We start from the raw sequence: 68383 nt of genomic DNA, 5'->3' as shown, positions 1-68383 counted from the left end.
GTCGGGCAAGAGATAAAACACCCGGACGTCGCGGCCGTCAAGGGCAGCCGGGCGATCATTAGGGCAGGTGGCGGCCAGACGGGAGGGCCAGGCAGAGAATGAGGGGCACTGGGGAGCCACGGAAGGTGCTTGAGCAGGGGAGTGGCCGCACGGAAAGGCAGCCTCATGGGACTTACTCCGGCCCCCGCCGCGTTGTTTATCTCTGTCCGGGTGAAAAGCTTGGCTCCCTGTGGGGCAGGAGGAAGCTGCCAACAAAAGCGCCCTGTTAAGCCGGGGACAATGGCTTCTCGCTGCCTTTGTCCAGCCAGATTCTTGCCGGGAACCACCCGGCTTCCTGCCCCCAACCTGCCGGGGGCTGCAGGAGGCGCCTTTACCCCCCGCTAACTCGTCCCTTGGTCCCCGGGCCGCCCGGCTGTGGCAAACTCGGCCCCCCAGGGCCTTTCTCGTCCGTCCGCGCAGAGGGTTAAATCTGACATCAGCGTTTTCCGTTTGCGCTTCAAGTTCAAACCGAGTTCAGACGGTTAAGCCCCTGCCTGCGGTGAGGTTAAGTTCCCGTGTCCAAAGCGGGTTCTCCGTACCCGCCACGGGCAGGGGACAGCTACCCAAGGACACATCACACATCAGCTCCACTGAGCAGCTTAGAGAGTCCCAGTTTTACGTGACCTTTCGCTTCCTTGCTGAGCAAACCGCCACCTGGTCCAGATGACACCTCCCCCCCCCACTCTCACTTTTTAAGGCGTATCGGACCCTAAAATCGATTTGTCAAAAAACACTGGTCGGGGCCGGGCACGGGGGCTCACGCCTGTCACCCCAGCACTCGGGGAGGCCGAGGCGGGAGGCTCGCTCGAGGTCAGGAGTTCCAGACCAGACTGGACAATGTAGCAAGACCCCGTCTCTACTAAAAATGGAAAGAAATTAGCTGGACAGCTAAAAATATATATAGAAAAATGAGCCGGGCGTGGTGGCGCATGCCCGTAGTCCCAGCTACTCGGGAGGCCGAGGCAGGAGGATCGCTGGAGCCCAGGAGTCTGAGGTTGCTGTGAGCGAGGCTGACGCCACGGCACTCTAGCCCGGGCGACAGAGCCAGACTCTGTCTCAAAACGAAACATTGGTCGGACCAGAAAACAACGGGTGTGAAGTCAGCGAGGTTTGTCTCCAAATCCCGTCTTTGAGTCTGCAACACGGGGTGAGGGGTGTGGGGTGCAGACGTCAGACGCCAAGTTCATAATTCAGAAAAAAAAAAAAAACCAAGACGGAAAACATTGCTGTCACTGGGCTGCTGTGACATTTTCAGGCTCCAGCAGGTTATCTGTGGTCGCCGCGGTCCGGGGAGATGCTGAGAATTTGAACATGCGGAGACGGGGCAGGAGGGGGAAGGGCACATCGGACGGAGGGAACAGCAGCTGTTAAGGCCGGAGGCCTGCGGGGAAGGCACGAGCCCGAGGGAACAGCGTGTCAGGCGGCTCAGAGGAGGAGCCTCGACTGTAGCCGCCGGAGTCGCGGTCTCAGGCCCCGTGTGGTCAGACCCGAGGCCCCTGGCGGCAGAACTGCCCACCCCGTTTCTTATTCTATTATCTTTGGAAACGGACCCACCGACGGTATCAGTTTCTGAATCGAGTCCAAGCCGGTTTTCAGTCGCTTAATCTCCCTGGCAGGATATCAGTTATCCCTTGTTCTTCTTCCAAAAAAAAAAAAAATAATAATGTAAAGGAACGTTCCCACTGGCAGAGGTGGGGGGTGGGGGTACAGGAGGCATTTGTGGGCGAAATGCAGCCATCTGGGGGCCAAAAAGGAGGCATCTTGCTCTTTACCGGCTCACAGGATCTGCGGGACCTGCCCCCCCTGCAGTCCTCCCCTCCGCTCAGGGGTGGAGAGACGTGGGCCGAGGGACGGTGGGTGCAAAGGCCCCGGGGTCGGTGGGTGCAAAGGCCCCGGGGTCGGTGGGTGCAAAGGTCCTGGGGTTGGCGGGTGCAAAGGCCCCGGGGTCTCCGTGCCCGCGTGAATCCGCGAATCGACACCGCGTTTGATGTGAGCGGTTGCCCGCTGAGACGCGGCGCCCGCGTGCCACGCACGGCCGGAATGGCCTTCGGGACTTCCCGCACCCCTGCGCTCGGCCTCGCGCATAAACACGCCGCACCCCGGGGGTGACCAGGACAGTCCGGGCTTCCCCGGGGCTGCTCGGCTTCCGAGGACGTCGAGTCCTGGGTCCCCTCCCCAGCCTGCACCGTCACCCTGGCAAGAAACCTCCAGGACGAGCCCGGGTGCCACGGGTCTCCGACAAGCGCACAGCCCTGGCCCCCGCCGTGCGTGGCCGGCACCAGCTCCAGATGACGGGCGCTCGTTTGGAATTCTCCCGGGGCCTGAATTTAGAAGCGCGGATTAAAGCCAAATAAACGGATGGTTACGTAACTTCCCGTCGCCGAACCCCTCCCCTGGGAATAATCGCCTCTAATCAGCTAACGACGGGGGCCCTGGATGCAACCCCAATCCCCCGAGAAGCTCTTAGGCTTACATAAAGCAGTGACATTGGCCCGGCGTGTCACCAGGCTTCACAATACCTTCTCGCTCGCTCTCGCCTCTCTTCCTCGGTCTCTGCTCCTCACCTGCACGTTCTGCACGTGCACACGCGGTCACACACACATGTTCACACGCCTCCCCAAACACGTAGCTAGTCCGGGATCCGCTACAGGCAAGCCGAGACAAGGTTTGACCCCAACAGGAGGGTTCAAATTTAGTACCTAAAAATAAGTCACCGAAATCGGTAAATGACAGCTTGTCCTCGAAGGAAAGGGGGGGCTCTCTGCCGCAGGCTTGTGGGCTGCCGGACAGAAAAGGGAAAGTCAGGGAGCGACGTTGGAGAAGGGACTTCCTCATCCTCAGACCTGTCCGGCAAGGGAATGGCCGGGCTGCGAAGGGAGTGAGCTCCCCGTCACGGGAGGTAAGCAAGAGTCGGGGATCACAGAGAAGGATTCCTGCACTGAGCAGAGACCAGGTGGTAGCTGACATTCATATGGAATTGTGTCCTACGGCTATTATAGTGCAGATAGGAAGAAAAAAAACCCAAAAGATTCTTCTCATACGCCGAATCCTGCTTATTGGAAGTGGCTTCCTGCAGCTCTGGACACACGGCAGGATTCTGAAGCTCAGGGAGAGAGAGAACATCTTGATCGGTTAGCAACGTCTGCCTCGGGTGCAGGAGCAGAGAGCAGACAACGTGCCATTTGCCAGGGACGCGGCTCGTGTCTTTATCCCCTTCTGGATGGGGAAACTGAGGCAAGTGAGTACGGGCCACCTGCCTTCCTTGTCCCCGTGCCTGGCGGCTCATCAAAGCCCGACACCTCCGCCTGCCAGGTGACCCTCGAATCTGTCCCTGCACAGCGGTGGGTCACAGGGGAGGGTGTCCGGTCGCCAAGGGCGGACCCCGGCCCGCGGCCGCTGGAGCGGTAGCTGCGCGGAACAAAGCAATGACATCAGTCGTTTCCAAATTCTTGGCACCGGACGGCTTGTTGCAAAAAAAAAAAAAAAACAAAACAAGCCGTTGAGGTGGGCCTGGGCTTGTGACCCCCGGCAAAGTGACACGTGAAATCACACGTGTGCGTGAGTCTTCCCTGGGCGGGGCCTCCCGTCTCCCTGACTCCCCCCCCCGCCGGGAAGGGTTAAGAGGGGGCTGGAGGCGGCCGCTGACAGTCTCGGATACGTGATTGTCACCTCTATTTCTGTCCCCGTTTGCCTTTCTAAGCTCCCCGTTGCTCCAGCTGACATTTAAATGCGTTTGGATTTGCGGCGCTGGGGGAGTGAGTTGGGCCCAAACCCAACAGATGGGGGCCGGGGGGGGGCTCCTGGCGATTAGAACGGGGTCCCCAGATCGTCGGGAGCTGCCCGGGAGTCCCTGAAAGGCCTTAAAGAGACAAAGGAAGGTGCTAGAGAAAGAGCTGGGATGTGGGGTAGGATGACCCGGTTGCGGGCTCGTTTCTTCTGATGTGCTGTGTGGCCTTGGGCAGGGCTCTTTCCCTCTCTGTTTTCACCAGAGGCTTCCCAAAAGCCGGCGCATGTCACGACCTTAAATAACATCACCCTCCCTCCCTTCCTCCCCTCCCTCCCTCTCTCTTTCTCGGAGAAATCAGTCAACTGTCACTTCCGCATGCCCTGAACTCTGAGTGAGGGATCTTTCCCCGCCCGCCGTGAGCACCCAGTGAATTTCCACCCTGGCACCCCCTAAAACGGCCAATGTAAGAAATACTGACAGCGCCACGTGCCCACAGCCGCGGCCCTTGTCACCGCTCCCAGCCACTCTGCGACGCTCGCTCTGGGAAACGGCCTGGCGGTCGCGTATCAGGCCAAACACACAGTGACCGTGGGACCCGGCGATTGTACTTGGGGGCGTTCACCTCTGCAGAGTGAAGACGGGATGAGCATGCGTGGGGGCTCCGCGCGTCACGGGCAAAGCCCTGCAACGGCCCCGACGTCCCTCAACAGGCAAGTCCACAGCCGATGGGCACGTCTGATAAATGGGACCGTGCACAGCGACCAAAGGAACGGACTCTTGATGAACGTAGTAACTGGAGCTTGTCCCAAGGGCGTTAGGCCGAACAAAAGAAAATGCCAGTCTCAAAAGGCTATACACCACACGATTGCATTTCTAGAATGTCGTCAAAGCGACATCGCTATAGTGACGGGAAACGGACCGTGGGTGCCGCTGGGGCAGGGGGTGCTTCGAAAGCGCTGTTGCGAGCGAGTTTCTTTGGGGACAACTGGAACAGCTCTGTACCCCGACGGTTGCAAAATCTGTCCGTGGGAGAAGCTGTCCTGCAACTCTGCCCCACAGAGGCACCGCCAGGCCAAACGACGGCTGCACGCAACGCTGGAAAAACCCCAATAAAGCCCGACCTTGACCTAATCGTCCCGTGTCCGTGGGGGCTCGCTGGGTTGACCAGGCGGCGAGCGGCCGGGTGGAAGGTGCACGAGAACTCCGTGCTATTTTTGCAACTTCTTGTGGGTCCTAAACTTTACCAGACTGCAGATTTCCTAAAGGGCAGGGAGAGTTTGGGGCGGTTTTGCTCAATTCCATTTTTTTTTTTTTTTTTTTTTTGCTGTCAAAAAATAATAGCGAGGGGAAGAACGCACGTCAGGAGAGAGAGGTGCGTGCAGGGGTGAGCCCGTCTCGGGCAGAGCATTTCTGGAAAGGCACAGAAGGGGCTGGCAATCTCAGAGCCACACGGGAGGGGACCGGATATGCGCAGCGCCGAGGAAGGCGGCCTGAGTGGTCAGTTTGCCTCTGGAGACTTCCGCGTTTTCTGCTGTGGGCGTCTGTCACTACGCAGGGTGACCTGCAGCTGTCACTGGACCCCACGGGGTGCGTGGCTTATGAACGAGAGACGGTTGCTTCTCACGGCGCCGAGGGCTGAGAAGTCCCAGATCAAGACGCCTGCAGACTCGGCGTCTGAGGGCTCCGCTCCGGGTCACGGATGGCACCTTCTAGACCTTTGTCACTTGGCGGGAGGGACGGCCGGCCCCGGGGTCTCTCGCGGAAGGCGCAAGTCCCAGCCACATGGGACCCACCCTTGGGACCTGATCACCCCCCAGCCCCCTAATAGCAGCACCTCGGGGGTGCGGATTTCAGCGTGTGAGTCTGGGGGGCACAGACATTCAGGCCGTAGCAATCGCCTTTGCAAACTTTTCATTTAATTTTTGGGAAAACTAAGAGTGGAACCCAAGGCAGCGGGACAAGTGTGGAGCTGCCGGTTTGGCTCCCAGGTTCTCAAAGGGGCAGCCGGAGGGACGCTCGACATGCACACACACACATGCATGCACACACACACACACAAACACACATGCACACACATGTACACACACGCACACACATGCACACAGACACAGACACACATGCACACACATGCACACACATGCACACACATGCACACACATGCACACACATGCACACACGCATGCATGCAGACACGCATGCATGCACAGACACATATGCACACACATGCACACGCGCACACACATATGTAGGCGCACACATGCACATACATGCACACAGACACGCACACACACACATGCATGCACAAGACACACATACACACATGTACATACAGGCACACCCATGCTCACATGCACATACATGCACACACGCATGCATGCAGACACACATGCACACGCGCACACACATATGTAGGCACACACATGCACATACATGCACACAGACACATGCACACACACGCACATGCATGCACAAGACACATACACACATGTACATACAGGCACACACATGCACACAGACACGGATGCACATACATGCACACAGACACGCACGCGAGCACAGCTGATGGGGCAGGAGGGTACCCAGGTGCACTCGGCAGGGCCTGGGCATCATGCCTGTCATCCCCGTCACGCATGACAGCGACGAGCCGGGTGACCGTCCCGGCCACAGTGACAGTGGACACTCATGGCCCACCTGCCGGCCAGACACTCAGCTCAGCTCTCCTCGGGGAGTAACTCACGGCGCCTTCGTGACAACGTCATGGTGCAAAGGTGGAAACTGAGGCAGAGAGTCGGGAGGCCGTTTGCCCGAGGCCCCAGGTGGCGTGTGCGGCACTGTCATGCCTCAGACCGTCTGGGCAGAAGTGCCATGCGGCAGACCCGAGTCAGGGGTAGGGTCAGGCCCCAGGGTGGCAGGGAACGGGGAGGCATCTCACAGGACCACACGGGGTCACTGTGGGAAAGGGGGGGGCGCAGATAGGGCCAGGGCTCTGGCACGGGTGGGACCTCAGGGCCTCTGCTGGCTGTGCCCAGGTCTGGGTGGAGGTCAGCGTGGAGGTCAGGGTGGAGGTCGAGGTGGAGGTCAGTGTGGAGGTCCGGGTGGAGGTCAGTGTGGAGGTCAGTGTGGAGGTCCGGGTGGAGGTCAGCGTGGAGGTCAGGGTGGAGGTCCAGGTGGAGGTCAGAGTAGAGGTCAGGGTGGAGGTCCGGGTGGAGCTCAGTGTGGAGGTCCGGGTGGAGGTCAGTGTGGAGGCCCGGGTGGAGGTCGCCGTGGAGGTCCGGATAGGGGTCTGGGTGGAGCTCAGCATGGAGGCCCGGGTGGAAGTCCGGGTGGAGGCCCGGGTGGAGGTCAGAGTGGAGGTCAGCGTGGAGGCCCGGGTGGAGGCCCGGGTGGAGGTCAGGGTGGAGGCCCGGGTGGAGGCCCGGGTGGAGGTCAGGGTGGAGGTCCGGGTGGAGGTCCGGGTGGAGCTCACCGTGGAGGTCAGCGTGGAGGCCCGGGTGGAGGTCTGGGTGGAGGTCCGGGTGGAGCTCACCGTGGAGGTCAGCGTGGAGGCCCGGGTGGAGGTCCGAGTGGAGGTCAGCGTGGAGCTCAGCGTGGAGGCCCGGGTGGAGGTCCGGGTGGAGGTCGCCCTGGAGGTCACCAGACTGGGGCTGGAGGACGCGTGCAACAGCGCCATCTTGCAGCCGAGGGCGCGACACTTGGCCAGGGGAGCCCACAGTGCACACGTGCAGCCGGGGAGGCTGGAGATGGGACAGGGACGAATCGCCCGGCCCCGTCTAGTCCCGACGGCGGCGCAGAGATGGCCCGGGGCCGCGGGCTGGGCAGGGACGCCGGGAAGGCACCGCACGGACGCGGGAGGAGGCCCCGGGGTCGGGCAGTGTCCCCGCGCCAGACTCGTGCCACCCGCGCAAAACCTGAGCGCAAAGCCGCGCCGGGGCCCGGCCTCCCCGGGCAGCAAACGCGCCCCGTCCACGCAGCCGCTCCAGCCAGAAACCTGGAAGTGAGTCGCGTGACACCTGCGTCCCCGCTCTGTCACCCCAGAGCACGCGGAGGCCGACTGCGCTGCCCCCCAGCCTCACCCCTCTTTGTCCCCCGCTCCACGGCCCGGACACCCCAACACCCCCGCTCCCTCCTGCCAGTTCCTACTCGCACCCGGGCCCGCGGTTCCTCCCCGGAGCCGTCCCTGCGTGTCCACCCTGACACTTCCGGATTTGTGGCTGGGAACAAGTCTTATTTTCACAGGATCGGAACAATCAGATCGTTTTCAGTTTCAAACAAAATCGGACGTTTGGATCGTGGGCCCCATGGGGAGTTCAGGGACACGAGAGGGCCGAGCGGGCTGGAAGGCCACGGAGGGCTTCCCGGTGGAGGCGGGGCTTAAAGAAAAGGAAAGCAGAGAATATTCCAGAAAGGGAAACACGTGAGGTGCGGAGGTGGCGGGGGCAGGGGCAGCTGGTGACATCGCTTGCCTGACACCCTGATTCCGGTTGCAACACCCATTGTCCCCCTCAGAAGTGACCCTCCCCACGCGATTGGACCGCGTGTTCCCAGGGGGCTGACTCTCGACGTGGCCGTGTGACTTGAGCTGGGCCAATGAGGGCCTTCCCTGAGATTTTTTTGCTTCATCTACTGAAAAGAGGGGCTATCTTTCCACCGTAGCTACCAGGCCGGAAGGATGGATAAGCCTCGTCCCCTCTGCCACCAACAAAGGAAGAGAAAGCAGAGCCACAGACGGAGGGTCACACCCCTCGGGACAATGTCTGAGCACCTGGATCCAGCCCAGCCTGAAGCTGTTTCCTCCTGGACTTTCTTGATCTGCGAACCGATAAATCCCCTCTTTTGAGGGGTCGGGCTAGTTTGCCGAGAGGTGGTCTGTCACTTGTCACCCAGAGATCCCTAACTGCCACGCGAGGCTGGCTGGAGGCAGCAGGAAACAACACAGGTCACAGCCGGCCCGGGGGGCCGGGCCTCCACCCGCAGGGGACCGAGGCATCTCCGTGGGGGTTGCAGACCTTGAACCTCGGAGCCCAGCCAGAAATCCGAGACGGCGACAGGCCACCCCCCGCCCCCCCGACTGCCTGCGAGCCACATTCTATCTCCACCGACCCAGAAATCCTGGAAAGGAGACCCGGGGGACAGAAATGGCCCCGGGCAGCCCCTGTTCTTGGGAGGGAAAGTTTCTGAGTCGTTCCCAGACCGCACCGGGCCGGCCAAGAACGCCCGAGACGCCGGCCGGGGTGGGGTCGGCGAGGGTGGGGGCCAGGGCGGGGACCGTCGGGATGCAGTTTCCGTTGCCCTTCCCCCCCCCAGGGGGCCCGTGGGCCGGGCAAGGGCGAGGCTGCGGGGGCAGCAACGAGGGACGTGGGCCTGCTGGTTCCAGCCCAGAGCCTGGTCCCTCCTAAGAGCCGCATGGCGGTGTGACATGTGGGGACAGCATGGAGGGGCAGGACTCGTGTCCTGTGCCCTCCCCTGGTGCCGAACACGGTGCCTGGCGCAGGGTTAGATCCAAGATGGGTTTGCATACAGTAACGTGCATACGCGTGCGACTCGCACCCAGACCCACACGCTGTCTCGGCCTAGTCCCTTCCCACCTCCCCAGGGACAGCTGGGACCTGATCCCGCCCCCACAGCTCCGCTCAGCTCCGCTCATTGGCCTCCTGCAGCCTTCACTCAAATGCAATCACCAGGGAGGGGGAGGAGGAGGACGAGGAGGGAGGAGGGGGGAGGAGGAGGAGGGAGGGAGGAGGGAGGAGGAGGAGGGAGGAGGAGGAGGGAGGAGGAGGGAGGAGGGGGGAGGAGGAGGGAGGAGGGAGGAGGAGGAGGAGGAGGAGGAGGAGGAGGGAGGAGGGGGGAGGAGGAGGAGGAGGAGGAGGGGGGAGGAGGGGGAGGAGGGGGAGGAAGGAGGAGGGAGGAGGGAGGAGGGGGAGGAGGAGGAGGAGGAGGAGGGAGGAGGGGGAGGAGGAGGAGGAAGGAGGAGGGAGGAGGGAGGAGGAGGGAGGAGGAGGAGGAAGAGGAGGAGGAGGGGGAGGGACTTTCTGCAGTTTCCCCCTATGTGGACGCAAATCCCCTGGGCTCGGAGCCCCGTCTTGTGGTCTACTCTGACCCCAGTCGCTCCCCTGAAGCCCTGCTTCCCCGTGCAGCCCCGCTGGGGCTGGGTCGCCAGCACGGGGATTTGGGGGGCAGCGGAACCCTGTGGCCCCCAACAAGCCGTCGGTCTGTCTCCGCCCCGCGAGGCTGCTGAGCAGCGAACCCGCCGCACGGATCCGTCACAGGGCCCGTTTCCGTGGGTTTAGTCGTCACGTGAGGGTGGACAAGGAGGCAGTTCGGGCCGTCACGCGTGACCCTTTCTGGGACAGTCTTGTGGACCCGGCTGGCCGACCGGGGAACCTCCCGGTTCCCGTGACGACACCGGCGTGGCGGCCACGTCCCCAGGACTGGCTCCAGCCAGAGTCCCCCGACCCCCACGGGCCTCCAGCCCTGGCCCACGGCTCAGAACCGCCAAGCGGCCTTTCTGCTCTCGGGCCGAGGCCGACCTTCCGGAACCTTCCGCGGGGGGGGGGGGGGGGTCCTAGTTCTACCAACCTCCACAGAACCAGGCAAGTGGCCGCGGTTTCCTATCCTGATTCTGACACTCACTCCTCACGTCGCGAGTTGAAATTGCCACGGGACCACCTGAGTTCAGAGGGGCGTGGTGGAGACCAAGGCCATTACCAGGGCTTTACTTCTGTCCCCTGGCCCTACTGTCACTGTTCTATTTGTTGCTGTCACACTGTGGCCCCCCAGGCGGCGGGGACCTCGTTTCATTCCCCAGCACCCAGCGGCGCTGGGCGCAAAGTAGCTGCTCAATAAACGCTTGCTGCACTACAGCGATTCCCCTCCCCCAGCTCAGGGCACTGTGCTTGGGGACAGCTTCCGTCCTTGTCCCTGCCCTCACCCTTGTCATGTCTTTACGTAACAGGGACCGTTTCCTTCTCAAAAACCAAAAGCCCCAGCTCGGTGATCCTGTGCCTATTTACCAGCAGGGACCAGAGGAATGAAAACCGCCCCCGCGGCCGGGAAACCAGATGTTTGGGGTTGGTTTTTGCACGCGGCGCTCAGCTGTTTTGCTGATGGCATGTTTTTTTTTTTTTTCTCTTAAGAAACCAAACCGAAGCCATCTGCCCTGCGCCCTGGACACCAGAGCCGGTTCCCACGGCCTCTGCTGCCGTGGGCCGGGCGTGTGCGGGTCCCCTCGGCGTCCCGCCGGGCGGCTGGCGTGGGACACGCAGGTTATGGGAACCAGCTGCCCGGCCCCCGCCTGAGCCCTTAATTGGTGACGAGGTGCCGGGGACAGAAGGCAGGCGGTTATGGCTCGGGAGGTGGCACGTCCTGCCAAGCTCCCCGGGCGAAGCGGAGTCCGCCCTGCTGCTGGCCACGGTGTCCCCGGCAGCCTCTGTCCCCAGGGGGACGTGGCCACCGGGCTGACCTGCGGCCTCCCCTCTCTCCGACGGCCGACGGGGACCCACGCTCGGGACGGAGCTCACCTTCACCTCCTGTCCCCGAGCGGCCTCCCGGCTCCACCTCGTGACCTTGTGACCACGTGACACACCGGGCGAGGAGTCAGCAAAGTTCCCTGCAAGAGACCAGGATGGGAGAGAGGCGTTTAGGCTTCGCGGGGGCCGGGTGGCTTGTGTCACAAGCACCTGACGCTGGGTGCCGATAAAACTTCGTGGACACAAACGGGTGGCTGGCTGGCTGTGACCTCCTGGCCCCGGGGTTCTGCCACGGCCCCCCGGGATGGCCCCTCGTCCGCGCAGAGCGAACTCAGCTCCGAGCCGCCGCGGGCATCAGGCAGCGGCCTGGCTTGGCCCCTGGCGACCTGTGTCCCTGTCACTCGCCACTCCCCGGTCACCGGCCATGCTCACTCCTGCCTCAGGGCCTTTGCACTGGCTGCTTCCGCTGCCCAAGGCTCTCCCCGACCCCCACCTCCCGGCTTCTCGTGCCCATTAGTTAGGTCTCCGCACGGAATGTCATCGCCTCTGTGTCCCTTCCGCCCTGTGGAGTGACCAGTGTCTCCCTCCCTCGTCCCTCCTGATCGCAGCCGGCCAGGTGGTTTTCTACAGTTTGAAATGTCCCCGTTCTGTTTGTGTGTTTCCTTCTGCGTGGTCCTTCTCCCCAGCTCCGGCAGGGCAGGGGACTTTCTCCCCGGCCTGTGCCCCTACAGCTGGAGCCCGGGAGACTGGAACATTTGCAGAGGGAATGCGCACGTGAGTGGGGGGACCCCGTCTCATCCTCGCCCCCCCACCGACTCTGCCAGCCACGGCGCTGGCGTTAGACGCCTTCTAGAAACGACTGTCAGGTCACGGCCTGTCTGCATCCAGCCTCCGACAACTTCCCATCGCCCTTGGCAGAAAACCCAAACCCTGCCCCTTGCTCCGGAGACCCTGCAGAGACGAGGGCCTCCGCCCGGAGGGGCCACGGATGTGACCCCCAGAACACACCCCTAGGTGCCAAAGGTGTTTTTGCACGGGTATCAGAAAACAGGGTAGGTGCCAGGAATTCTCTTCGAACAAAAGAACCAGGAGGCCACGAAACACCTGACTCATGGGAGGCCGGGAAGGCGTCCAGCCTCCTCGGCTCACCCGCCCAGGTCATGCTCTCTCTCCCCCGTGACAGGGCCGGGTGGAAATAAGAGAACCCGCATGATCTTCCAGATGCGTGCCAAGGCCCGGCGGGCTCGAGCCTTTGTGAAGGCGGGGTGCAGGGTGGGGTTATAGAACCCCTTTTGCAGCTTTTTCGGGCCTGGCTGAACAGGGCATGCAAATCCAAGTGCAAAGGACAAGGGTGGGGCTATGGACAGAGGAAGCATTGAGCGTTGCAAACTCCCGATGCAACTGTGTCATTTGTTGCAAACTCCCGATGCAACTGTGTCATTTGTTGCAAACTCCCGATGCAACTGTGTCATTTATTAATGTCTTGCTTTCTCCACTGTTGCAAACTCCTGATGCAACTGTGTCATTTGTTGCAAACTCTCGATGCAACTGGGTCATTTGTTGCAAACTCCCGATGCAACTGGGTCATTTGTTGCAAACTCCCGATGCAGCTGTGTCATTTGTTGCAAACTCCCGATGCAGCTGTGTCATTTGTTGCAAACTCCCGATGCAGCTGTGTCATTTATTAACCTCTTGCTTTCTCCACTGTTGCAATTCCATTCGGTGAACTTCTACCGCCCAGATGAAATAACGGGGACAGCCCCCGAGGGTCTGAGATGGCTCATTGCTTGGGCTGTGCTCAGGGGAAAGAGTAGGACCTTGTGCCTCCTTGTGGCTTTTTTAACGTCACGCCAATGCACGTGGCGTCACGCCCTTCCACGCTTGATAAAAGCAACCACTCTGACGCCAGTTGATCTTGACTTGTTTTTCTTTCCTCTCATTTCCGCAATTCTGAATTCTCGCTGCCTGCCCCGAGTTTGTCCTCTTTCTGATTATTTCTGACTGTGGCTCCCTGGCTCTCCTTTTAAGGGTCTGGCCCCCCCTGGGACCTCGAGCAGGGAAGAGAGGATGGTGCTAGGTCGTCACGATGACACTGCGGAGAACAGGACAGATCTGATCTGCCCCTAAATGGGACTCCAGCCTCTCCTCTACATCATCCCGCCCACCATTTCTCTGTGCCTATCAGAGCACCTCCAAGGACAGGAAGCCCCAAACTTCCTGGGACTGTCCTTTTCGTTTTGTGACAACGTTATCAGACAGCTCTGAGCTGTCAGCAGGCTCGAGAGACCTGGGGTAATCTTGCTTCCTGCAGAGTGCTGAGGGCTGGCTTGTGACTGAGTTAATCGCCGTCCACTTCTCACCTCGCACCAGGGAGCCTGGGCTTTTTCTGCCTCTGGTCATTCATGCTCCGCAGATAACAGCCCCGGGCAGGAGTCCACGGCTACATGGAGGCCATTATCGCCACGGTTACAGTGCGTGGTCTCATTGAGAAGTTACTGGAACACTTTATCAATGAGTCTTAGAAACTCTCGGCGTTGGGTTTCACGTGGAGGACTGAAGGTGCAGATAAAGGATCCTGAGATAGCAGGACCTGCTTATCCCACCGGTTTTCTGGAAGACCCTGGAGACTTTGCGATTAGACAAAACGAGTCGAGTAGAGGACTAGACTTGACCAAGGTCACACACGGAGTCACCTCAGTGACCTGGGTCTCCAGCAAATAAAACAAGGGCCCTTTCGGCCGGGCGCGGAGGCTCACACCTGTCATCCCAGCACTCTGGGAGGCCGAGGCGGGAGGATCGCTCGAGGTCGGGAGTTCGAGACCAGCCTGAGCAAGAGCGAGACCCCGTCTCTACTAAAAATAGAAAGAAATTAGCTGGACAGCTAAAAATATATATAGAAAAAATGAGCCAGGCGTGGTGGCGCATGCCTGTAGTCCCAGCTACTCGGGAGGCTGAGGCAGGAGGATCGCTTGAGCCCAGGAGGTTGAGGCTGCTGTGAGCGAGGCTGATGCCACGGCACTCTAGCCCGGGCGACAGAGCCAGACTCTGTCTCAAAAAAAAAAGGGTCCCTCTGCCATTTGCAAAGCGGACTCAGGTTTTGAGAGGGAAGAGATAGGTCTTCAATGCTTGACGTGCTTGCGGTGAAAACATAGAGGTCGGTAAGGAGTCAGGAATGAGCTATCTTTTACAGAATTCCAGTTCACAGCTCCGATTCTTAGACGACTTCTAGAACATCCCCCTGAGATCCACGGGGCAAAATCTGATTTGCGTCGGAATCACCCGGAGGGCCTGTGAAAATACACATTCCCGGGCCCCACTCCCAAAGCTTCTGAGTCCGTAACTGTGGGGCAGGGACCGAGAATGCGCAGTTCTAGAACGTTCCCCGGCGTTGCTGCTCGTGCCGACCTGGGACCTCACTCCGAGACCCACCCATCCGGGACACGGGCTCTCCAAGGCGGCCGCGCACATTCGATTTCCCGGGGACGTTTTCGTTTTTCCCTTAACACGGATCCTGGAGACCCCCGAGATGACGATTTCGTTGACGTTGGGAGTCTTAGGAGCTCCGTGAGTCATTCTAGAATGGAGAAGATTGTTCTAGAAAGAGGGAGGAACAAAGTCAAAGGACTTGAAGGGGGGAAGGGCTTGACGTTTTCGAGGACCAGCGAGGAGGCCAGGGTGGCTGGGCGGAAGGAGGTGAGGTCAGAGGTCGGCACAGGTGGGCTCGGGGGGCCAGAGCGATGGGTCAGGAGTGTGGGTGTCGGTGAGAGGGGCCGTCGCCGGAGGGTCATGTGATCTGAAGGCCTTAACCCGGCCTCATCCAGGGGTAAGACCGGGCCAGCCGCTTTCTACCCACAGCAGTCTGGCCTGTGACGCATAAAAGATTCAATACACGAAACAGCTTCACAACCTTCTCTAAGCGCTTCCCCATTTTAAGTCGCGCCCACGGATCTTTGCCAGCTCCTTTCTGAAAGCCTTGCAACGCTTGCAGAGTTACTTTAGGCAGGCAGGGACGGTCCTTCCTCCGTCACCCTTCAAGGATGAGTCCCTGGGGCCAAGATGGAACTAAAGATTCAGAGAAAAAGATCATATTCATCACGTATGTAAAAGGCAAACCCGCCAAGCACTGAATTCTCCGAGGTGTTCATTTTTACTTTTTCTTCAGGAAAAGTCCCCATGGGAGTATTTCACTGCCCTGTGCAAAACTGAGTCTCACCGTTAGGAATAATAAAGAATTCAAGCCAAGCATGGGGAAAAGAAAAGAAAAGGAAGAAAGAAGGAAGGAAGGAAGGAAAGTAAGAAAGAGAAAAAGAAAGAAACAAAAAGAAAAAGAAATAAAGAAAGAAAGAAAGAAAAAAAAAAAGAAAGAGAAAAAGAAAGAAAGAAAGAAAAAGAAAACAACGTCCAAAAGTACGAACTTGGGAAATGCATACAGCTAGGGGGCAATCACTTTAACAAAATTACTCTTTCTGGGGGGCCTTGAACCCGGGTTCCTCTACGAAATTGTGTCTTTCTGGAGCACGAAAACCGTGCTGCGTTTGACATGCAGCGTCACAGAAACCCGACTAGCCCGGAGAAGGGCGAAGGGCCCAAGTCCGTTCCAACGGTGTGACGACAACTCGGAGATTTCGTTTATCTGCCCCACCCCCACGTCCGCCCGGAGGCCGCTGCACACTCTGGGTGTGCTTGGGTTGGACAGGATTCCTGCGGACACGGTTCATATTCTATTTTCATTCTGGCAGTCGGTAACCTTGCTTCTAGGAAAGGGGGGAAAAAAAAAAACTGTCCCCGTTGGTGAGATTCTGTTGTTCTGGCTCGTGAGGACAGCAAGGTTGCCTGGGCAGAGGCAAGTGTGGTCCTTGGGCCATTTTTAGCGTCACCCTCAGGCCCTGCGGTTGGGACAGGGGACTGCAACCCGCTCTGTCAACCTGCCACGCAGAGGACCTGCCCTCTCCCCGGGTTATCTGAGCTCCGGGTTTTGCCCTGGGGAGGAGCTGACAGTGACGTCATCGTCTCATGATATTGCTGGGTGACCTCGTTCCACTCACTGCTCTTCTACCCTCAAGTTGAACTGCGGAAACCACTGCTGAGAGGCCGGGCGCGGGGGCCCACGCCTGTCACCCCGGCACTCTGGGAGGCCGAGACGGGAGGATCGCTCGGGGTCAGGAGTTCGAGACCAGCCTGGGCAAGAGCAAGACCCCGTCTCTACTAAAAATAGAAAGAAATTAGCTGGACAACTAAAAACATATATAGAAAAAATTAGCCGGGCGAGGTGGCGCATGCCTGTCGTCCCAGCTACTCGGGAGGCTGAGGCAGGAGGATCGCTGGAGCCCAGGAGGCTGAGGCTGCTGTGAGCGAGGCTGACGCCACGGCACTCTAGCCCGGGCGACAGAGCCAGACTCTGTCTCAAAAAAAAAAAAAAGAAAAGAAAACCATTGCTGAGAACCAAGGAGGGGGGCGGGCAGAGGAGCCTGCAGAGGAGGAAGAAGCCGTCTTGGCCCCGTGGTCTGATTTCCAAACGCTGACCCTGACTGCCTTGTATCCGACCCAGTTTCTGGCAGTACTCAGCCCGCGTAAGTCATGAAGGAGAAACAACACGAGAAGAGACCAGGGAGAGATTTTTAAAAACGTAGCAGACTTGGCGAAGGCAGAAACGAATTCATCAGAAAGAACAGCTCTGATCCTTGCTAGACAGACAGATGAGCATTTACCACGGTTTTCGCATAGCATGAACGGACCGTATGACACACGCGATGTTACGCAGAGTTAATTAAGGGAAACACGGGCACCCTGAGCTCCCAGCCAGGACCCGAGCTCAGGCCTTCGGGGACATCTTTTAATCCTCAGCCCCTGCTGTCGAGGGGGGTCCCGCTACCACGCCCATTTTGTGGAAGAGGAAAATAAGGACAGAGATGCCGACTGGCGATTAGCGGCGCTGGGGTTCGAGTTAAAAGGTTCTTGACCCCAAACCTGCACTCTTGACCGAGCAGGCCCACATGTTGGCTTTCGGCTACCGTAGGCGAGAGTTTTCCAAGAACTCCAGCCCTGGGCTCCTTTAATCAACAGCGGACACCACGGCTGTGAGCAGGAGGAAGGATCCGCCGGGAGGGGTGGCGGAATCTGTCCCGGGACCTCGACAAAAGCTCCGTCCAGCCCCCCGCCACACGGTCACACGGGGCCCAGGGTGCCGACAAAGACCGCCTGGCCTGGTGCGTGGGTTTCCTGTGGACAATCTCACCGTCTCAGATCTTAGTCCAGCAGGACGAGGACGCCCCGAGAACGGCATCTGGCCTTGTGTCCCTAAGCACCGTGCTCTGCAGCCACTGTTCCGTGCGCTATTTGCACTGAAGGAAATAAATGACAGGGAGCTCGTGGCCACCTCCGTGCAGGGTGACAGCAATCGGGCGAGAGCTGACGTGGAAAAGCGAGGGGCACAGCGCCACCTGGTGCCGACGGCTGGGACGCCCAGGTCAGGTGCTTGCAAGGGCCTGCCTGCCACCTCCCACGTCCCTCTCGGCCTCCTCGCCGAGCCTCGACCTACGGGGAAAGCCGTCCTCGCCTCCTGCTGTTCAGGTGTCTGCCGGAAGGTTCCCTTCCCTGAGCCCCCTGGTCCCCTTTCTGTCCTTCCCAGCCCGCTCCCTTGGTCTTGTTGACAGCAAAGCCTTCCCCATCGTGCACCCTTGAAAACCATTTTTTTTTTTTTTGAGACAGAGTCTGGCTCTGTGGCCCGGGCTTAGAGTGCCGTGGCGTCAGCCTCGCTCACAGCAGCCTCAGACTCCTGGGCTCAAGCGATCCTCCCGCCTCAGCCTCCCGAGTAGCTGGGACGACAGGCATGCACCACCACGCCCGGCTAATTTTTTCTAGATATATTTTTTAGTTGTCCAGATAATTTCTTTCTATTTTTAGTAGAGACGGGGTCTCGCTCTTGCTCAGGCTGGTCTCGAACTCCTGACCTCGAGCGATCCTCCCACCTCAGCCTCCCAGAGTGCTGGGGTGACAGGCGTGAGCCACCGCGCCCGGCCGAAAACCATTTTTAATGGGATGAATTCAGTGACTTCAAGCTCCCGACTCTCCTGCAAACTACCTGGGGCAAGAAAAGCGGGGAAAAGTCGGAACAAGAGGAAGGAATGCACTTCGCCATCCGCCCCGGCCTCTGTGGTGTTGGGGACGAGACAGGGACCCCCCAGCACGGCCCGGGGCTGCTCACAGAGACACCTGCCAGCCTTACCCCTGACCTCGGGTATGCGTCATTTACCCAGCAGGTGCACGGCGCAGCTGGGATTAGAACCCAGGTCTCTGACCCCATTGTCCTGCTAGACCCTTCCCGCTAAGGGCAACTCCCACAGCTCTGCAGGTGGGTGAGATGAGCCCCAAGAAAACATTCCCCGGGGGTCACCAGCATCAGGAACTGCAGCGGGGCACGCCGCCTCCACACCCAGGAAGCTTCTAGAAGGCGCCAAGGAAATGGGAATCTACACGCTCCGGTGTATCCACACTGAGCAACGAATCTAAAAGGAATTCAAAGCATGTGGCCTCGCCTTCCCCGTTTCTTGGTGTTAGTTTTCCAGGTCGATGGAGAACGAGTTGGGTGTCCGGCGTTGGCACCTGCTGGCACTCTCAGGCGAAGGTAACGGGGGCGGACGGGTGGGGGGAAGGGTGAACGCGCTGGGGACAGGGTCCCCGTGGGGGAAGGACACCGCACGTGTCTACAAAGCAACGTGCAACATTCGCCTTCTTTGAAACCCCCGTCTGGAGTTTCCATCCACAGTGATGACCACAAAGTAACATTGTCACCGATCTTGTCATTCAACACCCGATACCTGCCCCCAGCCTGAACCTTCCCTGTGCCGGTAACCGCGTCGGCTTTTAAGGTGCATGGGTTTTCCAAACACGTGTTTAAATGAGTCCCCACAGCCAACGGTCCTAGTGCCCCCTATCAGCTCCGGGGGAAAGACGACACGACCCAGAGAACAAAGTGTCCAGGAACGAAGTGTGGACATCAGACACCACCCAAAACCAAGGCCACGCTGGAGAGAATCGCCGACCGTGGCAGCGCCAGAGGGCCAGATGGCCTGTCACATCACAGCCGTGCTGGACGTCGAGAGTCAGTTTACCGCCCGGAGCCGGGGCCGTGGCGGCCACAGGCAGGCAGGGGTCAGGCAGGCTCGACCCTTAGCTGTGTGACCGCAGGCGACTGACCTCAGTGGCAAGTCCCACTTTTCTCCAACAGGGAACCGGACGTAAACAGGTTACCTCCTACGACCATTGAACCCTAAGGACGAAACGCAGGGCTGGTGCAAGCGAGGGGAGGGTGTCTCTGGGTGTCTCTCTGCCTGCTTGCGCAAGGCAAAACCTCCATGGGCTCGCCCACGCTTGTTTTCCTCTTCTCCACGAACCTGCAGGGACATGCACCGTGAATAAAGACGATCAAGTCTCTTTAACGCGCAGTCTACCGAAAACACCCTGTACGTGGCTTCCAACAGTGTGCGTGTTGGCATAGCACGCTTGATAACGGATCGATACACGCACACACACACTCGGCGTATTTACAGACAAGCCGCCCACAGACTGGATTTCCTACGCTTCAAAAGGGAACGACCTACTCAGTCGGGTTCTAAGCCCTGTCTTGGTGCAGTTTTAGAGACTGGGTTAATAATACTCACAGACTTTCCCCTCTGCGTGTGGAGCCTTAAGTGCTGGCTAAGTTAGAAATAAGAAATAGCTTTGCTTTCAGCCACTTCCTGCTTTACTGTATCACCAAGAGCTGCTGGTTTAGACGGTGCATCATGAATGACCTGTGATCCAAGAGAGGAAAAATGCTTTGTCATGGTAGGCACGGCGCTGGCAGACGGGACCCAGCTGAGCCACGCAGGTGTGGGCCAGCGAAGCCTGACCTCGGCAACAAATCAGGCCAGAGAGAAGAGGACCCGCTGCGATGTCAATGTTTATGGTGACACACCGCCCGACCCCCATCCTGTAAAGCCAGTATCCTTCCGGCACTGACCTCACCGCCCGGCAACTGGCGCTTTTGCCCGGAAACCGTTGAGGGCAGGAAACACGCTGATAAGACTCCAGTTCTAACACTAACCCGGGCCTCCGACAACGTATTAGCAGATGCACTGTCAAGCGGTGCTAAGTGGACGGAAGACATCCATCCACTGCCTTTACAGAATTCACGAGACGGGAGACCACATTAAAAGCCTCAAATTGAAAGGGGGGGAAAAAAATCAGAAAACTGCACATGAGAATAACAGAGCAGACCGACTTCTGAAAAAGAGCTCGTGCGCCTTGCTGATCGCATTTATTGGAGTGTGGGAGAAAAAGACAAACGACCATTCGCTGAAGCGGCTGTGAGTTATCTACACGTGAGCTCGTTTCGGAAGTGGAGGAATCCTTGGGGCGTTTCCTGACGTCGAAGCGCAGGCAGGTTTCTCTTCTGAGCGCCTTACGCGTGCGATGAGGCAATCGCACAATCTCCCCCGTGGGAAATCCTTCACTTCAGCCGACTCTCAGCGGAGGGGCCACCAGGACGACCCCGTCTCCCCGCACAAACAGCATTGGGATGTTCCGCTTCGTCGACTGGAAGAGCAGAAAACGGAACACATTTAGACAAGAAAAACAAAAACCAAACAAACAAACAAAAAACCGTGCACTGCTATTTTCTTTGTGAGACACACTAAAGAAATGGACTCATCGTGAGACGCAAAAGGGGAATTAAAGAACCGAACCACTCACCTCTGTGGCACAAGGAACCAAGGTATTCACGGTCGGCTTTGCCTGGGTGGCTACCGGTGTGGCAGCGGCGGGGGCCAGCCACCACGACTCACTGCCGTCCTCTTCCCGGGCGTACAGACCCCACGTGTTCCGCACTCCCTCAGCCACCAGACACGCCAGCAGCTTGAGTCTTAGCCGGCGGGAAGCGCACACGCGGGGCAGGACCACATCCAGGCTGCCCCGGAACTCCCCTCCCACTGGGTGAACTCAGAGAACGGCGAGAACTCAGGGCACGGCGGAGCCAGAGGAGAGGCAGCGGGGGGTCCCTGACTCAGCACCTGGAAGACGGCCATCGTGCCGACCTGTGACCCGACCAGGGCTGTCACGTGAGCAAGAGATCAACTTCCACCGTGCTGAGCCACTGCGTGTTACCCCTACGCTCGCACACGTGGGACGGATGCCCGGGGACACCAGCTCAGTGGCCGGGCCGTAGGCAGTGAGGAAACACACGGAATGTTTGAAATCCTAACATCACGCCTTGGCAAAGTATCAGATAAACTTGGGGTGTCGTCCGTGAGCCCCCCAAGCCTGTAGGCTCTGCGGGAAGAGGCTGGCACAGGCCACATGTGAGCAGGTGCTGCTGGCCCCCAAAGGCATCCAGGGCAGCACGGGCAGGGACTAGCTGCTTTTCAAGCAGAGGTTAAAACAGGATTCACAGGGTGAGAGAAGCCCTTGTCTTGTGGGCCCTGAACCGTAGCAGGTGAGTACGAAAAAAAGCTCTGAGGACCAAGGTCCAGTGAAACTTCTCAGGTAAACGAGCTCAGGCCTGAGGCAAAGACCAGATTAAGGGCGTTGTCTCTGCACCCAAATTTACGGGTAGCAAGTGGCCTCATGACAGTCAACATGAATCTGAGGGAGCAGAACAAAGGTGAGGAGCAAAAGAAATAAAGGAGCCCTATAAACCATGCCTAGGAAACAACTCTGAGGTCACTGGCCCAGTGAATTATTTGAGTCTGGACAGATCAGAAACCTATAAACTTCTTAGTCCTTAAAGAAATTATAAGAAAGAAACTATAAACCTGGCCCCCCAAAAGCATTTGACTATTCTGAGTCTTCCAGTGTAAGAAAAAAGTCGGGGCCGGACGCGGTGGCTCACGCCTGTCGTCCCAGCACTCTGGGAGGCCGAGGCGGGAGGATCGCTCGGGGTCAGGAGTTCGAGACCAGCCTGAGCAAGAGTGAGACCCTGTCGCTACTAAAAATAGAAAGAAATTAGCTGGACAGCTAAAAATATATATAGAAAAATGAGCCAGGCATGGTGGTGCATGCCTGTAGTCCCAGCTACTCGGGAGGCTGAGGCAGGAGGATCGCTGGAGCCCAGGAGTCTGAGGCTGCTGTGAGCGAGGCTGACGCCACGGCACTCTAGCCCGGGCGACAGAGCAAGACTCTGTCTCAAAAAAAAAAAAAAAAAAGAAGTCTGCAAAGTTAATTCCTTCGCCCAAGGCAGCCCAGGTAGGAAGTAGTCAAGCCAGGACTGGAAACCAGGTCTGTCCGACCCCAAAGCCCGTGCATTTAATTCCTCTACGCTACCAAGTCCGTGAGAAGGCGTCAAAACATTCCATAAACATACGTTAAACTGTGGGATGTACAGAACGGCTGACACTCTAGAATGGCCTGACTTACTTTATATATCTCCTCGTACGTTTCTTCGTCAATTTCGATGGTAGTCACGGTTTCTTCCACGTCTCCCAGGATCATGTTTAAATGTTGATCATAAGCCTGGAGTGGGAAGGCGGGAGGCCCAGAAATTTAATAATCAAATTAAGAAACAATGAACAGGGGTTATGACACGCAAACAGCTCAATTACAAGTAACACGCTTGATACTTACACCGCAAACTCTGACGTGTAAATAAAAATAAGCCTGCCGTGCTAACATACTGTTTCTTCCCAAACCATTTAATAACTTAATTGCCCTGATAAAATATAAAATTGTTTATGTGTAAATTAAAGGAATTTACCCCAAATCACCTGAAGTTATTTCCTAAGTATCCACCCTACTTGTCATCATTTCTAATATTTAACTACAAAAAATATCAAATTCATCACTTATCAGTAGACTTCCTTCGATTCCACCTGTCGCGGTGTGACAATACAGTTTGAACTACTAAGATGACGGCACTGCAGTCTTCCGGGAGACTGAACACCACGAAGGTAAAGCGGAGCAACAACCCGGAGGTCTAGACCCTACCGGCACCTGTGGGCCCAGTCGAGAAATGATACAACGAAGATATTCAATGCAAGCTCCGAAGTTGACGGTTTACTAAAAGAAGAATTTCCTGGGGGCTTGTTCAGCGCTCGCTCATGTTTACTCTTCACAAAGCATTAAATGGTTCGCCTGCTCACATCAAAATAAGAGCGGCCTCCCAGCCATCTGGGGAACTGCCAGGCAGGGCGCACTCACGAGAACAACGATGACTAATTGAGGGGCAGGAAACAGAAAGTCGGGGACATTCGGTAGAGAGGCAGTTGGGTCTACACAGGGACCTGTCTGTCCTGGGGTGTCTGTCCATGTGCCACAGACTTAAGCAATGAGGCTCAATTCGATTTTTCTTCCCTAAATTGCTGCTCTTCCATCCCTGGAGTTCCTCTTCCCTGAAGGCTAGCCGTAGATGACGACTATTGTCCCCCTAGGTCCCCATTTCCTTCCCAGGCCCAGAGGTCCTTCATCTTTCGGTTTTATGGACGGTGGCACCACAGTACTTAACAGCAGGACTGAGATCAGATTGTCTGGATTCATTTCCTGGCCACCTCACCTTGAGCAAGGGACTGTCTCTTTCTGAGTTTGAGCTTAATTCGGCTGCAAAGCAGGGTAATTATTCACAGTGCCAACCCTCCGAGGGCTGTTACAAAGATCAAATGAGCCATCACATACAAAACACTTAGCGTAGCAGTACCTGGCATACAGTTGATGCTCAGTAGATGTTAGCTATCGTAAAGAACTTGAGTAGAGTGACAGTAATAGAAACAACACACCTAGGAAAACGCCAAGTCATCAATGAGGGGCAACACCTTCAGTGTACTCGTTATGGACAATGGCATCACATCACGTCAAGGGACCAAATATATGGAAATGTTTGCAGATATGCACAAAGACATACACATGAAATGCTTCCTGCAGCTTTATTTATAGCAGTAAGAAACGCAAAATAATCTATATATCGCTACCATATATGTACCCTGTGTAATGATTAAAAAGAATAAAGGCAATTTATGTGTTCTCACGATCAATGATTTCCAAGAAAGATTAAGTAGGAAGAAAAAAGTGCTGAAAAATATGAACAGCAAGATACATTTTTTTGTAGAAGTCGTAGATACAGTGCAAACATATACATATGCACACACACATGCATATATTTGTAAATATACAGAAAAGATAACCCACTTTTTGATACAGTTACCAATAGAGGAAATGAGATGTCACGATTTCCTCTATATATTTCTCTTCGTAACAAAAATATGTATACGTCAATAATTAAAAAAAAATTTAAGTCAGCATAGAGAACAAATAAATAAGTGTCACTTGCAAATAAATAGAAGGGAAAAAAATGAAGGGAATGGAAATATTCTGTGACAAACACGTTTCCATTAGGAGAAGAAAATGTTTACAATGTGAATAAAATGCCGTTTGTCTGGCTTATAGAAATACGGCTTCCTACGTCCCTCTCTTCTGCATTTCAAAACACGCGTCCACGCTGGACGGTTTTTCCACTTCAAGGGAGCGGGGGAAGGAAGGGGTGACACGCAAACCGTCTGATTTCTCAAGGTGATCTGATAAATTAACGTACGTGTAATCGGCCTCGAAGCTCTCGGTCATTTCTCATTTTCACGTAAATTCGCTCATCCAGGCTGAGCCTGATAAGATCGAGGGGCTCCTCTACGGTGTTGGTAGTTTGTTGCTGATAAAAGAAGTAAAAGAAAACGGACTTGGTAACGCAGTACTAAGACAGCCGAGTGTTCCAATCACTGCTCTGCTGTGTGACACTGGGTAAGTTACTTAACCTCTCTGTGCCTCAGCCTCCTGATGTGTAAGACGGAGGTAACGACAGTGTTTACCGACCACTTAAACATATATGAGGCTTAAATCACATATGTGACAGCCTGAGCAAGAAAGAGCGAGACCCTGTCTCTGCTAAAAACAGAAAGAAATTATATAGATAGCTAAAGATATATATTGAAAAAAAGAGCCCGGCGTGGTGGCTCACGCCTGTCACCCCAGCACTCTGGGAGGCCGAGGCGGGAGGATCGCTCGAGGTCAGGAGGTCGAGGCCAGCCTCGGCAAGGGCGAGACCCCGTCTCTACTAAAAAATAAAAAATAGAAAGAAATTAGCTGGACAACTAAAAAAATATATATAGAAAAATGAGCCGGGCGTGGTGGCGCATGCCTGTAGTCCCAGCTACTCGGGAGGCCGAGGCAGGAGGATCGCTGGAGCCCAGGAGTCTGAGGCTGCTGTGAGCGAGGCTGACGCCACGGTACTCTAGCCCGGGGGACAGAGCCAGACTCTGTCTCAAATAACAATAACAATAATAATAACAATAACAACAGACACGTGACAGCACTTACTGCCCCTGAAGCCTTGTCCCGGAGGCCCGTGTCCTGCTGTCCCCCCCGCAGCTGTCACTGTCGCCTTCCCAACCGGGTCCCCTCGCTGCCTGACTCACTCAATAAACCCCGGTCGGGTCTGTCTACACCCGGAAGGGCGAACCCCACAAAGCCTCGCTCGCTCAGAAAAAACTGACGTTCCCATGGGGAAAACACACGCCAGACCAAGAAACTTAGGCACATAAAGGGAAAACGCAAGAAAAAAAAAACGCAAAAAAAAAAAAAAAAATCACACAAAAAAAAAAACGCAAAAAAAAAAAAAAAACCCACACAAAAAAAATTTAAACGCAAAAAAAAAAAAAAACAAAACCGGAAGCGGCCGCAGCAGCGACGGGAGTGACGTCACCGCCAGGCGGACCCGGCACGACAAAGGTCCCCGGGCCCCGCGCGCGACCGGACTCGGCGGGGGCGCGGCCGCGCGACGGGCGGACACATTAGGCCGCGGGGACCCGGGACGCGAGCGGGCGGGACGGGCGGCGCCTCCGTGGGCCCCGAGGAAGCAGCGCTGCCCCGCGAGGCCGAGCGGGGCCCCGGCTGGGAGCGAGGAAGCCGCGCCGGGCGAGCTCACCGGGTCCACGTCGTCCGCCATGTTTCAAACCCTGCGCCCTTTCCCGCCTCTCGCGAGAACACGCGAACCTCTCGGGCTCCGGAAGCGGGAGGGCGCAACGCACCGGAAGTTGGGGGGGGGGCGCAACGCACCGGAAGTGGAAATGTTTTGCCCCTCCCCCCGCCCCAGCTCCTCGCTGTTTACAGCGGCCCTGGCGGCGGGGGCGGGGCTTCGTCCGGGGGCGTGGCCAGAGCTGGCCCGCCCGGGGGCGTGTCCGGGCAACTTCCGGTGGCCCGGAGCGTCCGCGGCGCGGCGGGTCTTGCCCGGGCAACATGGCTCGCAGGCGCGCGGCGGGCGGGCGGCCGCGGGAGCGCGAGCCGCGCAGGCGGAAGGCCGAGGGCGGCCGCGCGGCGCCGTGCGAGGGGGACGCGGGTGACAGCGCCGCCGGGCCGGGCTCCGCGGGCAGACGCCGCCGGAGGGCGGAGGAGGCCGGACGCGGAGGTGAGGACCGGAAGCTGCCGCTGCCCGGGTGCCCCCGGTTGTCCCCCCCGGCTGTGCCCCCGGGTGTCCCCGCGGCTTTGGTTCCCCCGGAGCCCGGCCCCGCCGCTAAGGGCCGGACGGGGGGCGGCGTCGCGGCCGTTTTGTGTCCCCGGAAGCCGGACGGGCCGGGACGGGGAGGGACGGCGTGGTCCGCGGAGTCCCCCGTCGGAGCCGGCGCGACCCCCGGCGACCCCGGAGCCTCCAGGCGGCCGGCCGGTCCCCAGCTGTGCCGAGTCGCCCCTGCCCGCGGGCCTCGGCCTTGGACGGTGGCTGCTGCCCGGATGTCGGCGGCGGCTGCTGCCCGGATGTCCTCTCGGGGCCGCGGCCAGGCTCGTTTCCGCTGCCCCTGCGGGTCCCGGGTCGCGCGCCCGGCCGGCTGCGGGACGGGGTCGTCCCCGGGCAGTTGTTGTCGCCGGGCTGTGACGGTGGCCCTGCTCGCTCTGTCGCCCTGGAAGGGTCTCACGGGCGTCCTTGCTGATTGGCAGGTGTCCAGGCTTCACGGAAGCGCGTCTTACTCGCTGCTACGTCGTGTCCTGTCCCCCCCGACCTGCCCCCCGGCGCGCACGGCCATCCCTGGGTATGGGTGGGAGGTGGGTCCCGGCCCGCCGTCTGTGGCTGCTCAAGTCCCTTGTGCGAAGGGTCATATTTGCACAGAACCTGTGCATATACTTTAAGTCGCCTCTAGGTTGTTTATAATACCTGATGCAATGCGAGTGCTATGTAAGTCGTTGTCATGCTGCATTTTTACTGTTTGCATTACGTTTTAGTGTTGTGTTTTTTTGCCCAAGTATTTTCCATTCCCAGTTGGTAGAATCTGCAGATTAGGAGGCTGTGACTGTACTAAATGCTCAATAATTTTTTTTTTTTTTTTTTTTTTGAGACAGTGTCACTCTGTCGCCCGGGCTAGAGTGAGTGCCGTGGCGTCAGCCTCGCTCACAGCAACCTCAGACTCCTGGGCTCAAGCGATCCTCCTGCCTCAGCCTCCCGAGTAGCTGGGACTAAAGACACGTGCCACACGCCTGGCTGATTTTTTCCATTTTTTGTAGAGATGGGGTCTCGCTGTGTTGCCCAGGCTGGTCTCGAACTCCTGACGCCAAGCAGCCCCCTCCTGCCTCAGCCTCCCAGAGTGCTGGGATGACAGGCGTGAACCACTGTGCCCGGCTCAGTAAATATTTTCAATAATTGCAAAATGCATGCTGTAGGAGGGATTTCTGGGTCTCCCGAGATATTAATGACTGGGTAGCAGGTTAGAGTAGGTAACCAGGAAGGGCTAAAGCACATTAAATTCTGATTCTGTACTGATTGATTGTAAGTTCATCGTCCATTTGGAAACAGTCAAATGGTTAATAATTCCCAAACTTAGGAGATGATTTACCTCCTACTTAATATGATGAGCACCATTTTCCTCATTCGTTTACTCATTTACTCGGATAACATTTTTTGAGTCTCTACTGTGTGCTGTGCATGGGAGACAGAGATATCTCTGAGGATCTTAGTGTTGACGCGACATTTACATATAAATTATTCAGGGCAGAGTGTGTTAAATATCGTGGAAGAAGGTACAAGGATTTGCGATTTGCAAAAGAGTGATCGGGTTTGACTGGAGAGATTGGAACATGCTCTGTGAGGTTGTGTGACATGCCACGTAAAGGATGGTCACCGTTTTAGCAAGGGGCCATGAAAAGGGAGTTGGTATTCTGGGCAGTGTGTTCCGGATAGGCAGCCATTCAAAAATGAAAGATTTTAAGCTGATAGAAATGCCACCTGCCTGGCCAGCATTCCTCCCAGCTGAACACTGGCCGCCTGGTGGCCGGCTTGGGATAGCTGCAGCGCTCGGGAATTCCATGCACGAGGGCAGATTGTTTTGGACAAATATTTTAGCCCTTCGGAACTTCCTCTGTGAAGTGTGTTACTGCCTCGCAAGGTGACCGTGCGTGTTCAGTGAGTTGACGTGTGAAACTCAGGGCACGGTCCCATGTTACGTAAACAGCTGGGCTGGCCCGTGTCATTCAGCCCACGGTGCAGCCCAGCTTACTCAAACCCTGCCGGGCAGAAGAGCAAGCGATAGGTCCCCAAGGCAGCTTCCGGCGGGATCTGAAGCGTTCGTCTTTGCCGAGGTTTTGGTGGAGGAGTATAGACTCGGCAACTGTGGTTTGGGCTGCAGGTGGCGCTGATTTGGTGACTATCAGTGTGACCGTGTAGGTGTTAACAGGCACCCTTTGCGTGCAAATAAAAGTGATACTTGGCTGCTTTGAACAGACAGGAGCAAAGAAAAACCAGTCTTCCATTGTTATTTCCTGGTTGCTATTAGGGCACCTCTGGATCGTTCCTGTTTTTTCTCTACGTGAACGCTTTCGTTGGTATAATCTGTTCATTCCTTCAACAGCTATTTATTGAGCACCTACTATTTCCAGGCGCTATTCTAGGTCCCAGGACTATGGTTGTGAACAAGACAGGCACAGTCCCTGCCCTCACGATGCCCATCCTCTTTGGGGAGGGCACCTGGGACAGACAGTAAGTTCAGAAACCAAATCCCCACGGCCGTAAGAGCCGTGAGGAAGTGAAACAGGTTGCTGCAGTCCAGTTGGTGCGGGGGCGGGGAAGAAGCAGCTGAATCAGAATCGGTGACCAGGGAAGGCCGCTGAGGAGGTGACATTTTGAGCCAGTTACCGAGTCTGTAATTTTGCAGCCGTTCATAGGCAGTTCTGGGGGAGAGGAATTCTAGGCCGAGAGAAGCGTCGACTGAGAGACCGTTGGGAGGGAAAGAGTTTGGCCAGTTGGCCGGACGCGGTGAGGCATTGAGGTGGGAGATGTCGCTGGCAGGTTTAGGCAGGTGTTCCTGTGAAATCTTGCTAGATGGCCGAGCAAGCCACAGCGGTATTAATGATTCCTGCCCTACTGAGCTCAACGACACTGGTAGGGAGGGCGTCTTAGATACCTGTGGATCTTGGAAAGCTCTGGAAAAGACTCTCTAGATGCTTAGGGACCCCCCCCCCAAATCGCAAAGAATAAAGGAAGAAAAGTCATCCGTGTTTCTCCTGTCCAGAAGTAACCACCACTAAATAATGATATATTTCCTTCTGTCCGTGTTTTCTTACGTAGCAGAAAAGCATTCTGCAAAAACTTGCCACGCTTAGCATTATAGCATTTGTCATCCGCCTTTGTCTTAAAAGATGACTGAATTACATTTTACTGTGTGATTGTACCATAGTTTATTTAATAATTATGGTTGGACTTCCAGATTTTTTTTTTAAAAGAATTGTGTATATTACGAATAATGGTGCTATGAACGTCTTTTTGGTTCATGGTTTTTTTGTTTCCAATGTTTTGCCTTTTAACGCCTCTATTTTTCTCTTCGAAACACAGAAATAAAACCTGTGCCTAAAACCAACCAGAAACGTTTGGGGATGGCCTTTGAAATAGCCTCCCACCTGCGTTTTTTTAGATTAGTGAAAATGAAGTATTTGGCATCTTTGCTTATTAATCGTCGTAAGATCTAGGAATCCTGATTCTTAAGGGCTTGCCCTACTTGAGCTGTCAGGCATAAACTTTTATGCAGCCTCTGGCCTCGGCATAAGAAATCTATTCTCAGGTTCGAATAACTGATTTTCAAATCTTGTTCTTCAAAATTTTTATTTGTTAGGTTTCCATTAAAATGTTCGAATCATGGGAATCAGCAAATTTCTTCTTTTTAAAACATTTTAAAGAAACAGAGCCAAATCTAGCATTAAAATAAATACTCCTCTAATATGAACCTTATTTAAATTAAATTATGATTTTATGTAGCTCAGAAGAGAGAGTCTTTTTCTGCCTGCGCAAAAAAGTACATCCTTGGGGAATTTAAATGCCCGTCCAGAGAGCTAACAGGACAAACCATAAATGAAAGGATTCATATTAATTTGTTATTTTAGGTTACCGTTGTAGCTTTTTTTTTAGAACCTCAATGAAAGAATATTTTTATTCTTTAAAATTATTTTAAGAAGAGTCATGCGAAGGAAGATTTATTTCAGATTCAAGATCATTTGTGTGCACAGATTTGCCAAACAGAAAAATATCTTGCCTGCCATATTGTAAATTATTTGTTAAAATTAATTTATTAAAATAGCTATTATATGTACATAAACACGCCACCCTTTTTGGACACCCCAGTTAAACTAAAACTAACAGCTTGTGCTTTTTTGTGTTTGGCTTTAGCAAAAACAATAACTATTTTAAGAAAATACAGATATTTTTCAATGACTACTGTCTTATCTCAGCCCTCAGTTTGCTGACGGTGGGTACGTGAGTGTCGTTGGGGTTAGTTGGGAAAGGTTTCGTAGCAGTGGTGAGCACAGAAACAAGGGTTAGTAGGACTAAGATTGTGGTAAAACTCAGACAGATTTAGGGACTGGAAACATTTTATTTAAGAAGAGTAGGGCATCCCTAGAACCAGTCGTTAGCCTTGGCAGGTAGTAAACAAGCAGGGTGCTCGTTAGTGGATTTGTGTATTCCCCCTGCTGCAAATCAGCTGGAATTTAAGATGTGGAAGTTAGATTTTATTTGAGTCACGGGTGACCTCTGTCGTCTTAGGAGAAGCAGACGGGAGTTCCGGGGAAGGGGGTGGTTTTCCCTCTGAACACAGACCAGCCGCAGGGGCACAGGCTCAGAGCTGGTGGCTGTCCACACCTGGGGTGGAGAAAAGCCACAGAGCCTTCTCGTGCCCCTGGCCCTGAGCCACACCTGTCTTGTCATCGCTCGCCTCTTGTTCCCTGCGGTCCCCTAGATGTCTCGGAAGATGAGAAGCCCCCAGAGAAGAGCCTGCCCTCCAGGGCTTCCCGCGGGAAGAGGAAGAGAGGCTGCAGCCATCCCGAGCCCTCAGCAGAGGGTCCTACGAAAAAGAAAGTGGCCAAGGCGTCGGCGAAATCTAAGAAGGTCAAGGTCGTGAAGGAGGAAGGCCCCAGCGACGGGGAAGATTTCAGGTGAGAAAGCTGGAACCCTTTGGGCCCGGTCTCGATCGTTCCCATCAGCGAAGTGCGAGCCATCGAACCCACTCTTCCTGCTTGTCCCTGGGATCCGTGGAAAAGACCGGATCGTTAACCGCTTCTGGGCATCACTCGGACCAGCGAGCGCTGGGAACTTTTCCTATGGGGACAATGACAGCTCGCAGAAAGTGGTTTAAATCGCGGTTCCACAGCCAGACAGTGGTAAAACCAGAAGCCGTAGGTAATAGTCGCGCTTGATAACAAATGCCAGAGTTTGCACGAGATAAAAGTAGCTCAGGGTTCCAGATACGTTTTATGTAGGAATTTGCAGAAATATGTTGCATGTGAGTGACCATTTAGTCCCTTAGATTTTTTAAAAAGTCTTTTTAATTTAAAGGCATTTTTTAATTGACACCTAATAATATGTACATATTTGTGGAGCACTTACGATGTTGTGATGCATATAACGTATAGAGATCAGATCGGGATAATTAGCATATCTGTCATCCAGTATTTATCATTTTTTCCTTGTTTACCTACCCACTTATCTGTGTAGGTGTCTGCTTAACTAGCAAGCCGTCCATGGTTGTATCGTGCGACATCCCTAAGTATTGTCACACCCCCACTTCAAATCAGAACTCTGTCACCTTCAGTCCCCTTAGACCCTGCTTCTTAAAGATGGGAAAAAACCTTGAGTTGGTTTGTAGTAGGATCGATCAGCAAGTGTGAATTAATTCCCTTTTCTGTTTTCCGGCCTCGAGCTGTGCACGTACAGACATCACAGCTCTTGCTTCCCAACTCACGCCATGGCTGTGACGTCTCCTGAGTTCTCGCCGACTGTTTTCTTTCACACGGCTCTGGACGGCGGGTTGTGTTGGCCGCACGTCTAGTGTTAATCAGAGCACATCTTGGTGAGGTTTTGAGATCCGTGTTGATGGAGGAAATGAGGCTCAGAGCTCCGTAACAATCTTTAGATAATCGCAGCCGAGTCTCAGTAAAGAGGAGGAGGAAATCCTCTAAATTCCGTAACACCGGGGTGTCTGAGCCTTCCTCATTGTCCTGTGGTCTTTACGCAGGGACCTTCCGAGTGAACGCAAGAGGACACGCCACCCAAAGAGAGGGGCTCCCGCGGACAAAGGCAGTGACAAAGGAGAGGATGAGGAGGAAAGCGAAGATGACTGGGAAGAGGTCGAAGGTGAAACATCTTTGTTTGCAGCATTGTTTGTTTGATTCTGTGATCCTGTTTTTTTTTTTTTTTTTTTTTTTTACTTTGGATCATTTACACCTTTTTTTTTTTAAGACGTGGGGTCTTTCTGTGTTGCCCAGGCTGGAGTGCAGTGGCACGGCCGTAGCTCCAACGTCTGGGTTCAAGAGATCCTCCCACCTCAGCATCCTAAGGAGCTGGGACTACTGGCTGATTTTTTCATGTTTTTAGAGCTGTCTCGCTGTGTTGCCTGGGTTGGCCTTGGCCTTAAGTGTGACCCTCCCCTGCCCCAGCCCCTGGAGTCATCGTTGTTTTCTTTTGAATCTAATAAGACCAAAGATAGGATCGCAGTAGGGCTTGCTTTGATGCAAGGAAGGATTCATGACCAGGTTACTAAGGCAGGTTGTTTATTCTCTTCCTTGGGTGGCTGGCAATAGAGTAGATACAAAAGGAGAGGCAGCCTTGATCCAAGATTCAATCAAGATGTAAGTCTTGGCCGGGCGCGGTGGCTCACGCCTGTCATCCCAGCACTCTGGGAGGCTGAGGCGGGAGGATCGTTTGAGCTCAGGAATTCGAGACCAGCCTGAGCAAGAGCGAGACTCCGTTTCTACTTAAAAAATAGAGAAAGAAATTAGCTGAACAACTGAAAATATATATGGGAAAAATTAGCCGGGCGTGGTGGCGCATGCCTGTCGTCCCAGCTACTCGAGAGGCCGAGGCAGGAGGATCGCTTGAGCCCGGGAGTGAGGTTGCTGTGAGCGAGGCTGATGCCATGGCACTCTAGTCCGGGTGACAGAGCGAGACTCTGTCTCAAAAAAAAGATAAAAATAAAAAGACCAAGTATCTCCTGAAACAGAGACTGTCAGCCCTTCTGTAGCAGGGTCTGTATCTGATTCAACCCAGCATCTCTAGGCCTTAGTTTCCTCACCTGACGACCCCTTCTCTGGGTGGTCGTGTGGGTGACGTGAGACGAATAATTGTAAAACACTTCGCACAGCGCCTGGGACTCTGCAGGAGCTCAGAGCACAGTGTCCCCACGGCCTGTGTCCCTCCCCCCCATCCCTCCCTCCCTCCCAGCAGAACTTTGATTTTGTTCCGTGCGATGCCTGTCAATGCTACCGTTATTGATCTGTCAAAACTGTTGTCGCTAGAACTGAGCGAGCCTGGGCCAGGTGACGCGGGGGAACATGCCACCTCCTCTCAGTCTCTTCTGCCTGTGACCCCGGTGGAGATCGAGATTGAAACGCCGGAGCAGGCGAAGACCAGAGAAAGGAGGTGAGATCCGGCCCTTGCTTCTCGGCTCCTGCTACGTAGAACTTACTGGAAACGTCTGAGAAACGCACGGGGGGCCGGGGCCGAGTGTCACAGTGGTCAGGGACCTCGAGGGAAAGAGCCCCGGGGTCACCGTCTGGGACTTGGGCGAGAGACCGTTGTGTCCCGGCTGGGCAGGACACAGGAAGGGGAGTCCCGTGTGCAGGGTCTGAGCAGGTCACCCGCCACCTCACCTGACCCTCAGAACAGTGTCGGAACGAGGAGCCCGAGCTCAGAGAGGCTGAGTAACGTGTCAGGGGTCACTCAGCCTGGAAGCAGCAGGGCCAAGGTCTGAACGTCTGTCACTGTCACTCCCGCCTATCCCGGCACGGCCGTGAGCCCCCATCCCTCGAGGGTCCCCGGCACCCCCGTGGCCTCTGGTGGCTCGGGGCTGTGGCGTGCTGCGCCTGCCAGTTCGTGGGTTCCCGAATCCGCGGGGTACGGGGACACACTCGGCACAGGGGAGACGGTAGAAGTCAGGAAGTCTCGAGTGTGCTTGAAGATTCGCGGGACACAGACGGGAGGATGTCACACCAGGTCGGCGCCTCTAAACGTGCCTGGATGTGACACGGAGGTGCTGGTTGCTAGGGAGCGAGGCAGCAGTGGGGAGGGCCAGCTGGAGGAGACCCCCGGACGAGGCCAGCTCCGACCCCGGCGGTGGGGCGACTGGGGCCGGCTGAGGCCTGCGGGCGGCCGGAAACCAGCAGGGCCTCGTGTGACAAGCCGGAGAACGCTCCACGCGTCATTACGAGCAGAGCGGATCCATCGGGGACCCGGGGCCTGGTCTCAGTTTCCCCCGCGGTGCTCAGACTCCTCACCGTGCCTCGCAGGGAGAAGGTGAAGGCCGAGTTTGAGACGCATCTGCGGAGAGTGATGAAGCGCTTCAGCAAAGAAGTCCACGAGGACACACACAAGGTGAGCGCAGGGGCCGCGGGAGAAGCCCGTGTGCCTGGATCGCAGGCCCCGGCCTTCCCTGTCTTCCCTCGGCCGCTAAGTGACGCCAGTGCTGCCCTCAGCTCGGGTCCCGGAGGCTCCCGGCTGTGGCCGGTGGTGACTGACCCCGCGAGGTCCTGGGCGTTGCGTTCGTAGGCAGATTTCCCGGAACGCGGGAGTTTCAATCTCGCAGGGGAACAGCGGGACTTCGCAGCAGGGACCCCACGGCGACGCTTGGGGCCCCGGGAGGGACGGGTGTGGGCCTGTGTCCCAGGAAGGCTTCCTCCCGGAGGGCGGCCGAGGGGACGCCCAGACACACGCAGGGAAGTGGCCAGAGGTCGGGGAGCCCGGTCCCACCACCGGCTTCCGTGCGCTCCCGAGCCGTCCTGCCCAGCTGCCCCCACTCGCTTTTCCTCCCGGCCTGGTGGACGCAAACTCCGGACGTCGGAGCATTTCTGCAGCCGCCTGGGTCCCTGGCCCGTGGGAACCCTGCCCGAGCCCGCGTGCTCTCAAGCCCTGCGATGCGAGGGGCAGAGGGGTGGAAGGTGGTCTTGGGCGGTGGCCGGTGCTGGCATCTTGCCTCACCGTGCGCAGACGTGGCAGCATGTGGCTCCTGCCCCCCGGCTGTCTGGGACGGGCAGCGGAAGTGTCCCCCTGGTTCTCAGCATCCCTGCCTGTCCCCTCCGTCCTCCCTCCCCCGCCAGGTCCACCTGCTGTGCCTGCTGGCCAACGGCTTCCACCGCAGCAGCGTCTGCAGCCGGCCGGGCCTGCGTGCCCTGGGCCTCTCCCTCGTGCCCCCGCGCTTCGCCACGGTACCGCCGGGGGACGCGGACGCCTGCTACCTCTCCAGCCTGCTCCAGTGGTGAGGCCACACCGGGGCCGGGTTCCGCGCAGCCCCCCACACCCTCCCCCCCCAGGTGGTGGCAGTGTGCCCGGCGGGGGCAGGTGTGACACTGGTGACAGAAGCGCCAGGCCCAGCCTGCCCGGGGAGAGCCGGGGGCAGGGGGGACAGAGGCAGGCGGACCCCGCGGTGCACAGCCCCTGCTGATGCCTTTGGCCCGTCAGAGTGGACACCCCGCTTTGCCCTGGTCCCCCCAGGTTCGTGGGAACGTTTACGGTCAACCCCGAGCTGTCGGCCAGCGAGCAGGACGACCTGCAGACGACGCTGGAGAGGAGGTTTGCCGTGTGCTCCGCGAGGGACGACGAGGAGCTGGTGCACGTAAGAGTTCCCGGGGGCTCTGTTCCGTCAGCCTGGTCGCTGACGGTGACCCTGGCCGCTGTTCCAGGTGGCGGAGGTGCATGTCACTGTGTCACCTTGTTTTTTTTTTTTTTTTGAGACAGAGTCTGGCTCTGTCGCCCGGGCTAGAGTGCCCTGGCGTCAGCCTCGCTCACAGCAGCCTCAGACTCCTGGGCTCCAGCGATCCTCCTGCCTCAGCCTCCCGAGTAGCTGGGACGACAGGCATGCGCCACCACGCCCGGCTCATTTTTCTATATATTTTTAGCTGTCCAGACAATTTCTATTTTTTTAGTAGAGACGGGGTCTCGCTCTTGCTCAGGCTGGTCTCGAACCCCTGACCTCGAGCAATCCTCCCGCCTCGGCCTCCCAGGGTGCTGGGATGACAGGCGTGAGCCACCGCGCCCGGCCTGTATGTCACCTCATTGGGTCCTCATGAGAACCTTGACAGGCACGGAGGCTCATGGTAGCTGAGTCCTGTCCCCAAGGTCACCCAGCCGGGGACCCGTGGAGTCGGGATTTGGGTCAGGCTGTGAGGGGAAGGCCGGGACTCTTTCCGTCCTGGTGTGCTGAAGCTCTGAATGTTTGGTTAGATGCTCTAGAAACCTTTCCCTCGACGATTCAGAACTTGGGTTCAGAAGTCCCGCGGAAGCTCCTGTTCGGATCGGACGCGGAGCCCGTTGAGAACGTGTTTCCGAGCCTCACGTTTGCAGGCTGAGCCTGGGGGGCCGCCCTGCAGGGCGGGGGATTCTGCCCGGGACAGCGATCGTGGGGCGAACCGCTCTGGGCACGGACAGGCCTTTGAAATACCACAGGCCCCCGTGGGCAAAGCTGTGTCCGAATAAAACAGAAGTAGAGCCGGCAGCGCGGTTTATACCTGGAAGATTCCCGTTAATTCACGCACTTACGTTGGAGGCCCCGGGCTCCCTGTTTGTTTGGAGAAAGAGACCAGGCTTCTCGTATCCGTAGGGGCCAAACGGCTGGCGTCCTTAGTTCTCTGCTACTTGGTTGGCTTCAAAAAGTCTGAGATATTCGGCAAGGCCAGTAACTGTGCTATAATAACGCTGCACAGAGAAAACCATTAATACCTGAGCCTCGTCCTCCCAGACTTTGTTCCTGTGTATTTGTGGACAGACGTGTTGGTTTTGTTTGTTGGGATTTTTTTTTTTTTTTTAATTTAAGAAACAAAAATGGGATCATACAGTTTTTTTAAAAGGGGCTACGATTCAGTGGCCGTTTAGTATATTCACAGTGTTGTACGAAAACCCCCTCCTTAGGTTGAGGGCCTGTTTCCATTTCTCTTGAGTACAGACATACTGGGTCAGGTAGTGTATTTATCGGTTATAGCCTAAAAGTTGCAGCTCTTCCATTTAGGACTTCTGTCCGTTGAGAGTTAATATCTGTGTGCGACATGAGGGAGGTTTTCCGCTCCATTCCCAGGCCTGGGAATATCCGGTGGTCCCAGCACTGTTTGTCCTTCCAACTGTCGGTTTTATTATTTTCATTATTCGTGGAAGAGATTGTCTCTTCGGTAGGGATTGAACGGTGAACTCTTGTAGAAAATCATCTAGCTATGAGCGTCATGGGTTAAGTTCTGGCTTCTTAGTTCCATTCCATTGGTTTATTTACATGTCTATTTTTTTTTAATGTATTTTTTATTTTATGAGAATTTGCATTTTTATACAGGCCTGTTCTTACGCCAGTTCAGCAAACACTCTGTTCTTCAGCCATTTAGGCCCTTTGAAATCCCAGGTGATTTTTTTTTTTTGGAGACAGGGTCTCACTGTGTCCCCCGGGCTGGAGTGCCGTGGCGTCATCATAGCTCACAGCCACCTCAGACTCCCGGGCTCAAGCGAGACTCTGTCTGCAAAAATAAAGCAAAGAGATTTCTCGTCTCCTGTTGTTGGACAGTTTGTTGGTTTCCAACTCTTCCCTGTCCTAAAAAAAACACTACAATAGCCAGCATCAAACTAGTGAAGTCCTTAATTATTTTCTGAGGACAAACACGTTGTTCCTTTTGGCCGTAGATGTTTCTCGTGATTCTCCGGGCTCTGCAGCTCCTGACCCGGCTGGTGCTGTCGCTGCAGCCGATTCCTCTGAGGTCGTCAGCCACAAAGGTGAGGTTCGCAGGGACTCCAGAGAAAAAGACTATCACACTGTAAAAAATGGGTCATGATTATATTTCGTGAAGCCTGGGTTCTTTTTTTTTGAGACCGAGTCTCGCTCTGTCGCCCGGGCTAGAGTGCCGTGGCGTCAGCCTAGCTCACAGCAACCTCAGACTCCTGGGCTCCAGCGATCCTCCCGCCTCAGCCTCCCGAGTGGCTGGGACGACAAGCATGCGCCACCACGCCCGGCTCATTTTTTCTATATATACTTTTAGTTGTCCAGCTAATTTCTTTCTATTTTTAGTAGAGACGGGGTCTCGCTCTTGCTCAGGCTGGTCTCGAACTCCTGACCTCGAGCCATCCTCCCGCGGCACTCTAGCCCGGGCCACAGAGCGAGACGCTGTCTCAAAAAAAAACAAAAAAACAGACAAAAGAAAAACCCCAAGTCTTGCTTTGCTTCAGGGGAAGAAACCTGCCAAGGAGAGACCCACCGAGGATCCCGGAGGCCCCGCGGAAACTTCCGGCGGGGTTCGGGGAAGCCGCAGCAGCGCGAAGCCCAGCGGGGGGGCCAAGCGGGAGGAAGCCGTTTCTCGGGCCACCGGCGACCGCGGTGCCAAGGGCAGGAGGAGCAAGGCGGGCAGGAGGAGCAGGGCGCCCTCGTGCAGCGAGGAGGAAGAGGGTGCCCGGGGCCGGCAGGAGGAGGTGACCCGGCGACGCCTGCGTGGCCGTGAGCGGCAGGCGGCCTCCAGGGTCTCGTACAAAGAGGACAGCGGGAGTGGCGACGCCCGCAGTGGCTCCGACTTCGAGCCCTCCAGTGGGGGCGCCGGGGACCCCTCCGACGACGACTCTGAACCCGGCCTTGCGAGGCAGAGGACAAAGGCCGGGGCCAAGAGCGCCTGCGGGCCCCGCCGCGGGGGTCCCCGTGAGCGCCCGGGCTCCCCGGCAGCCCCCGCCGGCCCCGCGGGCGTGGACCACTGGCTGGAGGTGTTCTGCGAGCGGGAGGCCCGGTGGGTGTGCGTGGACTGCGTGCACGGCACCGTGGGCCAGCCGGCCACCTGCTTCCGCTACGCCACCAAGCCCGTGGCCTACGTGGTGGGCTTCGACGGCGACTGCTGGGTCCGCGACGTCACCCCCGCGGTACGACCCCGCCTGGATGACGGCCACCCGCAGGCTGCGCGTGGACGCCGGGTGGTGGGCGGAGACGCTGCGGCCCTACCGGGGCCCGTCCACGGAGAGGGAGGAGCAGGAGGACTCGGAGGTGAGTTCTCGGCTCCCAGAAGCCCCGAGACCCGGGCCGGCTGCTAACGTCACTCCCCGTCCCTGAGCGCCTCGTGCGTGCCCAGCGCTGGGCCGGGCGTCTCCAGCGTGTTCCATCCTCGCATCGTCACGACGCGGCGAAGCCGGGGTGATCGTGGCCTGAACTTTCCCGGCAGAACGTTGCAGAGCTGAGGGCTGAGCCGGCTGGTACTCGAGCCCAGTCTGGCTCCTTCTGGGTCTCGTCCAGTTACAGAGTCGGGGCTTTCAGAGCATTTCTGCGAGTGATGCCACTCGGGCTGGGGACAGGGGGCTGACTCATCAATACGGGGTCCCCTCCCTTCCCACTGCGCCTGCTCAGACAGACAGACAGGCCCCTCGTCTCCGGAACACTCCCGGGCAGGAGGAGGTGTCTGTAGTCTGCTGGGAACGCACACCGGGAAGCAGAGTCTTCTAGAACGTAACAGGGGGACGGCACCTGGTCCCAGAATCGACGCTGACACCAGGAGGCAGCAGCCCCGAGCTGCCTGTGGTGGTGGCGGCGTTGGGGACAGCTGGGCGTTTGCACCCAGGAAGGTGCCCGGGTTTGCCGGGGTCTGTGCAGGCAGGACAGGCAGAGCACGGGTCTGTTGAGCATTTCCTGCGGCATCGCGACCCGTTCCTTGAGCACTCGCTTCGGGGCTGCTCTGGATTCCTTCTGTTTGGTGGTGACAGGCCAGACGTGACCTGTGCAGGTGGCCTCGTGACTGGCCTGACCGTAAAGAACCAGCGGAGGCTGAGGGTGCAGGGTCCCCTCCCTCCCTCCCTCAGCGACCCCGTGTGGCCAGTCTGATCCATCAGGGTTCTTGAGGTGCCGCGGGAGGCTTGGGGACTCGCTGTAGGTGACACAGTCGGGATCAGAGTCCCTAGACAAGGGCGGAGGTCGGGTGCAGAAGACAGCGGAGCGGGAGAAAAGCCAGGGGCGCCAGGTTCCTGGGAGAGCAGAGTCGGGAGCCCAGGGTGTGGGACAGGGACGTCACCTGGTCCCTGTGTGCTCTTGTCCCGTGAGGACCTCGAACAGCAGGCTGCAGGCTGCCGGGCTGGGGAGGGCGTCTGAGGGCTAAAAGTAGGTTAGGTGACTTCCTGAGGTCCCCAGGGTGACTCATTCACAGCATTGGGTTCGTCTGTCACCTACTCAGTGGCCAAAGCCACAGATGCGACATTGCAGAGTCTCCTGTGTCCGTGCAACCTCAGCTCCCCCATCTGTCAAAAACAAGTTAGTGGCCGGGCGCGGTGGCTCCCGCCTGTCAGCCCAGCACTCTGGGAGGCCGAGGCCGGAGGATCGCTTGAAGTCAGGAGTTGGAGACCAGCCTCAGCAAGAGCGAGACCCCGTCTCTGCTAAAAATAGAAAGAAACTAGCTGGAAAATTGAAAATATATAGAAAAAATGAGCCGGGCGTGGTGGCGCATGCCTGTAGTCCCAGCTACTCGGGAGGCTGAGGCAGGAGGATCGCTGGAGCCCAGGAGGCTGAGGCTGCTGTGAGTGAGGCTGACGCCACGGCACTCTGGCCCGGGCGACAGAGCCAGACTCTGTCTCAAAAAGTGAAACAAAATCGAGCCAACGTGCTCACGGTCGTCCCTCTGGCCCCGCAGTTCCAGGCGAAGCAGCTGCAGCAGCCCCTGCCCACCGCGGTCGGCTCCTACAAGAACCACCCGCTGTACGCGCTGAAGCGGCACCTGCTGAAGTACGAGGCCGTCTACCCCGACACGGCCGCCGTCCTCGGCTACTGCCGCGGGGAAGCCGTCTACTCCAGGTGCGTGGGGCGGCCGGGTGGGCCTCAGAAGCTTCCAGAAGGTCTGGAAGTCGCAGAGCTTCCTGACAGCGTCCGCAGGTGCGTTTGCTGGGACGAGGGGGGCGGATGAAAGCTGGAAAATTTAATGACAAGGATTAAAAGACCAGTGCGGGGGGCGGGGAAGTTCCAGGGAAGGTCCACACACCTGCGGGTCCCACGGCGGCGATCCTTCTTTCGCGCCCGGCTTATGTCACTGAGCCTAACGTCCTGAGGTTCACCCGCGCGGTGGGGCGTGTCGGAATCCCCCTTCTTTCTAAGACTGGGTTGTGTCCCATACGTAGACCACCCGGTTTATCGTGTCCTCGCTCAGTGGACACGTGGGTGCTCCTACCTTCGGGCCACTGTGAGTAACGGCCCTGGGAACACGGGTGTACCTGTGTCCCTTGGAGAGCCCGTTGTCATCGGTGGGTGGCGGGGCCGACACGTAGCCGTGGACTGGCTGGACCAGGTGGAAATTCCCCGTGTACTGTTTTCGGGGGCCGCCATACTGTTTCCACAGTGGCTGTACCAGTTTCCATGTCCACCGACGGGACACGAGGGTCCCACTTTCCCACGTCCTCGCTGGCGTGGGCCGTTTCCTAGTCCTGGGCAGTAGCCGCCCCCGTGGGCATGAAGTCGTGGAAAGTGGACAATGTTCCTGGAGGGCCTTGTCCTCTCGTTGCCGCCCCCTCGGGGAGATGTCGGGGATGCCCGGTCCGTCCGTCCCCCGAGCCCTGGGCGTGACGGGGACATCAGTGCTCCCTGGGGCCATCGGAGACGGCCGGGGCCGAGCGGAGTGTGGGGTGGAGCTTCCCAGCTCCGACACTGAGCGTCTGGTCCCCCCGGCAGCCCCACGAGGACACAGCAGCTTCTCGCCTTAGATGGGGCTTGTGTGTCCCCGCAAACCCGTCCTACGCTGAACTGCATTCAGCACCCCCAGCCCACCGAGCAGCGCAGCCCGGCCGAGCCCGCCTCAGACACGCTGAGAGCGTCCACACTCGCCTGCGGCTGGGCCCAGTCCCACCCAGAGCCTGTTTTCTAGTAAACGGTGGAGTAGCTCGTGCGGTTCGCAGATACTACGCTGAAAGGGAAAACGAGAACGGTCGCGTGGGACTTGCCTGCCGCCTGCGGGCCTTGGCTGTCCCCCGGCCCCCACGGGCTGCGCAGGGGACTGTCACCGGGCGCTGGACGGCGGAGCAGGGAACCTAGGGCGGGAGGCGCGGGGGAGGCCGGGTGCAGAGGCTGAGGCAGAGTCACTCCGTGCGGGTCGGGACTCGTGACCTGTCTCCGGACGGCAGGCGGCCAAGGTCAAGGCTCTTTGCGGGAGCTGGACCTGCGTCCCGGGTCGAGGCAGAGCCCGAGGAGGGACCGGGCAGCCGGGGGACAGTGCCCTGCTCACGCGGGTGGGCGTGGACCGTTGTCCTCTGTCTCCCGCAGGGACTGCGTGCACACCCTGCACTCCAGGGACACGTGGCTGAAGAAGGGCAGAGTGGTGAGGCTGGGAGAAGTGCCCTACAAGGTGACAAGCCCGGGGGCCCCGTGGGGACCGGGGGGCGCAGGGCAAGGCCGGGAGGCAGAGCCGGGGGCGGGGGACGGTGACCAGGCGCTGCCCGGCGCGTGCGTGGCTGGCAGCGTTGCCGTGAGGTCAGCCGGGGTGACGCGGGGGCCGGGAGCCTGTGCCGCCAGCCGCGCCGTGTCCCCGGCGCAGATGGTGAAGGGCTACTCCAACCGGGCCCGGCGAGCCCGCCTGGCCGAGCCGCAGCTGCGCGACCACAGCGACCTGGGGCTGTTCGGCCACTGGCAGACGGAGCAGTACCAGCCGCCCGTGGCCGTGGACGGCAAGGTGAGGACTCCGGCCCCCGGGGGTCGGGCCCGGGCCGCCGCGAGGCCACCGCGATGCCACAGCCCCGCCCGCCGCCCGCAGGTGCCGCGGAACGAGTTCGGGAACGTGTACCTGTTCCTGCCCAGCATGATGCCCGTGGGCTGCGTCCAGCTGCACCTGCCGCAGCTGCAGCGCGTGGCCCGCAGGCTGGGCGTGGACTGCGCCCAGGCCGTCACGGGCTTCGACTTCCACGGAGGTTACTCCCACCCCGTGTGCGTGAGGGGCCGCCCCGGGGGGCCGGGGGGGGGCCGGGGGGCAGGCGCAGCGCGGGTCATCGCGTCGTGTCCCCGGCAGGACCGACGGCTACATCGTCTGCGAGGAGTTCAGGGACGTGCTCCTGAGCGCCTGGGAGGAGGAGCAGGCGCTGGCGGAGAAGAAGGAGAAGGAGGTGAGTGCGGGAGCGGCCGGCGGGCGCTGCGTCCCCGGGTCACCTCGCCCGGCCGGTCTGCACGTCCCCGTCCCCTCCCACGGTGCGCCGGGACCCGGGGTCTCACGTCACGGATCAGACCAGTCGTTTGCAGACGAGGCTGCGTGGGACCCAGAAACTGCGTGTTTGAACCTGAAACCGTGTGTGTGTGTGCGTGTGTGTGTGCACATGTGTGTGTGCATGCATGTGTGCACGTGTGTGCGTGTGTGCGCACGCGCATGCATGTGTGTGTGCATGTGTGTGTGCGCGTGTGTGCGTGTGTGCATGCATGTGTGCGCGTGCACATGTGCATGTGTGTGCACGTGTGTGTGTGCATGCATGTGTGCGCGTGCACATGTACATGTGTGTGTGCATGTGTGCGTGTGTGTCTGTGCACATAGATACCGTCACGTTCTCAGCTTCCTCCCTAGGACTTCTCCCGCGAACGCCGGCGTTGAACCCTCTCTCCCACCTCCTTTCTGCCCGCAGAAGAGGGAGAAGCGGGCTCTCGGGCACTGGAAGGTTCTGGTCAAAGGCCTGCTCATCAGGGAGAGGCTGAGGCTCCGCTACGGGCCCAAGGTCAGTCTCCGTCCTCTGCAGGGACAACGAGCCGGGGCGGGTTTGTCGGAGGGACGGCTGGGAAGTCACCGGGTCACGTCCTGCCCAGACACGATGTCGCGGAGAGCTTTATGCTGTGACACGGCTGTCCCGCCTCTCCGAGGCCCCGTGTCCTTACCGCGCGGGGAGAGGCGTCCTGGAGTCAGGCTTCACCCCACTCCTCCGGCCCCGGCCCTGCCTCGACGTCCCCTTCCTGCACCTGCCCGTGGGAGCCCCGGTGGGTCCAGTCTGGGGCCAGACGCCACACGGGGAGGCCCAGCGTCCCCTGTGCTGTCCCCGATGCAGCCGCCAGCCGCCCCGCAGGTCTGGTCACTGATCCGGCCGTGTCCCCTCCGCTGTCCCCCTGCAGAGCGAGGCGGCAGCGCCCCACGCGGCCGGGGGGGCTGGCCTCTCCTCTGACGAAGAGGAGGGCACCAGCTCCCAGGCAGAAGCGGCCAGGATCCTGGCGGCCTCCTGGCCTCAGAACCGAGACGCCGAGGAAAAGCCGAAGCCGGAGTGTTCCAGGAGGAGCAGGAGGGGGAAGAAAGCAGAGGCTTCCCACCTGTTCCCCTTCGAGAAGCTGTGACCCGAGTGCCACCAGCCCCACACCTACCGGGCGGTGGCCGGACCCCAGCGACGTTGCAGGCGAGGCGGGGGGAGGAGGCCGGGGGAGGAGGCCGAGTGGAGGAGTCTGAGCGGAGGGGCTGCGGCGGGTCTGGGCTGGCCCCGGCCCCCGTCAGATTCGGCCAGGGGGGACTTCCAGTGCCCTTTGCCACCAAAGCCCACCTGCTCTGTGAGCGACAGAGCCCTTGCCCGGAACCAGCCTCCCTCCCCGTCCTGTTCTTCCCGTCTCTGGAACGGGGGTCGGTTTTCGTATAGAAGCCGCTGGGAAGTCTCTGGATGACGGTGTAGTTAGGGATGCATTTAGGAATTCCGGTGCATCTAGGAATTTAAGAGTGCGTTTAGGTGCATTTGGCAGTTGTGGTGCATTCCGGTGCATTTAGGGATTCTGATGCATATAATTATTCTGGTGCATTCCGGTGCATTTAGGGATTCCAGTTTGTCTTCCTCTGTCCCGCAAGTGTTCTCGCGCCCTGTCGCAGGCTTGGGCCCCTTTCTCCGCAGGCCGTTTATTTTCGCTCTGAATCAGGTTCGCTAACTGCCTCTCGCTGCGTCTTGGTAGCCGGGGAGCGAGCGTGCAGGTAGGCGGGTCGCAGAGTCTAGTCTTCCAAGGGACGTTCTGTGGAGGCAGAAGAGTAGAACGGAGCTGAAGTCAGGAAAGAAAAGGAACGCTAATTGCGACTTAAGGAGATGTTAGTATTGCTAAAAGTAGATCAGTGTCCAACTAGATTTTATTCATAACTGGATAAATTTACAAAGCTCTGTGCATTATAGATGTTCCAGAGAAAGAACTTTTATAACATTTTTGCGAAAAAATAAAGCATTTATCTGAAAAGATCTGGCCTTCCACGTTCTTTCGGCTTTTTTTTTTTTTTTTTGGTAGCATTGGGGTCTTGCCATGTTGTCCGGGCTGGACTGAAACTCCTGGGCTCCAGTGAGTCCCCCCCGCCCCCACCCCCCGAGTAGCGGTGAGGCCTGTGCCGTGTCCGGCTGCTTCCAGATTTTACGTTAGCTGAGAGCATCCGGGGGACGGAGGGACTGGTTCATCTGTTGAGGCCCCGGGGAAGACCAGACTCTGTTTCCGGGTGGGCCGGGAACTCACCCCCACACACGTGGGACTTGTTTTTCCTGTGTCGGAGGAGCTGCCGTTCAGTCTTCGCGTGGAGCCGTTAAAAATTCGAGCCCGTTTCAACCCAGGGAAACAAACACAACACTCGGCCGTGACTCATGGCTGTGACTCATGGGGCGAGAGCCCGGCTTGTTGACAGACAGACCGGGGTTGCCGTGGAAACCACAGTCTCAGGCCTCTGGCCAGAGCTGAGCCCGTAACAGCCTTGGGAGACAGATGGTGACTTGGGCAACATGTTATGGAAATGCGATACAAGGGTAGGTTCCGGAAAGTTCCCGCTCACCTGCTTGTCACAGGTGAGGAGCGTTTTGCAAACCGCGGGCTTCCGGGCAGACAACTAGCGGCCCGTAGCTCCAGAACACCAAGCAACGTGAGCGAAAACTTAGGTGCTACGAGTCAGGTGTTCATAGGTTTTCTCCTTTCAGGTCAGCTCCTGCCGTCTGCCCACCTGGGCCCCACCCCAGGGTCCTCCCTGTCCTGTCCCTGGGTGCTCCTGCCATCTGCCCACCTGGTTGCCAGGTAGAAGTGCTCTGTCCCCATATTACAGATGGGGAAACCGAGGCCCAGAGATCTTTGCTTCGCCTGACATCACACGGCCAGTCGGCGGCAGACTTGGGACTCAGAACTCCGGTCTGTGAGTCGTTGACTTTAAATTTTCATGGAAACCTATTTTAACCACTAAAAGCAACCTAGAACTGAGCTATAAAAAAAAAGTCTCTATAGGTTTTTTTTTTCTTTGCGACAAGAGTCTTGCTCTGTCGCCCAGGCTACAGTGCAGTGGCATCTTCGTGGCTTATACAGCCTCAGCCTCCTGGGCTCCAGTGATCCTCCTGCCTCAGCCTCCCGAGTAGCTGGGACGACAGGCACGCGCCACCACGCCCGGCTCATTTTTTCTATATATTTTTAGCTGTCCAGCTAATTTCTTTCTATTTTTAGTAGAGACGGGGTCTCGCTCTTGCTCAGGCTGGTCTCGAACTCCTGACCTCGAGCGATCCTCCCGCCTCGGCTTCCCAGAGTGCTGGGGTGACAGGCGTGAGCCCCCGCGCCCGGCCCCTGTACAGTTTCTAATGAACTCTATGGTTGCATTCTTTAAGATAAAGATTTCATGAAGAATTAAAAAAAAAAAAAAAAAGAAACCCCCCACAAACAGGATAATGTCAAGGTTATATACCGGAAGACATTTAGAAATTTATTTCAAATTTTTATCAAAAATACAAAGACGATACAAATTTTCCCAAAGCCTTCAAATTTTACTTAACGCTATTTTGCCCTTTAAGAACACTTTGGAAGTTGGCAGTAATTTAAAATGCGTATGAGGAAAAAAAAATAACACAGACCAAATCCCGGGAGTTTTGTATTTAGCCGTCATCTGGTCAGGCTGTGTGTGTTTTCCGGAAAGCGTTCTGTAGGAACCTGGAGAGCGGACGGAATTGCTCATTTCACGAGCAGCAGTGAGGACCCTTTGCAATCCGAGAGCCCAGACAAATCGCCGCCGGGAGGCTGTTTCCAACGGGAAGAATCTCGATTTGCCGCACGGCGAGTCCAGGACAGGGGAGACCATCGCCGATGGTGGTGTCGGGAGTTCTGACCTCTCAGTGTTCCGGCCACCGAAGAGTCGCCAAAGCCGCCGCTCCCAGCAAGCACAAAACAGTTTCCACGTAGCCACGAGATTAACGGATACGCAAAGAATCCTTTTAGTCATCGTGGTTGTCCAAGGTCGGGGAGCGAGGCGACACGTGGCTGTTCTCTGGCCAGGCTCGGGCCCCAGATTCTCGATTTTGGTTCACGCTGAAGGCGCCAAGCTTCAGTCTAAGCGTCCAACCTCTTCACGGTCGACGAAAACCTCAAAACCATCGGCAGCTACTTTCGGAAGCCGGAGGGTGACAGGAAATGCTTCTCTCACCCGGCGGAGATTCCCCGGCTCCTCCCAGGGTGCCAACAAGTCCCTCCGCTGACGCTCGTGTCACAGGCAGCCTTTTGGTGGCTTCTCGGTGACCCAGGATACTGACCGAGGCCACGTTCTGTCGCTGAGGCCGCACCGCAGTGGGACGGCTTTCCGTGCTCTGGCTTAGCTCCGACTAGCAGGTGACCAGTCTGCCACGGCAATCGCTCGGGTCGGCTCTGTTGTAGTTTTTAAACCTTATTCCGGTAACTCCCTCCCTTCTGGGAAGCCCACCCGCGAAGCAGCAAAGGAACGAAGGGGAAAGACCTAACGGGGCCTCGGAGACCCCACGAGCTACAGAGCTGCCAAGCGGACACAGGAGCGTGAAGCCCCCGAATGTCCAGATTTGCCCGTGCGTGACGTTGTTTGTTTTTGCTTGTCAAGTGCCAAGCCGAGCTCGAGCCACACGCCTGGGTGCCCGCGTGCCTGGCCGTGCAGGGGACATGCTGCTTAGCAGTGAGGGCCCGAGGCTGTCGCTCAGGATGGGGGACGCAGCTGGCGCCTGTGGCCGGGTCCTGGCACTCGTCCTCAGCGGTGACAAGCGGCGGGCCACGAGGCCGAGCCTTTCTCGGCAAGTCCCTGCGGGGCTGAGAGAAGTGAACCGCGCGACCCCGGCCCCAGCCACCCGGCCCCAGGAGAAAGGAAGGACAGGCAGGGGCTCTGCCCACGGGCAGGAAAAGGGGCGGGGAAGGCGTGACGGACGCACACCCAGCCTGACGCTGCCACGTCCAGCCCCCGCGGAGGACGGGCCACATCCACAGGGTCCCCGACTGCCCTGGGCTCCCGCCCCGGCGTGGCGCTCGGGCAGAGGCGCGGGGCGGCCTGGGTCCTGCCGGGCGCGGAGCCGGGCCCGTCTCACTGCAGCTTCTTGGCTGGCACCCGCGTCCGGGCGAGGACGATGGGCACCAGGGCCAGGCAGGCGATGACGATGGCCCACGGGGGCCGGTAGAAGAGCCAGCCGGCGGCCACGGTCAGCAGGGTCAGCGAGGTGGCCACGCAGAAGGCAAAGGCCTTCAGGCCGATGTTGACCAGGTCTCGGAAGACAGGAAACCAGTCCACTGGGAGGGGACAAAGGCCATCAGGCCACCGCGCCTTTCTCCGCTCACTCAGCCCACAGCTGCGGGGCAGGGACGCGGGGCCCAGCGGCCTCCTCTCCGCCCCGGGGAGCCCCCGTCGGGCCAGATGGCGGCACACGGGGCCCCGCCCGGCCGTCCCCGGCCGTCCCCAGCCGTCCCCGCCTACCCAGCGTGTAGAGGATGCGCGTCATGAGGTTCAGCCCCATGAACATGGCCATCCAGCCGGCCGCCCGCAGGCCCCAGGTCTTCACGGAGTTGCTCTTCAGCTCCCTGTGGAACACCTCCTGGGGGACAAGGCGGGACGTCAGACTCCGCTGCCGACGGGGGACCCTCCCACCCGCTCCCCGTCCCCCTGCCGCCAGGCGGAGCCCAGAGCAAGGCCTGAGACGCCTCATCATGGGAGCGTAGGACAGGCCCCTGCAAGGACGGAGGGGGGACCCCGCTGTCCCTCCTCGCTCTGGCCAGGGTGGCGGCAGCAACTCACCTCCGCCGAGAAGTCCCCGTGGTGCAGGAGCAGCAAGGTGTCCCCCGACTTGGTGGAATATGGGACCAGCTGGTCACCCCCGCTGCCGGGCAATCACGGTGACCTGGTCGGGGGCGTGAGCGTTAGAGCCGAGGGGACGATGGGAGGGAAAGCGGGGCCAGGCGAGAGCCACAGGGGGGCAGGGGAGACCCGGTGGCTGCAGGGACAGGGACCTCGGAAACGCGTTTCCAGGCGGGCACGGGGGTGGGGACAGGGGCAGCCCAAGCGTTCCGGACAGTCCAGAGCGTCTGTCCCCAGCGGGCTCAGGCCCTGCCTTGGGGTCCGCCCGGGGAGCCGGGTTACCACGTGGGCCGGGCCCAGGTCGGGGTCGTCGCTGCTGAGTCCGGCGTAGGAAAAGGCCACGCGCAGATCTCCCACCTGCGGGAGGACGGGGAGCGGGGACGGTGGGGCCGGGTCCCTCGTGCCACTGCCCCCGAAGGCCTGTCCCCCTGCGGTCCACCCGGCCATCGGAAGCGGGGTTCGGCGTGCGGGTGTCCCCAGGGACGCGACCCTCGGGGCCCCGACCCGTGCTCCACGCACCTCGGGGTACTTGGGGTTTTCCGAGTGGTAGAAAAAGTCCCCCCGGCGGACGATGTCCACGTGTGGGTCCTCCAGCCTGGACAGGCTCAGGGGCTTGAAGTTGTCGACCTTGTCGATGAGGCCTGAGAGGCGCAGGGGGGTTCGGAGCGATTTCGGCCACCGGCTCCGCCCCTGTGCCCTCGCCCCTCCGAGCCAGGGTGACCACAGCCCCCGGCGTGGCCGTGGCCCTTTGCCCTTTGCCCTTCCAGCTGGGGTTACAGCCACGCACGTCCCGGCCAGGCCCGGCCGGGGTCACCTGGCCTCTGCCCGTCACTGTGGCTGTCTGGGCCCTGAGAGTTCGCTCTCTCCGGCCTCCCCGGGTCAGGCCGGGGGTCCCAGCCCTGGGACGACCGTGGCCGACGGTGACAGCTCCTCTCCTGAAGGGCCTGCGACTTACCGGGCGAGAGGAAAAACCTGCCGATTTGGACAAAGGGGGCCGTTGCCGTGAAGGACTCCACTGCCATGGCGCTGTGAGAGAGGAAGGGAGCCCGTGTCACGGCCACTTCCCCGCTGCCATGCCACGGAGCCACGCCAGGGAGCCATGCTGCGGAGCCACGCCGCCGAGCCACGCCCCTGAGCCACACCCCTGAGCCACGCCGCGGAGCCTCGCCCGAGCCACGCCGCGGAGCCACGCCACGGAGCCACGCCGCTGAGCCACGCTGCAGAGCCACGCCCCTGAGCCACACCCCTGAGCCACGCCGCGGAGCCTCGCCCGAGCCACGCCGCGGAGCCACGCCGCGGAGCCACGCCGCGGAGCCTCGCCCGAGCCACGCCGCGGAGCCACGCCGTGGAGCCACGCCGCTGAGCCACGCTGTGGAGCCATGGAGCCACGCCACGGAGCCACGCCCCTGAGCTCGCGTCCCTCTGCCGAAACCCCGAGGCGGGATCCAGCACTCAAGCAACCGAAAGCCTCCCTCGCCCGTCCTCCCGGCAGGGCCAGCTGCCACCAACGCCCTTCCTGGGCGCCGTCCAGGCAAAGCCCTTTGGGCAGGCGCTTAGCCCCGTCCTCGTGCTGGCGACTTGCTCGAGAGGAGCCTGTTTGGGGCCGGGGACAGCAGGTCCTGATGCCTCAAACCACGGTCCCGTGTTTTCATCTCCCCACGGGGCAGACGAGCTCAGTCGTCCCATTACTCAGATGCGGAAACTGAGGCTGGAGAGCGGCCAGCGCAGTGGGCGCTCAGGCCCGGCCCGGCCCTCACCTGGGGTTTTTGTGGCCGATCTCTCGGTCGAAGTTGTTGCTGTTGACGATGTCCGACCTCCATTCCGTGTCTGCTTGGGCGGAGGGAGCGACTCAGGGACCGCGGTAAGGGAGGCCACATCCGAGCCCAGGGCGCTTGAGGGCCAGGGGGGCGGGGGAGGGAGAGCAGGGCCCTGGGGAGCGGCCCCCGGGACCCAGCGCCACCCGCAGCCCAGGGTCCCCGCTGCTGTGGGGGAGCCCGCGAGGCGCGGTACTCACTGTAGGAAAACCTCGTCTCCTTCTTCACCTGCCCGTCCTCCGTGTACTCCCTGCAGGGAAGCACAGGCCGCCGGGCTCAGCCCACGCGTCCGGCCGGGAGCCGGCCGGGAGCCAGCCGGGAGCCAGCCGGGAGGTCACCTCTGCTCCCTCCAGGGACAGAAGACGGACGTCCCCGCCACCTCCCAGACGGGGGGCTGCCCGGTCCCTCTTTCCTCCCGTGGCAACTTCTCGCTGCATCTCTGCACCCTCCCGATCCCACACCCCTGGCTGCTCGTGGGAGGATGATTCCGTTTTCTCTGGTAGGAGAACTTGATGCTCTGAACCGCACAGGCCTCACGGTGACAGCCACCTGCGTTCCGTCCGCACCTGCCCTCGGGGCCCCGCTCACCTGTGCTCCTCCGTCTCCACCCACTGGTACATCTCCACGAGCCGCCGCAGCTTCACGGCCGGAAGGTGGACCCCGTAGTTGGGGTCCGACAAGAGCTTCGAAAAGAATCAGACAAACCCAAGGAGTTAAGGGTGAGACTCACGTCAGCCCTGCGTGCCCGGCTCGGGGGGCCAGACCGGAAGGGAAATACGATTCTGGGGCTGCTTCACGGGGGCACATTGGGCAGAGCTGCCAGTCACGGGTTCTTGACGCTTAATGCCTGCGACCGTGACCCTTGCAGGACAGGCGTGGGCCGCGTGGCCCGGTGGCATTGTGACCCTCGCAGGACAGGCGTGGGCTGCGTGGCCCAGTGGCATTGTGACCCTCACAGGACAGGTGTGGGCCGCGTGGCCCGGTGGCATTGTGACCCTCACAGGACAGGTGTGGGCCGCGTGGCCTGGTGGCATTGTGACCCTCACAGAACAGGTGTGGGCCGCGTGGCCCGGTGGCATTGTGACCCTCACAGGACAGGTGTGGGCCACGTGGCCCGGTGGCATTGTGCTGACGACAACGGATTAGTTGTTCAAATCACAGGCAGCTCTGGTGACCGGGCGGTCTGGTGGCCGAGCACTGGACGCGCGTGTGCCCTGAGTCCCCCGGGCTCCGCCACCACGGCCAAGCCTACCTTGGACGTCCGCAGGGCGCCGACAATGTGCACCAGCCTCCCCTCGTTCTCCGGAGCCACGCTGTGGATGCTGTCGGGGGACACCACGAGTGACAGCCCTTCGGCCAACGAGGTCGCCGTCTTCAGCGCGCGGCCCTGTGAGCAGAGGGGAGTTGGGGACTCCAAGAGCTCAGGGGTGGCCCGGCACGGTTGTGCTTGTTGCAGACTGTCAGGGGTGGCCCGGCACGGTTGTGCTTGTTGCAGACTGTCCGGGAGCATGGAGACTCATCTCCCCATTTTACCAGCTGGAAAACTGAGGTCTCACAGGTGCAGGCGGGATTGGAACCCACAATTCCTCATTTCCCAGACGGGCTTTGTCCCACCCCCCACCCGGCAGCCTCAGCACTGCCCCCGGGCTGGGACTAGCTGGGGGCTCTGCCTGCCCTGGGCCCTCCCCCCATCTCCTCTGCCTTCTCCTCTGCCCTACTCTCAGGCCCCGTGCTGTACACGGGCTGATGTGAACCAAATCATGTGACGCAGGCCTTGTCCCCCGGCCACAGGGCTTGGCCCAGCTGGGAGACCGAGAGAGCTCCCTGCAGCTTCTGCCAAACTGATTTAGAGAAGAACCGGTTCCTGTTGTCTCCGGGATTGCTAAACTGGATGGACGTGAGCCTGGACTGGCTGGGATCACCTTTGCCACCACAGAGCAAGGGCCTGGCCCAGAAAAACACCGCAGAGAAAACCAGGCGAGAGAGGAAGAAAGAAACGGAGATCTCTGGCGATCCGGCAGGAGCAGCTGGATCCAGCCGTGCCTGAAGCAGGTGTTGCCCCCCTAGCTTTTCAGGTGTGTGAACTGATCCCCTTCCTGTTTACGTCAGTTGTGCGGTGGGTCACAGCAGAATGCCACCCAGTACAGCACCCCGGTTTGTCTGCTGCAAAACCGAGGCCCTGTATTACCACATCGCGCTTCCAGATTCACAGCTTTTGCTGCTGACGCTACGGGGACTCCCGCTCTGCACGGGGGACCCGGACTTCTCACCTCATTGGTGAAAATGATGTAGAAGGAGAGCAGGAAGGTCATGAGCCCCACAAACATCCCGCCCGAGGTCTCGCTCAGCCGCTCCAGGAAGCCTGGCTCGGGGCTGGCTGTAATTCTGACGTGCTCTCTCCTGGGACCCGTGCTGGAATACTAAGGAAAAACAACGCAGATCCAAAAATCAGAATGAGGATTTGTTTTTAAAAAATAAATGGAATTTTGCTATTTATTTATTTATACTGTGTTTCTTTTCAATTTTCATCACATACGGTAAAAATGCCCAGATAGTTAATGTGCAGGTTCATGGGTTTCCACCAGTGTATACCCCATTCGACCAACATCAAGAGCAAGACATAGAACATTCCTGTCCGCCCAGAAAGTTTCTGTGCCCCTTCCCAGGAAGCATGGAGGATCTGTATGTTCATGTACACATGTAACATAGGTGTTATGTGTCATATAAAGACATGCACACACAGATATATATGTTATATATTATGTGAACACATCTATGTACATATATATTGCATATATCATATATTATGGAAAGATGTGTTACATAAAGACATGTACATACACATATGTTGTATGTTATATATTATATAAACATATATATACACATATATAGTATATATGTTATATAGACATGTTATATATTACATAAGCACTTGTATATACGTATATTATGTGTTACATAAAGACACGTTATATAAAAACACGTATATACATGTATAGCATATATATTATACACACATTATTATATAAATACACATATATAGTATATATGTTATATGAAGGTATATATTATATGAAAACGTATATACGCATATTGTTATATGTTATATAAATATATATGTTGTACATGATGTAATGACATGTATATGCATGTTATGTTATATGTCATATAAAGACATGTATATTAATCAACACATGCATACACATATATACTGTATGTTACACAGACACATGTTCTACATTACATAAAGACACATACACATATATTGTATGTTATATATTATGTAAAGACGTTACACATTAGACATGTTTATGTTCTGTATTATACAAAGACGTCACGTATGTTATATATCATATGAACACACCATACGTATACTGTGTGTATCATATACATATTCTCATGTATAAAACGAAGACGGTGACAGCGCTGTCACTACAGGCCCCGTTGTCACCCTGGTTAGGAGCTCTGTTGCCTCCCTGCGCCACCTCCCATCTGCGGATCTTTCTGCCTCGCCCAGCCCGGTGGCTCCCGTCACTGCGTCCCCAGCCACCGGGTGACACGGGCCTGGCAGCAGAGCACCCCCAAATGCACCTACGTTCCTCGGAGAGGAGTCGGGGCCCAAGAGCCCCAAGACGGTCCCCGGCCCCCGGGACTGTGCTACGCGGCCGGGACAGGCTTTTTGTCGTGTCCTAAGTCCCTGCCCCTGCCAGGCAGGGCACTGCGCTGACAGTCTCCCTGCGACTGCAGGAACCGATCCCGTTAGGAAACACCAGCTCGGAGAGGCGAAGGCCACACAGCCACCGGGTGGAGGAGCCCGGATCCGCCCCGGTCGGCCTGTGCCCGGCAGCACGTCCCGGGCTGGGCAGGCGCCTCCCCTGCAGGCCCGGGGGCGACAGGGCCCGGGGGGCGACAGGCTGGGGGGGGGCGACAGGGCCGGGGACGACAAGGCTGGGGCGACAGGGCCGGGGGCTGACAAGGCCTGGCCTGACAAGGCCGGGGCGACAGGCCGGGGGCGACAGGGCCGGGGGCGACAGGCCTGGGGGGGTGGCGACAGGGTCGGGGGGACGACAAGGCCGGGGCGACAGGCCGGGGGCGACAGGGCGGGGCGACAGGCCGGGAAGGGCGTGTCCGGGGCGACAGGGCCAGGGGCGACAGGCCGGGGCGACAGGCCGGGGGCGGCGACAGGCGGGGGGGGGCGACAGGGCCGGCCGCAGGCGGGGGGGGGGGCGACAGGGCCGGGGGCGACAGGCCGGGAAGGGCGTGTCCGGGGCGACAGGGCCGGGGCGACAGGCGGGGGGGGGGCGACAGGGCCGGGGGCGACAGGCCGGGGTGGGACGACAGGCCGGGGGGGGGGCGACAGGGCGGGGGGCGACAGGCCGGGGGCGGCGACAGGCCGGGGGGGGGCGACAGGGCCGGGGGCGACAGGCCGGGGGGGGGGCGACAGGGCGGGGGTACGACAGGCCGGGAAGGGCGTGTCCGCGACCGGCTGCGGCCCTGGCTGCGCCCCAGAGGCGCTTGCCCAGAGGAGGCGACCGCTGGGTCACCGGCCCGTCCGCCGAGCGACAGTTCCCGAGACGGGGTCGCGGAGGCCCGGGAGGGACCCCCGTCAGTCGCCGCCGAGTCCCCACCGGGGGGAGGGGGCCCGGCCGCGGGGCGAGGATGTGCCCTCGCCGTCACCCCGACGCCGTCGCTGCCGGCCCGGCCCGGGTCCTCGCGGCATGTCGCCTCGGTCTGCCCGTCCCCTGGGCCGGGAGCTCTCGGGGCCCGGGGGGACCCGGCCGCGGGGACGGGGACGTCTGGGCGTGGCCCGGCCGACCGGGGGACACTCACATTCGCCGCCATGGCGGGACCGGCTTGCGCTGCCGCCTCGCTCGGTTCGGCCGGCGACCGGGTTGGCGACCGCAGCGCGTCGCCCCCGAGCTCCGAAAGTCCGGGCGGAGCCCCAGACCGGACCGACCGGCAACGCGGCCACCGCCCCGCGGGCCCCTCCGCGCGTCTGCGCGCGCGCGCCGCAAGGCCTCCTGGGAAATGGAGTCCGGGGCCGGGCGCTCTCGTCGCACAGTTTCGACGCGCGCGCTGCCTCCCCGACGCGCCTGCGCGCTGCAGGCCTCTCGCGGAAATGGAGCCGCTACTGGCTGGAGCGGGGCCCCGGGGCGCGCGGGCTGCCGGGAAATGTAGTTTTCGGCTGAGTGCGGCCGGGCAGGCGCGCGGCGGGCAGACCTGAAGGGGGCGGGTCCGCGCGGTCCTCGGAGGTTCCCGCCCGGCTCGAGGAGACGGAGGTCACGGCGGGAAGAAGCCGCCGCCGCCGCCGCCGCTTCCGCGAGGTCTGAGCGCCGGGCCCCGCCATGTCCTACTGCCGGCAGGAAGGTAGGCCGGGCGGTTGCCATGGAGACCGTGCGCCGTCGCCGCCCCGGGGTCGCAGGTCCCTAAACCCGGGCTCGGGGCCGCCCCAAGGTCGCCGGGAGGCCGGAGCCGGCACGCGGGGAGCCGAGTCCCGGGCCCGGGCTGCGGAGGGGCCGCGCCCGCTGCGTCCGGCTCGGAATTCGGAATCCGCCGCTGTTAGTCGTCCGCGTCCTTCTTGCCGCGCCACGTGTCGGCGTCTTGTGTCCTTGAGTGGCTGCTCGTCCCGCGGCGCCGGGCCCGGGACCCCCCCAGCCCGGACCCCGATCCCCGGACCCCCCCAGCCCGGGACCCCCAGCCCGGACCCCCAGCCCGGACCCCGATCCCGGGACCCCCAGCCCGGACCCCCAGCCCGGGACCCCGATCCCGGGACCCCCCAGCCCGGACCCCCAGCCCGGGACCCCGATCCCGGGACCCCCCCAGCCCGGGACCCCCAGCCCGGACCCCCAGCCCGGGACCCCGATCCCGGGACCCCCCCAGCCCGGACCCCGATCCCGGGACCCCCAGCCCGGACCCCGATCCCGGGACCCCGATCCCGGGACCCCCAGCCCGGACCCCGATCCCCGGACCCCCAGCCCGGGACCCCCCAGCCCGGGATCCCCAGCCCGGACCCCGATCCCCGGACCCCCAGCCCGGGACCCCCAGCCCGGACCCCGATCCCGGGACCCCCAGCCCGGACCCCGATCCCGGGACCCCCAGCCCGGACCCCCAGCCCGGACCCCGATCCCGGGACCCCCCCAGCCCGGACCCCTGATCCCGGGACCCCCCAGCCCGGACCCCGATCCTGGGACCCCCAGCCCGGGACCCCCTGATCCCCGGACCCCCCAGCCCGGACCCCGATCCCCGGACCCCCAGCCCGGGACCCCCCAGCCCGGACCCCGATCCCGGGACCCCCCAGCCCGGGACCCCCAGCCCGGGACCCCCAGCCCGGACCCCGATCCCCGGACCCCCCCAGCCCGGACCCCGATCCCGGGACCCCCCAGCCCGGACCCCGATCCCGGGACCCCCCAGCCCGGACCCCCGATCCCGGGACCCCTGATCCCCGGACCCCCAGCCCGGACCCCCAGCCCGGACCCCCCGATCCCCGGACCCCCAATCCGGGACCCCCCGCCCGGGACCCCCAGTCCGGACCCCCCAGCCGGGACCCCCAGCCCGGGACCCCCCGCCCGGACCCCCCGCCCGGGACCCCTGATCCCCGGACCCCCAGCCCGGGACCCCCAGCCCGGGACCCCCCAGCCCGGACCCCCAGCCCGGGACCCCCCAGCCCGGACCCCCCAGCCCGGGACCCCCCGATCCCCGGATCCCCCAGCCCGGGACCCCGATCCCGGGACCCCCCAACCCGAGACCCCGATCCCCGGACCCCCCGCCCGGGACGCCAAGCCCGGGACCCCCGATCCCCAGACCCCCCAGCCCGGGACCCCCCGCCCGGACCCCCCGCCCGGGATGCCAAGCCCGGGACCCCCAGCTCGGGACCCCCAGCCTGTCCCTCAGGACCCTGGTCCTCTTCCTCGCCTGGGTCACAAAACCAGGAGCCTCTCTCTCTAACGAGTGCCGTTAATATTTGTGTCCATCACTCCTGAAGGTGTGACACGGGCAAAAGTCCTCTGCCCTCCCCGCTTCGTTAGGCAGCGGTAGGCCTCTTGTGGGGTTTTTCTTTTTCTTGTTTTTTTTTTCTTTTTTTTGAGACAGAGTCTCACTCTGTCACCCGGGCTAGAGTGCCCTGGCGCCAGCCTCGCTCACAGCAGCCTCAACCTCCCGGGCTCAAGCGATCCTCCTGCCTCAGCCTCCCGAGTAGCTGGGACGACAGGCGTGCGCCACCACGCCCGGCTCATTTTTTTTTATAGATATATTTTAGTTGTGCAGCTAATTTCTTTCTATTTTTAGTAGAGACGGGGTCTCGCTCTTGCTCAGGCTGGTCTCGAACTCCTGACCTCGAGCGATCCTCCCGCCTCGGCCTCCCAGAGTGCTGGGGTGACAGGCGTGAGCCCCCGTGCCCGGCCAGGTCTCTTGTTTTTAATTTCCCTCCTCTGAGTCTCTAGTTTACTTCTTCGTTTAGCAAATAGTCTCTGAGCTTTTGGGCATAGTGAGGCTGTGCAGGTAAACACGACCCTCCTCCTCTTTGAAGACTGAGCGGAGTCACAGGGTTTCTGGGAAGGGTGGTGGCCAGTTCCACCTGTCCCCAAGGCATGGAGCCCTGTCTTTTCCTGGTTCAGAGATTTGTAGTTTGGGGATGAGAGAACATCGAAAGCTCACTCACTTTGAGGCCTTTCTTAGTTTCTGTCTCCTCCATATCACTGTCCCCTAAAAAGTCCCCAACTGTTTGTCTTTCTGCTTGCTGGTCCTTTATGTTTCACGGGGGATTTAGAAAAATGATCCCAAACTCCTTTCCGTCTGAGTGCTTACGAGGTCCAGCCCCGTGTAGCCCTCCAACCGGATCTCTCCCCACGCTTGCGCCGCGCAGCCGCACGGGCCGCTTGGCTATTCCCTCGGCTCCGTGCATCCTGCCTCCAGCTGCTCCTTGGCTGACACTTCATCCCTTACAGTTCAGCCCAAACGTCACCTCCTTGCAGAGGCTTTCCCTGACCCTTTATGTCTTGCATATTTTAAACGTCCTGAAATTACCCTGTTTGGTTTTTGTCGTCTCCTTTCCTGCCTGTCTTTTCTCACTGAGCTGAGAGCATGAGGTGGGCCGTATCCCCGGCATCGAGTACAGGGCTGGGTATACAGTAGGCGCTCAAATTTTTATCACATCCTACGCGTGCCCGCTCGCTGTTCTGAATCGCTGGCCTGTGTAAATTTATTTCTGGGCTTTCAAGTTAAAGTTCTTAGTTTGGGTCAGCCTTGCTCCCTGGCCTCGGGCTCGCCACGCTTGTCCTTGTCGGAGCCACACTGTTCCCTTCCTTCCTTCCCTCTCCCTAAGGTCCAGCCTCCCCTCTCCCCTTCTGTCCGCATTTATGGAGCACATGTGATGTGCGTATAGTAGGGGGCACGGGGACACGGTCCCTGCCCCATCCGTGGCATGGTGGAAGAGACTGGCCTTAAAACCTCACCGAATGGCTGTGTCATTGCAAACTGTGATACGTGATGTGTGGGGACAGCCCAGCAGGTGGCTCTGTGGGGGTCTGATAAGGCTTCCTGGGGCTTCTGTTACCCTTTGAAGTGCCACTTTCTCGAGAAAACCTTTTCCCGTCCTTCTGACCGTGTGAGCAAACACCACCTCTGAGAGCCAGCGTTTGCCTTCCAGGCCCCACCCATATCCGATCCTTCTGGAATGTCTTATCGCCTCCTTCCCTCCCCCGAGTTCTTTGTCAGGGTCCTTGTCCCAGCCTGTGCCTTACTCAATGACCACCACGTAGGTCCCCGTGCAAAGCTGGAGCTGCTCAAGGTTTGCTGAGCCAAACCTGTAATACCCACATTTTTTTTTTTTTTTTTTTTTGGTTTGAGACAGAGTCTCATTGTGTCGCCCGGGCTAGAGCACCGTGGCGTCAGCCTCGCTCACAGCAACCTCAGACTCCTGGGCTCGAGCGATCCTCCTGCCTCAGCCTCCCGAGTAGCTGGGACTACAGGCAGGCGCCACCACGCCCGGCTCATTTTTTCTACTTATATATTTTAGTTGTCCAGGTCATTTCTTTCTATTTTTAGCAGAGACAGGGTCTCGCTCTTGCTCAGGCTGGTCTTGAACTCCTGACCTCGAGCGATCCTCCCGCCTCGGCCTCCCAGAGTGCTGGGGTGACAGGCGTGAGCCCCCGCGCCCGGCCAGGGGTGATAATAATTTATAGGGTCACTATAAGACCGTGACTGCACGCGCCCCGGTTTTCTGGCTCACCAGCCTCCTGTGAGAAGCTCCTCGTAGAAAGTGGGTCTGGCTCCCACTGGGGTGTTTCCCCCGAGGCCTTGGACCTTCTGGCGGCGAGGCCCAGGCGGGGACTCCGGCCCTGAACAAGGTGCTGTGCAGTTTAATCCCGGCTTCCCGGTGCTGGCCCTGCCGACCCGCACCCCTGACCCTACCTGCCAGCCTGTTCTGTTTGTCCTAAAAAAAATAAGGAATTGCAGATGGTTCCAGAAGGTAAAAACATCAGCACTAGGCCCGTGACCTAGAAGGGCTGTTGGCTGTGGGTACTCTCTGACCCTCTGTGTCCTCTTCCTTTCAGAGGCAGGTGCCGGGGCGATTTCCCCAGAGGACGCCTTGGACAGATGCGGGGGCTGCCTCAGTTGGGCGGGCTGCACGCTCGCTTAGTCGGAGTTCTCAGTCTTCCTCTGTCTTTCCTTGCATCCCACACCCTGTGCGTAAACCGCCAACGTGCTAGAAAGCACCCTTTTTCCTCATGTGCCCTTTTTTGTGCCCCGCTCCCCATCCTCCTGCGTGTGAGAGCGGCTTGTGCCGCACAGAGTGGGGTGGGGCTCCGTGGCGGGCACCGGAGCATGCCCGGCCCTTCGTTGTGCAAGTGTCGTCTGGGAGCTGACTGCCGGGAGCTCCCTGGGAGGGCTGGGGAGGAGGGAAGCAGAGCAAGCCGGGGAGGCGCCCACGGGTTGCGGGGTCCTGTGGACAGCCCGAGGGGCACGGGTTTCTGAGAGGGGCTGCCTCCTCGCTCCGTTCTGGGTGGGGGGCTGTTGCTTTCTGGACAGGAACAGGAAAGGACCTGGGGCCTCAGAAGCAGCCGCATTGGCTGGGCCGGGCCGTTCCGGCCCCACCGGGAGAAGGCACAGGGAGGAGGGCGTGCTGTCTTGCTTGTCACTCACAGCCTCGGTGGCGTTTGTGTCCCAGCCGCAGGCCCTCGGGAGCAGTGGCCGCCGGCCCGTCCGCCGGTCGGTGGTGCAGCAGTTTGGTGGCCGTCTCAGTTGCGGGTTTGCAGACGGGCCAGTCCTCGATCTCGGTGTGCGGCGGCTTTGGGTTTAAGGCCGGTCCGGTGCTCCCGAGTGAGACCTTCCTTCCCCTGTTCTCCAAACGCCAGGGAAGGATCGGATCATATTCGTGACCAAAGAAGACCACGAGACGCCAAGCAACGCAGAGCTGGTGGCCGATGACCCCAACGACCCGTACGAGGAGCACGGTGAGTGACATGGGGCATCCCGGGACCCCACGGGCTTGTTCTGGAGGCGGGGAGCCCGGCGAGCCGGGTTCCTTCCCCAGTTTGCTCTGGCGCAGGCGGCCTCTGGGGACCGTCCCTGGGGCAGCGGGTTTGTCGCCCTCAGAGGTGCGGGGGCCGTTCGTGCTCAGTGCTTCCCCGCCGTCCTCTGATGCGGCCAGAACGCAGAGGCCTTGTTTGTCATTTGTGTGACAGTTCTTGAAAAACGTAAGTGCGTCAGTCTTCAGACTGGGCAGCCCGTCCGGCTCCCGCCATTCCCCGTTGTCCCCACGGCCCTCGCTGTGCTTCTGTCGTCTGCAGTATGTCCGCTTGGACCCTGCCGGCGGCCCTGCAGTGCGTGTGTCCTTGCAGCCCCTTCCACCCATGCAAAGATGTCGATAAAACCCAGAGAACTCCGGCACCCAGGTTCTGGGCTGTCAGTCGCCAAATCGCTGAATTACAGCCGACTCCGTAGGCTGCCGGTGTGTCACCTCCCCACCGTCCAGCGCCCGGCGCCGCAGCTGCCACGGTGCTTGGAGTAGCTGAGACGGCGGAATTCCTGGTCCCGGAATCCAAAAACCAGGAGGGTCTCAGAGATCACCTGGTCCAAGGGGAGACCGAGGGCCCAGAAGTAGCAAGGACTCGAGTCACCGCCTGTTTGAAAACGCACAGCGTCTGGGCTGTGTCACACCTTGTGTGGGGATTGTCCTTGTGTCCCTGAAGTGCCAGTCGCTGCCGTGTTCTCTGTGAGCAGCTGTCTCCTTCCCGCTCGCCCGCCCCTGAGAAACGTCAAACCGGGCTCCCGCGGACCTGGCTCGTACTTTGTCAATGATCAACATTTATATTAGTTTGATATAAAATATTATTATTCCTTTTGGACACGGGTCGTGCAGATTTGAACCTCTAGGGGGCAGCACTTGGGACCGTTTTTCCAGCCCAGAATCCTGCGAGTAGGGAGAGGTGGTGAGACGGGGAAGGGCTCCGGGAACCCTGCAGGGCCCGACTTGCACCCCGGGAACCCCGGGAAGGTGTGTGTGAGCCGTGCCTAGTGGCGCCCGCTGCGGGACTGGTCAGAGGAGTCTGAGCTCCCGAGCGCGGCTCAACCCAGGGGGGCTCACGGTGCAGCCGCCGGGGGCCCGGGGCGGTCGGGTCCCCTCTGTTGTCCTCACTTTACACATACGGACCAGAGTGGCAGGCGCGTTGGTCAGGGAGGGTTCCCGAGCGGGAGCTGGGAGGCAGGTTCCACCCGGGACCTTGGACGCCAGGGCAGCGTGCCAGGCCGGGTACCCCCCTGCAGGGAAGCATGAGGCCTCCTTTCGTTGGCGTTTTGCAGGCAGGAGCGTCTGTATGAATCGTGTTCCCATGTCTGTCACACAACTGCCCCCGAAGCCACCCTGAAAGCATTGTAGTGATTGAGACTTTGGCGAGAATTCGGTTGCACCACGTGGCTTCCCACCAGCTTGGCCCTGTGCCACATGTCTCGAACATCTGTCCCCGTCAGCGCACAAGGACCAGCCTCGTCCTTCTTGCCAGTCCCCAGACTCCGCCGGGCTTCCCAGAGCAGCTGCGGGCCGGGAGCGTGAAGCAGGGGGTGGCCGGGTCCCCACTGTCCGTGTGGGGCCGGGAGCGTGAGGCAGGGGGTGGCCGGGTCCCCACTGTCTGTGTGGGGCTGGGAGCATGAGGCAGGGGGTGGCCGGGTCCCCACTGTCCGTGTGGGGTGGGGGCGTGAGGCAGGGGGTGGCCGGGTCCCCACTGTCCGTGTGGGGCGGGGGCGTGAGGCAGGGGGTGGCCGGGTCCCCACTGTCCGTGTGGGGTGGGGAGCGTGAGGCAGGGGGTGGCCGGGTCCCCACTGTGCGTGTGGGGTGGGGGCGTGAGGCAGGGGGTGGCCGGGTCCCCACTGTCCGTGTGGGGTGGGGAGCGTGAGGCAGGGGGTGGCCGGGTCCCCACTGTGCGTGTGGGGTGGGGGCGTGAGGCAGGGGGTGGCCGGGTCCCCACTGTCCGTGTGGGGTGGGGAGCGTGAGGCAGGGGGTGGCCGGGTCCCCACTGTGCGTGTGGGGTGGGGGCGTGAGGCAGGGGGTGGCCGGGTCCCCACTGTCCGTGTGGGGTGGGGGGCGTGAGGCAGGGGGTGGCCGGGTCCCCACTGTCCGTGTGGGGCGGGGGGCGTGAGGCAGGGGGTGGCCGGGTCCCCACTGTCCGTGTGGGGTGGGGAGCATGAGGCAGGGGGTGGCCGGGGTCCCCACTGTCCGTGTGGGGCGGGAGCGTGAGGCAGGGGGTGGCCGGGTCCCCACTGTCCGTGTGGGGTGGGGAGCGTGAGGCAGGGGGTGGCCGGGTCCCCACTGTCCGTGTGGGGCGGGAGCGTGAGGCAGGGGGTGGCCGGGTCCCCACTGTCCGTGTGGGGTGGGGAGCGTGAGGCAGGGGGTGGCCGGGTCCCCACTGTCCGTGTGGGGTGGGGACCGTGAGGCAGGGGGTGGCCGGGTCCCCACTGTCCGTGTGGGGTGGGGACCGTGAGGCAGGGGGTGGGCCGGGTCCCCACTGTCCGTGTGGGGCGGGGGCGTGAGGCAGGGGGTGGCCGGGTCCCCACTGTGCGTGTGGGGCGGGGACGTGAGGCAGGGGGTGGCCGGGTCCCCACTGTGCGTGTGGGGCGGGGACGTGAGGCAGGGGGGTGGCTGGGTCCCCACTGTGCGTGTGGGGTGGGGACCGTGAGGCAGGGGGGTGGCCGGGTCCCCACTGTCCGTGTGGGGTGGGGACCGTGAGGCAGGGGGTGGCCGGGTCCCCACTGTCCGTGTGGGGCGGGAGCGTGAGGCAGGGGGTGGCCGGGTCCCCACTGTCCGTGTGGGGTGGGGACCGTGAGGCAGGGGGTGGCCGGGTCCCCACTGTCCGTGTGGGGCGGGGGCGTGAGGCAGGGGGTGGCCGGGTCCCCACTGTCCGTGTGGGGTGGGGACCGTGAGGCAGGGGGTGGCCGGGTCCCCACTGTCCGTGTGGGGTGGGGACCGTGAGGCAGGGGGTGGCCGGGTCCCCACTGTCTGTGTGGGGCGGGGGCGTGAGGCAGGGGGTGGCCGGGTCCCCACTGTCCGTGTGGGGTGGGGGCGTGAGGCAGGGGGTGGCCGGGTCCCCACTGTCCGTGTGGGGTGGGGGACCGTGAGGCAGGGGGTGGCCGGGTCCCCACTGTCCGTGTGGGGTGGGGACCGTGAGGCAGGGGGTGGCCGGGTCCCCACTGTCTGTGTGGGGCGGGGGCGTGAGGCAGGGGGTGGCCGGGTCCCCACTGTGCGTGTGGGGTGGGGGGTGTGAGGCAGGGGGTGGCCGGGTCCCCACTGTCCGTGTGGGGCGGGGAGCGTGAGGCAGGGGGTGGCCGGGTCCCCACTGTCCGTGTGGGGCGGGAGCGTGAGGCAGGGGGTGGCCGGGTCCCCACTGTCCGTGTGGGGCTGGGAGCGTGAGGCAGGGGGTGGCCGGGTCCCCACTGTCCATGTGGGGTGGGAGCGTGAGGCAGGGGGTGGCCGGGTCCCCACTGTCCATGTGGGGCGGGAGCGTGAGGCAGGGGGTGGCCGGGTCCCCACTGTCCATGTGGGGTGGGAGCGTGAGGCAGGGGGTGGCCGGGTCCCCACTGTCCGTGTGGGGCTGGGAGCGTGAGGCAGGGGGTGGCCGGGTCCCCACTGTGCGTGTGGGTGGGAGCGTGAGGCAGGGGGTGGCCGGGTCCCCACTGTCCCTGTGGGGCGGGGGGTTCCCAGCAGGGTTGGAAGGCCGAGATCAGGACGTCGGCCCTGGAAGCGCCTCTGGCTTCCAGAAAGCTCCTCAGTAAACCGGGCAGACGGTGGCTTCCTGGGACGAGGCGGTTCCCAGCGCTCTGGAGGCGCAGCCTCGCAGCCCTGGGGGGCGCGGGGTACCGACCAGCGCCACGCAGGGACAAACACGCCGATGGCGCCGTTTCCCTTAGCTGGGCCGCGGGACGCCGGCTTCGTCCCGGGCAGCACGAGTGCCCGGTGCCCTGCGCCTCCCGCGGTGGCCCGTGGGCAGCGAGTGCCTCTGGGTGCCCGGGACCCGGGGGGAGCGGCTCTCACCGTGTCCTTGCTCGTCTTCCTGTTCCAGGCTTGATCCTGCCCGACGGAGGCATCAACTGGAACTGCCCGTGCCTCGGGGGCATGGCCAGCGGGCCCTGCGGGGAGCAGTTCAAGTCGGCCTTCTCCTGCTTCCACTACAGCACCGAGGAGCTCAAGGGCTCCGACTGCATAGACCAGTTCCGGGCCATGCAGGAGTGCATGCAGAAGTACCCGGACCTGTATCCGCAGGAGGACGAGGCGGAGCAAGGGGAGGAGAAGCCAGGGGAACGTGTCGAAGGAGCGGCTGCCACTGAAGCCACGGCCACCAAAGACGAGGCGGGGTCACGTCCATGAAGGCCACAGGGCGCCGGGCTCGGGTCCTTCCACTTTAGAACGACTCGGGCCTTTTGCGCCTTGCCGTTTTGTCGCCTTCCCGGAAAGTGTCTCTTCCTCTGTCGTTGCGTGCGGCTCAGTGTGCGAAGTAACCTACTTTGCTGATCAGAGGCCTGGGTCCCTCGCCGTGGACGCTGGCACAGATGGGGTTTGTACGTCTGTGTCCTCCGCCAAGGTGCCAGCGAACGTAGCCGCCGCCGTGGAAGTCCCACGTCGCCCTGAATGTTGCCCCTTTGGAAAAAACGTGCTGAATGTGGCCGGCGTCCAAAAAACCGTTACCCAGAGTGAGTTGATTTAGTCCGATTCGTTCTATACCTTTGAGTGGATTTTACGCCCCTTTGGGTGATAAAATAGAAACAAAACCGTTCTGACCTGGACTGTGTGAGGGGCGCTACGTTCCTGATAACATTTTGGTTTCCGTGTTTGCACTGAGCTCCGGCCGTCCCGATTTTACACGGTGGAGCTTTGGACCCTCCCGCTCGTGGTCCCTTTGTCAGAGAGACAGGCTGGGTTTTGCGGTTCTTGTGATTCCAAACCCCCCGGCTCGGGGGCCTGTGTGCACGCTGGCTCTCAACCCGGTCCCGTGCCAAGTTCTTGAGATGGGGACCTAACCGTCACCAGGGTCGCAGCCAGGAGAGGAATGAATGTGAATGAACTACTCAATTAAAGAGAAACATGATTTCTACCTGATTTTGCATGTGTCCTTCATTTCCACTGATTAAAACTATTTTTGATGGGAAGAAAAAGAAATTGTGAAAAATTAAATTGCAATTTTTCTTCAAAGGTGCTGACTGGTAAACCAGTGTGAGTCTGTCAACGTTTTCTACGTTGAGTTTAAAGCAAGCTCGTGTGTTTTGTGTGCGAGTAAATGCCCTAGTGAGAGCTGGTGTCTTGTCTTGTCTTTGTGCTGTGTCAGGGGCATAGGTTTTGGGTAACCTGGAGCTTGTGCTTAGTCAAGAAAGGGGGGAGCTGGTTCGTCTCTTCCTAATTGCCTGTTTTGGCTTCTAAAAGGTGACCAGTCCCCTGAGCGCTTGTTGAAAAATGGGTATCGTGGGCCCCCAAACCCATTCCCTGCCTGAAGTTTGGGAAGGTGGGCTCTGTTTCCTGCCTGTTTTTTTTTTTTTTTTTTTTTCTGAGACAGAGTCTGGCTCTGTCACCCGGGCTAGAGTGCCGTGGCGTCAGCCTCACTCCCAGCAACCTCAACTCCTCGGCTCAAGCGATCCTCCTGCCTCGGCCTCCCGAGTAGCTGGGACTACAGGCATGCGCCACCACACCCGGCTAATTTTTTCTGTATATATTTTTAGCTGTCCAGCTAATTTCTTTCTATTTTTAGTAGAGACGGGGTCTCGCTCTTGCTCAGGCTGGTCTCGAACTCCTGACCTCGAGCGATCCTCCCGCCTCGGCCTCCCAGAGTGCTGGGGTGACAGGCGTGAGCCACTGTGCCTGCTCCCCCTGAAAAAAATTATTATTTGATATATCGTGTAAGAATCATTTTCGATTTCTATATAAACCAAGGAAACAGTAGCTAAACACAGAGTTCATATTTGGGATAATTAGTAAAGAAAAATTAAATTTCCCTGCCAAATGAAAGGCAAATGGCCCAACTGATCATGGAAATTTCATAAGAATTTACTGAGCCACGTATTACCTTACTGTAATTCTCTAGCCGTGTGTGCATATGTGCGTGCCCACTGGTTGCAAGGTATCTCAGGTTTGCACACTTACGTTTACATCACCAATCGATGTAGTTAAGTGATAAAGTCCTAGTCCATATTATGACAACGTATATAAATATTTGAAAGCACCTTTTAAAATTTCACCATTTTTGCCACTTGTGAATATATAATTCAGTGGAGTGTTGCCTGTGGACCATTTTGAGTTCAGTTTCTCTGTGTGGTCTGATGTCAGGGTACAGTTTCATTCCTGTGCGTGTGCATAGTTGTCTGACATCACTTGTGGAATTTAGGGACCTCAGGGC

The 68383-nt window shown here is 59.5% G+C and overlaps 4 protein-coding genes across 4 annotated transcripts; 2 read left to right on the top strand and 2 right to left on the bottom strand.

Annotated features, from left to right (window-relative positions):
- Positions 1 to 20494: 20494 nt before the first annotated feature.
- LSM3 (LSM3 homolog, U6 small nuclear RNA and mRNA degradation associated) lies at positions 20495 to 26274 on the bottom strand. The gene is made up of 4 exons (XM_045534127.1): positions 26171 to 26274; positions 24788 to 24898; positions 22624 to 22719; positions 20495 to 20808 (listed from the first exon to the last, which is right to left on the bottom strand). Exons 1-4 carry the CDS (start codon positions 26189 to 26191, stop codon positions 20728 to 20730), a joined length of 309 nt encoding a protein of 102 aa, XP_045390083.1. The 5' UTR covers positions 26192 to 26274; the 3' UTR covers positions 20495 to 20727.
- A 207-nt stretch (positions 26275 to 26481) lies between these two features.
- On the top strand, positions 26482 to 45844 carry XPC (XPC complex subunit, DNA damage recognition and repair factor). Its single transcript, XM_045534126.1, is given in 17 exon segments — positions 26482 to 26650; positions 31452 to 31647; positions 32727 to 32845; positions 34006 to 34129; positions 34996 to 35080; positions 35803 to 35960; positions 36197 to 36317; positions 38360 to 38449; positions 38900 to 39568; positions 39570 to 39695; positions 41323 to 41483; positions 42939 to 43020; positions 43210 to 43344; positions 43426 to 43595; positions 43678 to 43771; positions 44279 to 44368; positions 44757 to 45844. Coding segments are annotated over 17 exon segments (2805 nt in total). The 3' UTR covers positions 44973 to 45844.
- A 1460-nt stretch (positions 45845 to 47304) lies between these two features.
- On the bottom strand, positions 47305 to 56499 carry TMEM43 (transmembrane protein 43). Its single transcript, XM_045534125.1, is given in 13 exon segments — positions 47305 to 49136; positions 49321 to 49438; positions 49639 to 49716; positions 49718 to 49741; positions 49981 to 50055; positions 50218 to 50339; positions 50654 to 50724; positions 51456 to 51525; positions 51713 to 51762; positions 52101 to 52195; positions 52765 to 52899; positions 53783 to 53932; positions 56343 to 56499. Coding segments are annotated over 13 exon segments (1203 nt in total). The 5' UTR covers positions 56355 to 56499; the 3' UTR covers positions 47305 to 48933.
- Positions 56500 to 56757: 258 nt separating this feature from the next.
- On the top strand, positions 56758 to 67090 carry CHCHD4 (coiled-coil-helix-coiled-coil-helix domain containing 4). Its single transcript, XM_045534124.1, has 3 exons — positions 56758 to 56879; positions 61865 to 61963; positions 66062 to 67090. Exons 1-3 carry the CDS (start codon positions 56858 to 56860, stop codon positions 66364 to 66366), a joined length of 426 nt encoding a protein of 141 aa, XP_045390080.1. The 5' UTR covers positions 56758 to 56857; the 3' UTR covers positions 66367 to 67090.
- The last annotated feature ends 1293 nt before the right edge of the window (positions 67091 to 68383 follow it).

This window comes from Lemur catta, chromosome 21 (genome assembly GCF_020740605.2).
Source record: "Lemur catta isolate mLemCat1 chromosome 21, mLemCat1.pri, whole genome shotgun sequence".
Classification (NCBI taxonomy): Eukaryota; Metazoa; Chordata; class Mammalia; order Primates; family Lemuridae; genus Lemur; species Lemur catta.
Note: the sequence above shows the minus strand (reverse complement) of the source record. Positions and strands in the feature narration are given on the sequence as shown.

Excerpts from the sequence above, each read along its gene's own strand:
- LSM3 (XM_045534127.1), bottom strand. The coding sequence starts at position 26,191 with ATGGCGGACGACGTGGACCCG. Across the intron at positions 24,899-26,170 it reads TGGCGGACGACGTGGACCCG|CAACAAACTACCAACACCGT; the intron begins GTGAGCTCGCCC and ends TTCTTTTATCAG. Across the intron at positions 22,720-24,787 it reads AGCTTCGAGGCCGATTACAC|GCTTATGATCAACATTTAAA; the intron begins GTACGTTAATTT and ends TTCCCACTCCAG.
- CHCHD4 (XM_045534124.1), top strand. The coding sequence starts at position 56,858 with ATGTCCTACTGCCGGCAGGAAG. Across the intron at positions 56,880-61,864 it reads GTCCTACTGCCGGCAGGAAG|GGAAGGATCGGATCATATTC; the intron begins GTAGGCCGGGCG and ends TCCAAACGCCAG. Across the intron at positions 61,964-66,061 it reads CGACCCGTACGAGGAGCACG|GCTTGATCCTGCCCGACGGA; the intron begins GTGAGTGACATG and ends TTCCTGTTCCAG.